The sequence below is a fragment of the Amaranthus tricolor genome, chromosome 10 (assembly GCF_026212465.1).
Source record: "Amaranthus tricolor cultivar Red isolate AtriRed21 chromosome 10, ASM2621246v1, whole genome shotgun sequence".
Taxonomy (NCBI): Eukaryota; Viridiplantae; Streptophyta; class Magnoliopsida; order Caryophyllales; family Amaranthaceae; genus Amaranthus; species Amaranthus tricolor.
The window spans coordinates 16,023,738-16,095,826 of record NC_080056.1 but is presented as its reverse complement, the minus strand read 5'-3'; the positions used below and the strand labels follow the sequence as shown (position 1 = coordinate 16,095,826).

The 72,089-nt window shown below is 36.0% G+C and overlaps 1 protein-coding gene across 2 annotated transcripts; it reads left to right on the top strand.

Annotated features, from left to right (window-relative positions):
- The first annotated feature begins 45,392 nt into the window (after positions 1 to 45,392).
- LOC130825538 (cleavage and polyadenylation specificity factor subunit 2) lies at positions 45,393 to 59,591 on the top strand. Of its 2 annotated transcripts, none has more exons than XM_057690811.1 (18): positions 45,393 to 45,659; positions 47,882 to 48,050; positions 51,072 to 51,168; positions 51,884 to 52,010; positions 52,103 to 52,218; positions 52,877 to 52,971; positions 53,051 to 53,202; positions 53,424 to 53,481; positions 53,560 to 53,667; positions 54,056 to 54,302; positions 55,424 to 55,605; positions 56,861 to 56,953; positions 57,217 to 57,315; positions 57,487 to 57,618; positions 57,711 to 57,755; positions 58,974 to 59,141; positions 59,236 to 59,310; positions 59,417 to 59,591. In XM_057690811.1, exons 1-18 carry the CDS (start codon positions 45,511 to 45,513, stop codon positions 59,516 to 59,518), a joined length of 2,214 nt encoding a protein of 737 aa, XP_057546794.1. In that variant the 5' UTR covers positions 45,393 to 45,510; the 3' UTR covers positions 59,519 to 59,591. The 2 variants fall into 2 exon arrangements, with proteins under 2 accessions (XP_057546794.1, XP_057546795.1); XM_057690812.1 differs by having other exon boundaries at positions 45,398 to 45,659; positions 55,427 to 55,605.
- Positions 59,592 to 72,089: the final 12,498 nt, after the last annotated feature.

The following is a 72,089-nucleotide window of genomic DNA, read 5'->3' as shown; positions in this document are numbered from 1 at the left end:
TAATCAACACCTTCTTTTTGTGCAAATCCCTTGGCCACTAGCCTAGCCTTATACCTTACTTTATCTAGCTTAGAAGTGTATACCCACTTACAACCAATAGCAGTCTTTCCTACAGGCAATGGGACTACCTCCCATGTCTTGTTTTTATGAAGAGATTACATCTCTTCTTCCATAGCAACCAACCAACTCTCACTATCTTTGTCTTTTATAGCTTGTTTGAAGGTGACCGGCTCATCATCCTCCACCGAGAGTGCATAATCTACCAAGTTTACCTGCCCAAAATGTCTCAAAGGTTCGTCTGACCCAAACTTCTGAACTAATTTACAATTCCTCTTTGGCCTAGTGGATGCCAAAGAATCCTGCTGTTGTTGTTGTTGTAAATGTACATTTTCTTGCTAAATCTCCTCATGATCAAGCTCATCCTCCTCCTCATCTTGAGTAACACTAGGATGCTCCACCTGAACATGACTAGAACCTTATTGGTTTCTAGATTCAATCTCCACCACTTGAGTATTTGTAGTCATTCCAACATCACCATCATTAGGCAACATAGCTTTCCGTAAAGCTACCATTGATTTTTCATCAAACGTCACATCCCTGCTGATTACAAATTTAGAATCTTCTATGCTCTAAAGACGATATCCCTGAATCCATTTTGGATACCCCAAAACGATTGCTTTCTTGGCTCTTTCATCAAGCTTGTTATCTTTAACATGATAATAAGCCGTGCATCCAAAGACTCTAAGCCTCTCGTAATTTGCATGTTCACCTGACCACACTTTATAAGGTGTGTCTCCATCTAAATACAAATGTGGGGATCGATTTACTATATAACAAGTTGTAGCAACCGATTCTGCCACCATTCTTTGCCTAGCCCAGAATTAGAGCGCATACAACTTGCCTTCTCAAGTAGCGTACGATTCAGTCTTTCTGCGACTCCATTCGTTTGTGGTGTGTCTCTGACTGTCCTGTGTCTCACAATGCCTTCCTGATCACAAAACTCCTTGAAATCTCCCTTTGTGTATTCGGTACCATTATCAGACCGAATAGTTTTTAGCTTTCGACCTGTTCTATTCTCAACCATTGCTCTCCACCGCTTGAAAATGTCGAATACTTCATTCTTATGCTTAAGAAAATAAATCCAAGCATATTTAGAATAATCATCAACAAATGTAACATAATACTTGGAAGCTCCCTTGGAAGCAACTTTAGCCGGACCCCAAACATCTGTATGCACATAGTCTAATAATCCTCTGCTTTTGTGGTTGCTTGTAGAGAACTTTACCCTGTTTGCTTTTCCATACACACAATGCTCACAGAATTCCATTTGTGGCTTCTTCACGTTCTTCAACAAACCTTGTCCACTAAGCAATGATAGACCTTTTTCTAACATATGCCCAAGGCGCATGTGCTATATCCTGGTGCATTCTGTTTGCTCTTTACTTCCACATATTCCAACTGCTAATTCACCTATAACAGTTGTCCCCAAAATAGGATAAAGATTACCGTGACGAATTCCCTTCATCACTACCAAGGAACCATGAACAACTTTTAAAACTCCATTCTCCAAGACTATTTTGCATCCATTTTTCTCTAACAACCCAAGAGAAATAAGGTTCTTTCCCAAATTTGGGATGTGTCTCACATCCTTCAAGGTTATTATTGTTCCATCATGCATCTTGATTCGGATAGTACCTAACCCGACAGTCTTACAAGCATGATCGTTTCCCATCAAAATAGTACCACCATCTAAACTCTGTTAAGTTGAAAACCACTTCCTGTTTGGGCACATATGGTGAGATGCTCCTGAATCAAGCATCCATTTACCAGATATCTCATTGCATGGTTCTGAAACCGAGTAACAATAATCATCCTCTTCATTTGAGACATAACTCGCCTCTTGTTTTTCTTGTTGCTTTCCTCTAGAGTTGCCGTTGTTGTTCTTATTGAATATTACCCTCTTATTTGGGCAATTAGCTTTAAAATGACCAAGCTCACCACATTTGAAACATGGTCTTTCCGCAAGAGGTCTAGATTTTGATCTAGACTTTCCTCCCTTGCCGCTTCCTCTTTCATTGCTCCTTCCTCTGTTTGCAAACAATCCTTATGCTTGTTCATTGTATTCTCTCCCATTACTAGACATCATTCCACTTGTAGCGACCTTTTAAAGGTCATCCGCTAAAAGCGATGTTCTAGTCTCATCCATGGTTAGAGTATCACCCACAAGCATTAATGTTTGAACCAAATTTTCATAGGACTTCGGTAATGAAAGCAATAACATCAGTGCTTAATCTTCCTCATCTACCTTCACATCTATATCCTTCAAGTCTGATATAATCCTATCAAACTTATTGATATATTCCCGGATTGAGGTGCCTGCTTCCATCTTGCATGTATACAATTTGGATTTTAAGTAGATTTTGTTTGTTAGAGTTTTCGTCATGAAATTCGACTCTAACTTTGACCACATGCCAGCGGCCGTTGCTTCTTCATTTACCAAGAAAGCAACATCCTTCTCTAGGCACAAGATTATAGCCGCTCGTGCTTCAAGATCTAGTTCTACCCAATCCTCATCTTTTATGTCCTCGGGTTTTTGTTTTTTTCCTGCTAATGCCTTGTGCAACTTTTCTGAAATTAACAGATTTTTCATCTGCATCCTCCAATTATTTTTCCCATTAGATTTTTCAATCTCGTATTTCCCAACTTTTACCGTTCCACCAGTAGAAGCCATTATAATTATTTTTAAATAAAAAAAATTTAACCACTTAAGGTTTTAACGTTGGCTCTGATACCAATTGTTAGAGCTCTAGCAGGGGAAAGGTGACTTCTACTAAATAATATGAAATCGAAAACTCACAAGAATTATAATATTTTAAGAGTCAACAAATAACCACTATGAAGGTAATTGTAAGAAAATAAACTTTTTTTAACCTTTCTTGATGTGGATTGTGTTCAAAATTATTAAACAACATTACAACCTAAGCATTATATAATAATGTAAGCCCTAAATTAGGAATGCTAAATAAGGAATGTTCTTTAAGAAAACAATGATGCACATTGTTTACTCTCCTACAATTCCTATAACTATTATGATTAATGTTTCCCCTCAAATTAGGGAGAATTAATCTCACAACCAATAACACTCATTTCTACACAAGTGAATTAAAATTTGCGCATCCAAAAAAAAAGGAAAGATAATAGCGCATAATTGAAATGTAGATATAATAATAAGTCGTGTTTTACAAAGTTTCTAGTCCAAACTTTTCATTGTAAAATATGGGGGGAAAATTAGCCAGAGCGTCTATCAAACAAAATCATTATCATCTAATCAATACTAATTACCAAATCAATTAGATTAAATTATTTGTTAAAGAAAGGAAATACTATAAAATATGAATCTAATCTACAATCTCCATGGAGAAGGTACTATCTTCTCAATTCAACTCTCCTAAAAGTGGTTTGGTAATTTTGCATTTAATGATGAATTGATACTTAAAATTTAACAAGGCTTATGTGATCTTTATCAAAATTCAATCTTTTGATTTTTCTTCATAAAATTCATTGTCAATGATTACCACGTAAGAAGTTAGTAATAGATAGTGATGAAAAAATTATGAAGAAAATAAATGGTTAAGCATAAGATAATTATTATCATCGGAAGGACATAAAATATTACGTGATAATTATAACTAAATCTCATTCTCATACCTCATCATTACAATTTTGTACAAAAAAACATGATATGAGGGACACTCACACACACCTAAGATCACAACTTGAGGTTAAATAAATGTTTATGGTATATATGAATGTATGAACCAAATATGAAAGATTTTGATTAACGACAAAATCAACAAAGCAATAAAGAACACAAGATTTAAAGTGGTTCATCAAATAAACGCTACATTCACCATAATTGCAAGGATAGTATAATATTGTGCTTAAAGGACAAACTACAAACTTGAAGTAATATGGAGAATTGATGAGGAAAAGAGGAGCCTAAGCAATAAGGAGAGGTTTACCATGAGACTTTTTGCTTTACAATAGAAAGAAAAGATATATCAGTAGTTCCTTTTGTAAGCCAAGCCACTAAACTACCTTAGTAATTTTTATTTACCGTTCCTGCGGCATTTATATTCCATCTGATTATGGAATACGTGCTCTAATCCTCCAAGCTACAGGCCCCACCCTGCCTCCACTAGATTTGTTTTCGGGAAGCTCTGGTCCTGAAGAGATAATATCAACCACTTCACGTCCATTCGAGGCATCCGCTATGCTTATTTCGTATCTGCCCTTTCTTTTCGTATAATTTTCTTTACTATAACTGTTGATGTGGCATTATAAACGGAGCCCTCTCAGTCTACTAGTCCACGAACTCTTTTTTATTTTTACGAAAAGCACTCTGGCCAGCCTAACAGACTGAAGCAAGGAATACGTCAAATCCGTTTAGAAGACTAGCTTTCACCTAAGCAGTCATTTAGGGGCCTTAGTTGGTGATCTGAGAAGGTTCAAGAATTAGCCAAGTGTTGGTAGCAAAGTTGACAAGGCAAGGCCTTAGGAAAGCGCCATTCTCATAGTCATAGCGGGTGGCTTCGAGTTAGCAAAGCACTGTAGTACAGCGAAGCCCCACCATAAACATTAGTAATGTGAATTACCCATTTCATTCACTTTAGATAATGATTCAAGTCAAAATCACCCATAATTGCTCTTTTCAAAGTTCAAGCACAATTTCATAATGTTCTTGACTGCATCATTTCTCCAACTAAAAAAAGGAAATCGTGAATCTTAAAACCGCCAAGGATCTCAATCCTACCCTTTGGTAATGTGTTGACGCTGCTTTTCTCTAATAAATGTATGAAACTATTTTTCTCGACATGCTTTCCTTTACTCTTATTCACAATGATACTGTCGGAAACCTTGTTTGTATCAGGATCATGTTTCAAGACAATAAGCATTCGCAAGCCTTGCATGTCGAAATTTTATACCGCATAATACCCACTTATTTTGACATTAAGTTTTTGAATGTGTGTGTTTTCCTCTTTTTCCATCTACCATCTTCAATAAACTCTAAAATCATTCAACTCCTTTTGGATTTTCAGGCTATCCTACCAATCTCCATAGGGAATATGATGCATGCATGCTACCTACAAATCATTCAACTCTAAAAGCATTCGACATTCGAGAGAAAAAGGGAGAAAAAGGAAAAAAAATTCAAGGGTTGGTTTTGGTGTTTAAGTGTTCTTGATCCTTACCTTTTGATCTTTGATTGGTATGTTCTTAAGATTCACAAACCTTTAACAAAATTTCAATTTATTTAAAGGATTATGTTCATCATCATCATCATCATACCTAGTGTATCCCATTCATATGAAAACTATGATTAAGGTCTAGGGACGAAAGGAAGACGAAAACTCATACTCATAAAGGAGAGTGTGGTTAAAGAGTCCCTTGGCTCAAGATAGATCTACAAAGAGAGTGAAATATGCAGCATCTCGGAAGCCTGCAACTCAACACACGATGACCTTGATTAAGTGTTGGTTGTTGTGTTTATAATTTGCCTTAAACCATTTTTATACTCTCAAATGTTTAATTCACCATTTTGACGTTTAATTTACCGTTTAATTACACAACGCTCTCAAATGTTATAAAATGTTGACATTTTTGACAAAAGGTGCATTAAGCACTATTACATAACCATAATGTTCACTTAATGTACTTAAATAGGATTATAAAGTTGCATTTTAAGCACTAATACATATGTACTTAATTAGGGTAATTTATAAAGACAACAATTTGAGTGAATTAAACACTTAAGAGCATAAAAATGATTAATGGCAAATAATAAAGACGACAACAAACACTTAATAAGGGTACAAACGTCAAAATGGTGAATTAAAAGGAAATTGCCAAGAATTTAAGGGAAAATGCTACGGCTATTAGATAGTGCATAAACTGGATGCTATCATATGGAAAAATCTTACAAAAATGCTACCACTCGTGTTTCATAAAAGTCCAATGCTACCATGTGTAATTTTTCGTTAATTTTTTAATTGGTGATTTTGACTTGGTCGCTAACGGGTCTCCAAAGTGGCGCTATTTTTTGGTTTTTTTTTGTTCTTCTTTTAAAAGTTTCGACGACTTATTCGTTCTTGTAGCGTGGTAGTAGTTAGTTTCGGCAACTCATTTTAAAAAGTTGACAACCATAGTCGTCATCTCATTATTTATTTGTAGTGAATTTGTCGACATTCTTTTGTTCAATTATTATATACAACAAAATTTTTCCTTTTAGATATAATATAACATTTAAGGCTCATTATATGAAATTAAATCCAGTTAATTCCAAGGCATTGAATTCTCTTTTTTTGAGATAAACCATTATTCTCTACAATTGAGAAAATGACAAGGTTATTAATTAATAAGAAATTATATATGGTAGCATCAAACTTTCCTAAAATGCAAGTGGTAGCATTATTGTAAGATTTTTCCACATGGTAGCATCCAGTTTATGTACTATCTAGCTGACGTGACATTATCTGTTGAATTCTTCCCTATTTCCGTTTAATTCACCATTTGACGTTTCTACCCTTACTAAGTATTGGTTGTTGTCTTTATAATTTGCCCAAAATCATTTCTATGCAGCAACACAGCTACCTTTCTTCCCTAAAAGATTTTTCAACCATTTTCACCATCTTTAAGCACCATATTCTTCCCTAGCATTAGTGATGCCCGGATCTTTAAATAACACTCCAGTGAAAGCTACAGAGGTAGAAATTAAAGTCATCAACACTCTCAAATGTTGTAATAATTTTATTATCATTCAAATTGTTGGCATTTCTGAAAAAACTGTGCTTTAAGCACTATTGCATAAGTCATAATGTTCACTTAATGTACTTAACTAGATTATAAAGTTCAAAAACATCTATACACATTACATATAAGATGCATTTCAAGCACTAATACACAATTACAAAAAAAGGGAAAGAGGTCTAAGACTATGAAGTGTAATAGATGCAAGGAGTTTGGATATAATGTGAAGACTTGCAAGGTTGGGTTGACATCTAAGTAAAAGAAGGGTAAGAGTGTGGCAAAGGGTAAAAGGACCACTTCCAAGGCATCATCTTTAAAAGCATCTTAAATGTAGTCTTGATTAAGAATTGTGTATTAGTGCTTGAAATGCACCTTAAATGTAATGTGTATAAATGTTTTTGAGCTTTATAATCCTAATTAAGTACATTAAGTGAACATTATGACTTATGTAATAATGCTTAATATAATGCACCTTTTATCAAGAATTCCAAGAATTTGAATGAAATTGAAATTGTTACAACATTTGAAAGTTCGACGTTATCATAAACTAGATGCTATCATGTGGAAAAATCATACAAAAATGCTACCATTTGGGGACTAGTCAGCGACCAGATGCTAGTCACGAATCCAACATTTAAATTTCAGCATTAATTTAGAATGTTGAACCGTTTTTTTTTGTTCGGTTTTTACCCAATCCCTTAAACCTTAATTTTAACCCTATTTTCATATTCAAAATCCTAATATTCACATCTCTCTTCTACTCTCTCATTCCCTTTCACTTATTCTCTCATTTTTACTCTTATTTTTCACATCACTCTCATTTTTTTAATCTCTTTCATTCTTATATTTCTTTCTCTTATACTCTCTTAGTTTTACCATTCCCTCAAAGAAGAGAGAATTTTAGTAATAGAAAATTAGAGGCTCTTTTAACACCAAGAAGACCAATTTTTAATTTCATTGTGTGAAGAAAAAGTGTCCCTTCTAAATGGGATGATGCTGAGAAATAGGTCTTTAATGGAGGTAGTTCTTACTATAAATCTCCTGAACATCATGATTTAAATGGTGTCAATATTTCTACTGATTTGCCTCTAAATGGTATGTTCTATCTCTTAATTTTGGGCTTTTCCTTAGTTTTCTACTCTGCATACCTCATATGTTTTTATTGTACATAAATGTACTTTTTGCTGAGAATATGTAGGGGTCTGTCTAAAATGAGAAACACTATCCTTTGTAGTTGATAATGGATTGCACGTAAGAGTTTATAGCCGACTCTACAAGGAAACCACCCCGAAATTACCAGTAACTTTTCAATGATAAATCAGGTATTCTTTGATATAGTTAACGACCATTGGAATTTATGTCAAGTGATGAGACATAAATACTCCTTCAGTCATTACTCTCAAGGTATCAAAACTCTGACTAAACTTACTACTGAATCAAGTTGTTTTCTGAATTGCATTCACTGAGAATGATTAACACTTATTGCATTCAATCATTCTTGCATATAATAACTTCAGTAACTCTTGTAGGATAAGAGAAATGACTAAGGCCTCACATTATAAACAAATACTAGTATAGGTCTTCCAAGCGAAGAGTCATTATACACTTGAAATGAGGCTTGTAAAGTACTCATTTCTTATTATTATTGACTTAGGTGTTAGAGGAGGTCCTCAAAGAACTTATTTAGGCCCTCTCAACCCTCTTTATTTGTGCAGTCATATTAATCAAGGTGGTCTTATTGTAAGAATGATTAGATAGCCAAAAATAAGCCTCTTAACGAGCAAATCTCTCTTGAAATCAACCCTAACACTAACTATAGATTTAGTGCAAATTAATTGTGTCTAGTTCTAGACAAAAACAATTTTAAGCTAGACGGAGGGCATATTATTCTTTTTAACAAAAAATTTCTCTTTAAGAATTTTCACCAATATGAAAAAACGTCGTTCAAAAGCACAAAGTCAAAGAGCAGTACGCCATCACGTTTTAGGCAAAATGGAAACATAAAGAATCCTAACTTTATCTATTATGTTCCAAAAGGTGATCTAAACAATACTCACAAATAGAGGATGTTTGAAGACTCTTAGGTCAAGAGTGGCTAAAATATGAGAAAACAACTTAGTTAACTTGGCTACAACCCTAGCCAATGCAATAACCATATGTAGGGGAGTGGATGCTCCATCTGGGAGGGCCCACCCTGCAACATCTACAATCTATCATCCATTTTCAATGCTTCAATGAGTTAAAAGAGGATAAATCCTTTGTCCATGAGGTAAAAAGCACTAGGACCTGTAGAGGATTAAACCGCTTTAGAGGCCATAGGGAATCACAATGAAAAGGAGAGGGAGTCAATCTTGATCCCATATGGAAGTATCAATAAAAAATACTTTTGAATAGAATTATTGCTGGTACATGTAACCAAACAGACCGAGTTAATCCACTAAGGGAAGAACCATCTATAGAAGGGTCGGATTGAAATTGATTATTACAAGTCTGAATCCAAAGCTTCAATAAGGGGGTTAGGAGGAATGATCAAGGAGGGAGGAAGACGCTTAGTACTTAACAGGTTGGGAAACAAAAGAAAATCCAGAGTATAGTAGGACCCAAACTCCTTGTCACAGATCTTGCCAAGCTTTAAGGCAGAGAAGAAGAAAGTGAATCACGCTCTAGGGGACAAGACAAAGGGAAAAGTCCCAAACTGAGGTGCAAAACGTAAAATAGGAGACTTGCCGACCTCTAAGTATCCCAGACAACAAATAAATAAGGTTGTTTAGGAAGAAAACTTTCATCCACAATTTGTAGGATCCTTAGCCAAAAGGGTGAAGTTCCCTGCTCATCTGGCTTACGAGGTTGATACTTTCTCACTAGCACTAGTGCGCCTTCAAAACGAGATGAACATGGACATTTCATCCTAATGCTGACTGGAGCTGCCCAAAATGGGTCCAAAGTATGCAAGATGGATTAATTACTAATTTTGATGACTTGATAGAAAGATAAAGGTCACTATTCCAAAATCGTCAAAACTAAGTAGTGCTTGGAAACGATGATCATAAAACAGGGGAGGGGCGTAACTCTTCGCAAATATATGTTAAAATTTTATAAGAGTCTTTAAGTCCTTAATTTGAAAGAAAACATCTCGTCATTTTCGTTCAGTCAAGGTCAGAATAGGCCAAAAAGTGAGGCTTTGAAATTCAACAATCAATGGTCATACTTAAAAGACCATAAAAGATGTAAGGGAATATGCTCCGTGCCATATAGGCGTAGAGGACTCTAAGAGCATCGCCAACGGTGTACAAAATGGCCAAGTATCGAAAACCCTGGAAAAAGAGTAGATTAAAAATAATCATTATCAATAATGGCCGGGGCAGGTTGCTCAGCAGTAGGGAGGATCCAAATATGCCTAGGTTCCATAAATTTATAGAATTCCCCCTGCCCCTCCCCCCCTCCCTCTACACACACACACCTTTACTAGAGTGAAAATCTACTAGCTGCACAAGGATGAAGACCTTTTGAAGAAACCAGCTCCCAAGGAAAAGGTGGGTAATGACTCAAAGGTGCAGTGCAAATTCCATGGCAACCCTAGCCACCTGGACGAAGTACTGAGAAATAACATTGAAGACCTTATTCAAAAGGGGTGCTTCAAACAATATAAGAAGTGGGATAAATACTAGAGAAAGTAGGAGGGGAATGACTTTAAAAGATCTGGAGAGTCATCTAAAAGGGAAGATAAGAGAGATGTAAAAAAGAAAAAACCCACTTATGTCATGTTCTAGAAGTCTAGAGAGATAGTTGAGTTTGAATACCATCTCAAAGTCGTCATTACTTTAGAACAAAACTCATGGAGGTCTCAAAACTAAAAGATCCTCCCCCATGCCAAATATGATGTTCACCGGGATGGGTTCAACGGCGTGACGTACCCTCAATCTGACCCATTGGTCATAATAGCTGACACAAATTTTGATGGGATCAAATCGACCTAGAGGATAAAACTTTGATTAGGTATTCCACTTTAATAGTGCGTGAAGCTTGAAGGAAAAGTCACCTTCCCTGTCACCATCATTAATGAGGAGGGTGTCACCATTATAGTACCTCAAGAATTCAAAGAACATACAAGTGGAACTATCACACTTGGAGACAAGGCTAAATGCAATATTCTTGACATGGGCAAAGGTGGATCTGACTCACCTAGCTCCCTAGATGATGTGCTCTAGGTTGATTGGTGTAAGTGTAATATCCTAAGCATCTCACATCTATGCTATAAGAAAAACCAAGATATCTTTAATAAAGACAAATGTGAGGTAAAATGTATCAAATCTAGAATAACCACTGTTTCCGATGCTAAAAATGATAATGTTTATACTATGCACACAAACAAAGTTTCATGGTCTAGCTTTAAGTGTCTTAAGGCCTAGACCAATTATCCGAGGCTATGGAACAAAAGACTTGGGCATTAAAATATGAAAACTATTAAATAACTTGCTTCTCATGACTTAGATAGAGGAATGCCTAACTTATCCTATAACATTGACGAGTTATGTAAGTCATGTGCAAAAGATAATCAACCCAAAGATTCAAACTTTCATTAAAAAAAAACAAATCGCAAAAGGATTAATTACATAGACACTAAACTAAAACTCGGAAGAAAATTGTAGAAATTAAGATAAAAACTATTATAAAAATGATGAACTACTTAGGACCTAAAAGAGCACTCAAGGCTTAGAGGTTTCTAAGACTTGCATCCAAAAGGCTTGACTTCAAAATTTAGAAATAATTGAGTATATATAGGTAAATTCTCACATAAGTCAAGTGAGGAAAGAAGGAAATGTGAGAGAACAAAAACGGCAAAAAAAGAGTTGCATAAGAAGAAGATGTACATAGGGATGGTCTCTACAGCACCAAAGGAAAGAAAATGAGAAAGTGGCGTTTTGGGGTTTCTTTTAATGTCATTTGCAAAGGCTTCACCTTGCTTGGGCGCCTGGCCAAAGAGCAAAATTCACTGACATTGGTGAAGCATTTGATCCGATAGAGTCAGCTCTTGTAACACCCCGCCATTTAATTACATCATTATTTATTTGTAATGATATTTTTAGAGATTTTTTTTATTTTAATAATTATTTTTAATTAGTTTATATTGATTATTTATAATTGTATATAATGCCTACATATTTATATTAAGAGTATATTTATTATTATTCAAATAAAGATGTTCAAATTAAACTTATACTTATAATTCAAAATTTTTCTAGAATATTGAAAGTTGTGTTAATTTGGCTTGTAAGTAACTATGTGATTATATAGATGAGTTAGGATGTTGAATTAAGAAAAAGAGAAAGAAAAAAAATAAATAAATTAAAACCCCTAAAACCATACTCCTCATTTTCCATCTCTTTATTTCTTTTTCCTTCACCTCCCTTCCTCAACAACAAGAACATCCACCACCACCACTACCCCCGCTAGCCGCCACCGTCGGCACCTCCCCTCTCTCATGGCTTAAAGCTCTTTACTTTTTCCATCATCTTCTCAACCCTTTGTGAGCAATCTCTTACCCAATTTGATTTTGTATGTTTTGATATTTAATTTTTTGTTACTTAGAGTTTATCTTTGTTAAATTGGAGTATGATAACTTGAATTTTTTTTATGGGTTTAAGTGATTGTGGTGATTTGAATATGGACAAGTTAGGGTTTATATTAGGATTAAAATAAAAGTAGTATGTACTACTTTTATGGTTTTGATGGTGATTTATTAATTGAAAAACCTTGTACAAGCTTTTTGTATGTGACACTGTTGATGAATAGTGCTAATATTAGTTATTAGTAATTGTTAGAATTCTTGGTCACAAAAAGTGATTGTTAATTGTCATTATTATTTTTGTTAATGGTGGTTTATATTGTTAATACCATTAAGAGGTATTAGCTAATAATGGTTGTTAATAAATTTTAATTGATTACTAAGAGTTGTTAATGGGCTTTCACGATGGTTGTTATGATGTGGCATTGTTTTCGTTGTACTTTGGAATTAAATTAATTGTCATTTTTTTTCTTAAACTAATCTTCATTGTAAGTTGCATAGCTTTGGTACAAAAAAAAAGGATACTTAATGTTGTGAGCGAGATATGTAATTTCTTGTAGTCTCTATGAAGCTTGAATAATGAGGTGAAATGGATTCCATGTCATTACTAGCTTACTACTTTGTTCAATTACAATACATTACTAATTCAATCTTAAGTCTACTAATTCATAGTAATATGACAACGCAAAAATACATAGTTAAGTCTTGCTAAAACATACTTTGTTGTAAATATTAAGTGGAAAACACGTGTTGTGCTTAGATGGGAATTAATGGTATAGTGGTAAGTAGGCTTAAAATTGAAATTATTGCATTTGGCTAATTTTCTTGATAACATGAACTAGAACTCGCTCTAATGGTAATTAGGGTACTTTCTTTTAGAGTAAGTGACTCTTATACGAGGCTAAGTAGACTTACTAGTCATACTTTGAACGTGCATAGGTGCTCAGTTCATAAGAGAAGCTTAAGAACCTCATATTTGGTGGTTGTGATGACTTTTTGTCTTGCAGTTGCAATTACAGGTACCCACACGCCATGGTTCTCATTAATAGCAAGAGTATGTTTGAGTTACCGGTGGGTCTTGCAAACCCCATGGTTCTCATCGAAAGCAAATTATATTTGAGTTACCGGTGGGTCTTGCAAACCCCATGGTTCTCATTGAAAGCAAAAGTATATTTGAGTTACCGGTGGGTCTTGAAAACCCCATGGTTCTCATTGATAGCAAGAGTATGTTTAAGTTGTCGATGGGTCTTGCAAACCCCATGGTCTCATTGATAGCAAGAAAATGTTTGAGTTATTCGTGGGTCTTACAAACCGCAAGGTTCTCATTGATAGAGAGTTTATTCATTGGTACAAGATTTATATTGAGAAGTGCCCTGTGGGTCTTGCGAACCCCAAGGGTTTTCCTTCATAAAAAGATTACGCCTATGTTAAGATACTTTACAGGAGTTAAGAATCCCAAGGATATATTATGATTATACTTACTTTAAGGTAGAAAAGCTTTTTAAGGTCAAGCGTTAAGTATAAGTGCCTGTTGGTGCCCGTATATAAGTTGACACTACGCGTGTTTATCAGAGTTTATGTTTTTGAAAAAAGGACTATTAAGACTTAAATTCCACCTTGAAACGCATTGTTCTTGTTCGGAAGGAAGAAATGAGATTAGTAAGTATAAATGGATGATAAATGGTCACTAGTTGTGCTTGTTTCTTATGAAATCATATTTATATCGTGGTATAAAATAATGATACCTGGTATGTTGGCCTTATTATAATTGGTGTTAGTTACTGACGTGTACGTGTTTGTGTTTATGTTTGATTTTTTTATGACTTTCTATGATTGTTCTGCTATGATACATTGGCCTTTGGTTTGATGTTGAGCAACAGGAGGATTATAGACTGGCGTACCAGGTACTTAGAGCATCTTTTGCATTGCTTTGGGGGAGTGTGGAGTGCGAAGCATAACTCGTGTTATGTAAATGTCTTTTAATCTTGTAGTTCTTATGTCTTTTGCAAAGTTTGTCTGTATATGTTTTTGATATGAGGCCTTGTGTCCTCCTTTGTATTATTTAAATTTTCCGTTGCGTAGGTTATGGGTTTGTATTATTTAAAGTTTTTATTATTTTTTATAAACTCTAGCGTCGACACTGGAACCACGATCCATGCTTGTCATGAAGATTTGAGGAGCCGACAATGAATCACTCCGTCGTGGTACAAGATTTTAAAAGCGATGATGCCTTGGTTGAGTTTAGTTATTTTATTGTGTTTTATATTCCATCACACCCTCAATTTTAGTGAATTTGCTGCCAAAATTTCTACTCGCATTTATAAGATTTATAATTATTTTATTTATTTTATTTTAATGTAACACCCAAACTTCATCCGTCCTTTGCGATTTTGGTTCCGTATAAAGGGTTGGAAATTCAGGGTGTTACACCTCTTATACAAGTGGTTGGGTTTAGGGTTGCACAATGTTAGGTCAAAACCGCAAACCAAATTAGTCATATTCACAATTTTGTTGTTTAGTCCGACTTTACAATTTTACAATTACGGTTTGGTATTTTAAATTGTGAAATACATTTATTAATCGAAATTAATAATTGTGCCGTGTGTGAAAGTTACTGTCAAAATTGAGAAAAATGTTTTGTCTCATTATTATACAAAAAATGTTAATAGGCATAGTTTTCTAACGTAATTATCATTTTTTTTGAAATTTATGAATATAGCTGTAAATAATTATTTTAGAGTAATTTGTTATTTTGTAGTGAATTGGTGATGGGGTAATAGAAATTCCTTATCTTGGAGTTTGTAAATAATATTGCGAAAACTTGAAGATGTAAAAAATAAATTATTTTCAGTATCTTTATAGGCATTACATAAGGTTTGGAATGTATGCATAAAGATAGGTGTTGTTTAATTTAAAAATTAATTAGAAAAACTAAAAATGGTTTACTGGATGGACCAAAACAAGTTCGAATAGCCCAATCTGATCCTATCTTATGTCTAAAATGGTTTGTTCTGTTCAGAAAAATTTTAAAACCATAATTTTTAGTTTTTTTTTTTTCTGATTTTGGTGTTAAAGCAAACCAAATTAGACCATGTGCAACTAGTCGAGTTACATTAACTGCCTAAAGAAGAACGTGTAATAACTTCTTCATTCGTATATTATGTGTTTTGAGTGTGTGACCAGCCGGATCAAAGCTAACAAATTCAATTTTGATCTCCAACTATCAAAGCCATAAAATTCCAAGTATACTGAAGTCTATGCTCATTATGCTTTGGTAAAATTTCTGGTTGGTTTATTCCTTTTCTTTGACCTTTCTTCCATTTTCCTTGGCGTTTTTGCTTTCTAACTCCTTAAGTTTGTATAGTTTGTGTCTATTGGCTCCTTCCTGGAGATTCATACTTCTTGAATCCCTTGACACGCTCATTTAGATCAAAAATGGCTACAAAACCAATAAGAAACAAGCCAATACCAAAAGCGTAAAATCCATGGAAAACTCAATGAAATCAATATATAAAGAAAAATAATTTGCGAATTACAGCCTTAAAAGTTTGTCAGTTTTGAAAATTATAGCTTCAACATTTACTTTATGCAAATTACAACCACCAAAGTATTAAAGTTTACAGGGTTCAGGCTAAATCACAAAATTTCGACCATTTAAGTGGTTGGAATTTTGGTTGTGGTCGAAATTTTGGGATTTGGCCTAAACACAGTCTAGACTTTGATATCTTAGTGGCTGTAATTCATAAAAACAAATAAGCGTTAAGGTTGTAATTTGCAAAAGTCCTGAACTTCAAGGATGAAACTTGCATATTAATCTATAAAGAATCAAACTATGGGAAATATATTATTAAATATGACAAAGATCTGACGGATCAATTATCAAAAAAAATATGGTTTTCAATTATTGTAGTATTAAAAACTAAACCCCTAAACGTTACATATTTCTTTTGAAAATGGATAAACGAGTTCTAAACCTTCTCAAAATTAAACTTTCTTAAAGCTCAACAATTCTTAAGAAATTATTCTCCGTGTTACTACACTATAAGCCCTCAAAACGCAAACTTTACAAGAAGAATAGTTGCATATATTCTTGTTGATAAAGTTATGTCTTCCATCCACTTGCTTCAATTAGGAAGAACTTATGATTACATATTGAGTTTTAATACAACTTTTAGTTTGTTACAAGATTGGCACCTCATCTTAGTTTGTTATAAAGTTGTTAGAACTTATCAGGTGTTTGTTTTCTTGAATTTCTTAGCTATCTTTTTCCTAATATTCCATCCTTTCTTTCACTTTTCTTTCTCTTCTTTAAGCACTCTCTTGCATTGTTTTTTATCCCAATTCCAGAAGAAAATGGCGAATCAGTCTACTAATGGTACCACCAATCTTGATCCTAATTCTAACCCTGATATTACCTTCACCCTTATGATAATGGTCAAAAAAACTCATTTCTACACCCTTAAATGGTGTGGGTTTTTCACACTCGAAGAGGGCCATGACCATTGCCTTATCGGGTAAAAATAAACTTGGATTTATAGATGGCACCTTGACTCAGCTTAGTGGCAGTTCACCTAACCACAAGGCATGGGAAAGGACTAACAATGTTGTTATGGTTGGTTGTTTAGTTCTTTAGATAGCTTTAAAGCCAAGACTATTCTTTATCGCAAGAGTGGAAGAGAAATATGGGTTGAACTCACTAATCAATATGGGTCGTCTTCCTCAGACAGGTTTTTTTCTAGCAAGGAACAACTCAATAAAATCACACATTCCTCTGATATGACAGTTGAAGATTTCTTTGCTAAGGTCATAGTTATATGGGATGAATTAGATTATTTGGATCCCATTCCTGTATGTGTTTGTACAGGTTGCTCTTGTAATTTACATTCCAAACTAACCAAGAGAGAAGAAGGGCACATGTTAATTCAATTTCTCATGCGATTAGATGACAAATTCAAACAAGTAAGAAACACCATTTTATTATTACCAGAATTACCAACAGCTTCTAATGCCTATCAAATGGTACTCCAAGAACAAGTTCATCAAAGCTTACCAATAATGCTGATGTTGCTGATTCTTCAGTTTGTAAGGTTCAAAATGATGTAAGTGTGATTAGGAATAACACACTTAGATTTAAAAGTTTCTGATTTAAAAAGAATAGAAGAAAGTAGATAAGAAAGAATAGTAGAATAATATTGATAAGAGCCAAATCACAAGAACAAACTCAATGATTTGGGGTTTTAGGCTAGAGACAAGACACACTCAATCTCCCCTAAGAATTAACACTCAAGACAAACTCAAAGTGATAATTGAGATTACTATTTCTTTGGACAAACACAAGAAGAAAAGTAATGCATAAAACACAAGGTTTATATTCTGAAACAAAATCTCTATCTTTTTTTATTACAATACATTCCTTTATATAGGGTGAATACAATATTCTAGAAGCTTTCAAATACATCTCCTATTTCAGTCAATACATCCCCCTTTGTTGGTCAACAAATTCATGAATTAATTAGAGTTCATGTATCAAAATTCCTCTAGCAAATACAATGAACTTGCTGATTTCTAGAAACTAAGTTCATCCCCCCTTATACTAATGAAAATCAGCCCCAAAAACTCAAAAATAAAAATAAAAATTAATATTCTGGACCAACATTGCATATTGATGCAACCCTTGCTCTTTTGTACCATTTATTTGTATTCTCTGTGACAATCTTGGACTAACATAGAATTTTTTTTTTTTTTAAGTTTACGAAGACAATATTGTCCAAAACCATACTTGAAACTTAAAATAAACCATATCCATATGTTAAAAAGATTGACATGTGATTTGATTTTGAATAAGCCGATTGCTCTTGCATCATCTTGCATCATAAGGTTCAAAAGAGAAATTGGAATGAAAAACCTAAGATTTCTAAAGGAAAAAATGAGCAAGAAAAATCTACTAAAAGACCCACATAGTTTTGTGACCATTGCAAGATTTATGGCCACAACATTGATCAATGCTAGAAACTTCATGGGTATCGAAAAGGTGAGAAGTCCAACACTTAAAAGAAAGATTTCAAGTGTGGGGAAAATTCTGGGTATTCTGAACTTCAAGAAGATAGGGAGCATTTGATTTCGACCAAGTTAACATCATCTCAATATACAAAATTTCTTGAAATGTTAGATACACCAAGCGCCATAAAGGCTCCTAGTAGCAGTGCTTGTTCGGCTGGTAAGACTCTTTTCAATCATCATTTTTCTTCTTTGATATTAGATTCTGACGCTACAGACCATATGTGCTCAGATTTGAAATTTTTCAATAAATTTGCTAGAGTCTATGATAAGACTCATTTTATAACATTGCCAGATGGAAGGAAAGTCCAAGTCAAATTCTCTGACTCTGTTGTTTTAACTCAGAAATTAAGTTTGTACAATGTCTTGTTTGGGCCTGATTTTAAATATAATTTGAAATTTATCCAAAAACTATGATCGGATATGAATGTAAACATTTTAGTTTCTCCTGGATTTTGTTTTGTTCATGACCATTTGGGGATGAAACCCTGGCTTTTGGATAGAAGTATTAAAGGATTGTACTATGTCTTCATGAAGAATTGTTGAACTATTTCCCAACAAAAATAAAGTTGGCTCAGTTGCTGCCAATATTACTAAAAATATGTTAGAAGAAGCCAAATTATGGTATCTTAGACTACGTCATATACCCTTTTTCTAAACTAAATGTTTTGTTTCCTTCTATTAAAGAAAATGTTGTAAATAACCTACTACTAGACAAACTCATTTCCCTTTTCCTTCAAGAGAAACTATTTCACATTTTCCTATGGAATAACTTTTGCATGTAGATACTTGGGTTCCTTTCAAACATAATACAAGAATAAAATACAAAATATTCATCATAATTGTTGATGATTTTAGTAAATTTACATGGGTTCATTTTGTTAAACACAAAAGTGAATATGTTTATGTTTTGAAGAATTTTCTTTTCTATACGGAACGACATTTTAACACTTAAGTCAAAACCATTGGGTCTGATAATGCTAAAGAATTAATAGAAGGAGAAGCAAAGAATCTACTTTTCACAAAAGACATATTGATCATATAATTAACTAAAAGAATTGAAAAAATTGCATGTGGCATCCTCACAAAGACTTGCCATATGGAACAATCAAATTGGATGATTGCTATATTTAATGAAATAAATAAAGTGAAGTTGATTTCATTCTATTACATGATATTATATATGTCATACAATTAACTAAAAGGACTGAAAAATTCAATGTGATACCTCACAAAGATTTGCTACATAGAATAATTAAATTGGTTATTTGCTACATCTATTGAACTAAATAACGAAAAGTTGATTTTATTTCATTATATGGCATTAAATCATACATATTAATGAAAATTTTGAAAAATGAAAAATGTTATTCTCAGAGGAGCCATGACAAATGGAATTAATTTAATGGAGTTGATTTTATAACAATATTTACCTTGCACAGAATCTGGTTTTTTTTAAATTGGAGCTAAATTTGGTAATGTATTTATATAATTTATTTTAATAATTCTATATAACCAAGCTAGAATTTGATATATTTAATTGCATTGAAAAATAATGCATCTGATAAATAATTTACAAATAGTATTTAATTGTTGCTTTAAAGAATTCATGTTTTCGATAAATTTAATCACAATAATATATATTTACATTTTTCTTTGAAGTTATATTTTTATATATTTCATACTAATAAATTTGTACATTGCACGAGTTTACATACTAGTTTAGTCTAGTTGCATTGGTACACCACAACAAATGGCATTGTGGAACGCAAACATAGACATCTATTAGAAACATCAAGGGCTTTGTACTTTCAATCAAACTTACTTGTAACCTTTTGGAATGATTTTGTACAATGTGTTGCACACATAATTAACCGAATGCCACTAAAACTCTTAGAAGATTTTTTTCGTTTGAAAAACTATTTCGTATAAACCAAGATTATAGCCACTTAAGGGCTTTTGGATGCCTTTGCTTTACATCCACACATAAACAAAATAGACATAAATTCACTCCTAGAGCTGAAAAGTGTGTTTTCATAGGTTATGCAGTACAAAAAAAAGGCTATAAAGTATATAGCTCGGAAAGTAAGCGTGCCATTGTTAGTAAGAATGTCAACATCCAAGAAAAGCATTTTTCTTTTCAGCATATTGATTCCAATGACACCATTTAAAATTTTTATCTACATGTTTCTTCTTTTTTTATAATCTTTTTAATCTTTTTTTAGTTATCAATCAAGCTTTCACTCCAAATGAACATATTCATTTGTCTAATGAGGTGGAAACCACACCTTCAAGTTTTGAAGAATTACCTTCAGTTTGTAAGGAGCATGAACATTATAATACAAACATTAATAATTTAGATAAGGATGATACTCCCACTATTGTAAATGATGTAGGATTCTCCCAAGATACTATCAGCAATAGGTCAACTACAACACCAATTCCATCTACACTTGAATTACCTCCACTAAGAAGGCCACAAAGACATAAGCAAACTCTATCTTATTTACAAAATTTTCATTGTAATGTTTCACACTGCTCACACTGGTGTAATCTAGTTAAAGAAGTCATTCAAATACTCCAAATCAACCCAATTATGTTGAACCAACTTCTTAAAAGAAGATTTCTCTAACCCTCTTTGGGTGGAAGCCATGCAAAAAGAGTTAGATGCATTACAAAATAACAATACTTGGTATGTGACCACTCTTCCTCAAGGCAAGAAATCCACAGGTTGTAAATGGGCATACAAATGTAAACTCCATGCTAATGTAAGCCTTGAAAGATATATGGCACATTTAGTTGCCAAAGGATATAATCAAAAGGAAGGAATAGATTATGAAGAAACCTTCTCACCTGTTGCAAAAATGACAAATATTAGGTGCATGTTAAATCTAGCTATGAGCAAGAAATGGTCAGTTTTCCGATTAGATGTTAATAATGCTTTCCTTCACGAGGATTTACGTGAAGAAGTATGACTATTCCTTGTTTCATAAACGACAAAGATAGTTAACAACAATAATCGTTGTTTATGTTGACGACCTTCTTATAACTGGTAATGACATTCAAGAAATCAGTAACATAAAGACTTATTTCAATAATAGCTTTGGTATTAAAGATTTGGGATTGGTAAACTAATTCTTGGCTATAGAAGTTTTATACTCTAGTGATGGTATCATACTCACCCAAAGAAATTTTGTTAAAGATTAATTAAGTGATTCTGGTTTTACCGACTTCAGACATGTTGTCACTCATCTTTCTGCTGGATTAAATTAATAGCAAACGAGGGAGCATTACTTTTAGATGCATCAAGCTATAGGCATTTAGTTGGAAAATTAAAATTCCTCACTAATACTAGACCTGATTTAGCTTATATGGTTCAAACTTTATGCTAATTTATGCATCAACCAAGAGAACCTCACTGGTAAGCCTTGAAACACACCTTGAACTATGTTTATGGCACGTCTTCCCAAGGTATTTTGGTTCAAGGTTGTGATAAGTTGACTCTTCAAGCTTATTCTAATTCAGATTGGGGGGTCGTGTTTAAACTCAGGAATATCTATTATAAAATGCATTCTTCTTTTAGGAAAAACACCTATATTTGGAAGTCTTAGAAACAAAGTATTGTATCAAGGTTAAGTTCTAAGGCAGTATATAGAGCCATGGCAGTTACCGCTTCTGAGGTCACTTGGGTGATCAGGCTACTATAGGAGCCCGGTCTTAATAATCTCCAACCAGTTACTTTACATTGTGACAACCAATCTTCAATCCACATTACCAACAACCTAATATTTCATGAGCGGATAAAGCATATCGAAATAGACTGCCACTTCACAAGGGATAAGGTTCTTAAAGGTCTTCTACAACTTTCATATTTTGCCTACAAATTACCAACTTGTTGATTTACTAACCAAGATCCTTCCTTTTACACATTTAAAGACTCTTCTAGGAAATATTAGTGTCTCCTCCATTGAACCTCCAGTTTGTTAATAAAGTTGTTATAGGCTTATAGCTTTGCTAGGTTTTGTTTTCATGAATTGCTTAGCTGTCATTTTACATAGCTTTATTCTGTCTATATAATAGCGTAGCTAGTGCTATGTAATGTAAAGTTACTTTTCATTAATAAGAAATAGCTCTCTTCTTTTTACTCTTTGTATAATATTGTTGTGCACATCAGTTCTTACATTACAAAAAAAATATTTATGAGGTTGATCCATATTTGGATCATGAAGATAACCCACAAGCTGAGACAAATCAAGAAGCCAAGACTTATCAACCCACTGAGCCAAAGAGCATGAACTTGCATTCTGATCTGAACAAGGAAATGGCCACTGACTTGATCAAGGCAGCAACACAAGAAGGCCAACCCCAATCTAAACCAAAATCAAGCATCAAAGAACAACTAAGGCAAGAAGAATCAAGGAAAAGCCCAATAACCACAAATAAGCAAGGCAGCAGCCCACGTCCAGGTCAACAGAACATAGACCAACAACCTGCTGAACCATCGACCTTGCACCACATGGAGAATCCAATCAGCTGTGAGAATGAACAAGAATACTTGGGAAACAACATCTCTATACATGGACCAAGAAGCCAAGGCCCAAGAACCCTATTGATTGTACTCACAGACACCACAAAGTAGGCTGCAAGGTCCCCAGTTCGCCCATTCTGGAGCGCAGCTGATACTTAGCAGATTTAGGATGTTTTATAATTTTTGCCTTAACGTTTGTAAAACACGCGCTTAATGCTTGAGCTTAGGAGTAGTTATTACCGTTAGGAATATCAGTCTATCCGTTAGAACCCTATAAAAAGGGCTAACCTCATTGTAACAGATTCATTTAGAAATTCATTCAAGTTTTTTTCTTCAAGTGATTGTTGTCTCAATTACTTTTCTGAGAAGGGACTTTGTGAGGCAAAGCAAGGCGACTTTTTCAGCAAAATTCCACAAAGATTGAAGGAGAACCTTTCAATTGGAGTGTGAGGAAGAGGCCAAGCAACCCAGTGAGGGTGATTTGTCTCTATCCACGGTACAAGGGCCACTCTTTAGAGTTGCTCTAACCAACCTTCGTGTTTGATATTGAACAGAAGGAATATCGTGTGTGTGTGTCTTTGTGAATCAATCAGTCTTGATTGCATTCTTGAACAAGTTTATCGTCTTCTTGAAGAATCCCAGCCCATACACGCTACAGAGGTTGCTCGTCATCTTCAAGTATGTCATTCATATAGGTTTCCTAGGTCATTGTTACGGGTTTAAGGCACCTTATATGCAAAAAACATTTTTCTCACCCTAATGGTCAACGTTAGTTGTAAGAGGTCATACCCACAAGGGTAAATTTTATTTGAGCTAGGTCAAGTGATGAGGGAAAAATGTATTATTTGTTGTTTTTTATAAGAATAACTAACGAGATATGACTAGAATCTAGGACTTTGGGGGAAAGAACATCAACAAGCTACAAAATTATTCTATCTTATACTAATTTTTTATGAATTTTGTTTATATTGATTTGTTAAGTTTTAAGAAAGTATTCAAAAAGTCATATTTTATTCCTTTGCATTTAGTAAGAAAATAACTCAACATAAATTTATCTACTCTTCATCATTTTTGCCAAAAAAAAAAAAAACAAACGGGGGAGTAGTTTGAGTGTTCTTGTGTGTTTTGGGAATTAAAGCATTATTTCACCTTTAATCATTTAGGCTTTGCATTGCAAGTTTTTCTAATTTGATCTTTCCTTTGAACCTTTGTTCTTGGTATTGAAAATGGTAGAATTTAGGGTGAATATACATGTTGTGATGTTATTTGTGCCGAAAACTTTGGGGGTGTTAGGGCTGAGTTTTTATCATTTGTCTATGATTTTTTGATAGAATTTTGTACAATGCTTTGTGCCTAATCTTGATTATTGAATAAAACATTTATTCTTGAATTTATATATTTTTTTCCTAAAGAATATGATTTTTTGTGATTATGATTAGTAAAAATATAGTATAGGAAGTGCACTTGTATTGTTCTTAGTGATATAATCTATTATGATAGTTGAGATGGTTTGTTGTAATTTTTGTTGATATCTAGAACAGTTTTTATAAGAAAAAATTCAGATTTTTACAATAAATATTTCTTAATTTATGTTTAATATTAATATATATTTTGATCTTGAAACTCAAATGTGTATTAAATATTAACTAAAAAGTAAGTATTAGATTAAGTTGTGAATCGTAGTGAACAAGAAAATAATGTTACGTTTGTTATGTGTGATGTGTATTTCCCACAAATAATGTATGTGCATTTTGAGTAAATAATATAACGAGACGAGTGATTAAAGTTATGTCTAAGTCGTTGGATGATGGCTTGAGTTTGGATGACGTAAAGTTGTCTTTTATAATTTAAAGGACTTAAAACTTGTCTAGAAATTGTAAGGGTTGCTACCATTGGTTTTTTCGGTCTTTTTTAATGGCCTAAAACAAAAGTTGTTTCGGTGATGAAACGTGGAAGTGCAAAAGACACTTAAAATAACTGAAAATTGATGGAAGTGGGATCAAGGGAAGCGACTTGTGAGAAAAAGCGACTTAAATTCCTGCAAAACAACTCGTTAGCCTTGTCCGGGGGGTGATTTCCCGGAAAACCCCTCCGACGCTCAAGTTAGAACGTAGATCGGAAATTAATGAATGACTGATTAAAGAATGAATGCAAGAAGAATGTGATTCGAGGTTGCTAAGGCTTGTGCTAGGGCTTGGGAAGGCTAAGGAAGTAGTATGAGCAAGAATACTTTGGAAGCTAGTTCAGATACCCTTTTCCTCTTGATGATAGTCCCTATTTATAATGATAAGGAAGGGGAGTTGCTTCTGAAAAGAAGTGGACTATCATGGGAGTAGTGGGAATAATGGGCAGTTATCAAATCTGAAACAAGGAGAACCATGCAATATGGGAGAGTGGAAGGTGATGGGTAGTTATTTTCCTTAAAAGAAGGATAGCCAGAGAAGAGGGATGGCAGGGAAGTTAGGTATTCTGGAGGTAAAAAAACCCGTGGGCCTTCCAAAGAAGATGAGAAGTCTAGCAGAAAGCCCATTGACTAAAAGTCAAAGTCAAATTCTGAAAGGTCAAAGGGTATTTTAGTAACATGATATTAATTAATAAATAAATGAAATAATTGAGTAAACAATACCATGACATTTAGCCCCACGCATGAAGGATGATGGGAAAAGAGAGCCATAACGACTGGAAACATCTTCCTTTATACGGAAAAACAAGTGTCTGTTGGAGCTTGATTTAATGATTGTAGAAAACATTCGAAAGCCCCACGAGGTAGAATATACACCCAACCTGGCGAATTTTCTGATGGATCATGAAAGTTGAGCCCGCAAGCTTCGAATCGACTGTTCATATGCTAAATTCCGAGTCGTAACGGAAAAGATATGGCCTTTTCAAATTAGCCACGTAAAAAACGTAACGAATCCGAGTCAAGAAGACAAACAACGCCGCGGCTTAAAGTATGCCGTGGAATAGCCCCGGTCGCTTATATAAGGCATCAGCAGAATCATAGAGAGGGCGTGGATCCGCGTCCTCCCATTCAGTGTGTTCCGTAACATCACATACAACAAGTTCCATACTTAGAATATTTTCACATCTTGGCCCACAAAGGGGGTCCGACTTATCAACCCTGCGGACGAGCGTCATACTTGAAAAATCTTCAAGTCTTCACCCACAAGGGAGTTCGTCTTATTGACTTAGCGGTCAACACAATGAGTCTTCCTGACACTCCGTCGTATTATGAACAAGAAACCGCGGCTTATATCATGCCGTAGGATAATTGGAGTCCCGATCTAGGCTCCTGCTTTGTTGATATCACGGAAATACTCAAATACTTGGAATATTTTTAACAAAACAGCACCAAAGGAGGGTCCGACTTATCTACCGTACGGATGAGATCATCTGTTTGTCTTGTACTGATGGCGCGTAACACCAGGGATATTTATGAGTGAAATCCCAAACGATGACGCGGCGTGGTATTCTCCCCAAGACATTTCTACCTGTCCGAACTATGCCGCAAACTAATAGTTCACGTCTTCACTCGCCAGTTCAGCACGAGAATCCCTTTTCGATACTTAGAATATTTTGTGAAAGAGAAGGACCACCTGGGGGTCCGACTTATCGACCACACGGATATCCCTGATTTGTGGAAAGATGTTCAGGACTTCGTCAAAACAACCCCCTTTATTCTAGCACAGTACGGAATGAGCCCCTTAACTCGTATCTTCGATCCCACGGACACACAGGAGAGGTTCTATACTTAGGATTTTTCACTTGGACCAGGGTCATCTGGGGGTCCGACTTATCGACCACACGGAGTTCGTTCGCCCTTAAGATAATCTCATGTTTCCTTCCATCACATTTTATCCACCGTGTCCATAAGTCGGACGGTTGAATGTGTAATCCTCATATTTAAAATGATTTTCCTTTCTGGAGATTCAGTTTAGGGTCCGACTTATTGACCTTCCGGACACAGTCTGAAGGACTTAGAATAAATATCTATATTCTACCCTTCCCTGGGGATCCGACTTATCGACCCTCCGGTCGGATGGCTTGATACTTGGACAAATTTATGACATTCCTCTCTAATTGGTAGTCCGACTTTTCGACCTCCCGGCTATATTCATGAATTTAACACTTAGAAAAATTTGGCAACATTACCGCTTCAACTGGGGTCCGACTAATAGACTTCACGGTCATTAGTAAACTCAAGAAAAAATCTTTGATAACTTCCCCTCATTGGGAGTCCGACTTATCGACTTCCCAGCTTTCATTTGGAATTCCATCCTCTTTCGAATGTTCAGGTCCCAAATGAAGCATTTATTGCTGCAATAAATAGGGTAGTTGGAACAGTTCCATCTCACCCAATCCTCATTAACTTCCTCAAATCTTCAAATTGCAAGAGAAAGTAGAGAGAGACGCTCTGACAATCTTCATCCCTTCTTCCAACTTCTGACAAATCCTTTGAAGATCTTCAAGGTTTCTGACAGATCTTCATCAAGTTTCTGACAAATCTTCAAATTTCACTTTAAGGTATTCAAACTTTTCCCAGATTTTTCGAATTTCTTCAAGTTATTCTTCAAACTGTTCTTGAATTTCTTGAATTTCTTCAATCTATTCATGAATGTTAGCCTAGAACTTTGAATTTGTTTATGAATTTAGTCTCCATTCTTTACAAGTTTTGACTTTTACTTTATTATTAACATGGATGTCGCGACTACTCAAGAGACTATAACTAACTCAGACACCAACCCTACTAACTTGTCGGAAACTCCTCTGATAGTACGTAGGCGTCTTAATAAAAAGGGGTTACCAATGAATGACTCGGATGAAAGTAGTTCGGTGAGAATTACCCCCCATTATGAACCAATAAAAGCTGGGGATGAGTCGTCCGTATCCCCTATATACCCTCCGGAGATTATGAAAACTGCTCCTTGGGAAGTGAGCATTGCTTTCTTTCCAAATTACTTGCCGCGAATAAATCCTGACCTAGAAGGGTTATTGTATGTAGATATGGAAAACCTTGAAGGATCAGCCGAGTCTTCTGGAAGGGAGAGTGCAGCGCCAGTTCCTCCTCCATTCTACATTCCAAACGGCGGGCCTCTAAATTACTTCATTGATTTACAGACCAAGAGAGATTTAGACAACCGTCGGGAGGCCATCTCTCAAAAATGGGGTTTAAAGGATAATATAAACATTATTACCCCGGGGAATTATGACACCGTTAGGTTTCCTCCCCCACATTGTATAGTTGTATACTTTCCTTCTTTTGAATTAGGGCTTAGATTTCCTCTTCACCCGTTTTTTAGAGAGGTGTTAGAGTTTTTGAACGTTTCAGTGCCCGAGTTATACCCAAACGCTTGGGGTTGTATGGTGGCCTTTTTGATCTTATGTAAAGTATTAGCCGTGCCACCAACACTCACAGCCTTTAGATATATATTCAGAGCCCGCCTATGTAATTCGCAATCGTACGGCTGTGGCTGGATTACTTTTACACATCGTCGAGGACTGAAGATAGTCCAAGACCTCCCCGATAATCAGAAGGGGTATAGGACGAAATTTGCTTATTTATATAACTCAGAGGGGTGGAGTATCAAGACCTCTTTTGACATCAAACTCAATCTCTCGGGTTTTAATAATGGGATCCCGCAATGTTCCTTTAATGACGCGGTGATCATTGAATATGCAAAGATGGACGTTCAATTGGGAAGGAAACCAATGAACGTCCAACTTAACTGGATACCCGGTCGTCCTGAGTTGGAGAATGAGAACCTCCTCTCAGCATTCGGCATCAGCTTGGCTATCGATCGGAGTAAGAGTTGCCGGGTCTCTTCCTTTTCTTGTCTATGACACGTTTGACTGTTTCTAACTCATGATTTTACAGGGATAGCCAAGGAAAACCTTCGAGCAAAGAGTCCGGAGCTAATGAAGAAGTTCAGCGTTCTCAGACTCGCTCAAGGGGCCATCCAGCGGCCCGAGGATAAGCCTCTCCCTCTTCCTCCAAAGGTATAACTTTACAAAGTTCTTCGTTGTGAAAGACTTTTGTTGATTCTTCAACTTCTTTTTCAGGATTCAACGACCGTAGAGAAGGGTCTGGAGGACGTGCCTTCGGAGCAAGAGGCTCTCCGACTTCTTGAGGAGAGAAAACAAGTTCATATCCCCGATGAATCTGAGAGGGTGATTCCTCCCCAGACGAGGGGGGTGAACAAAAAGAGTGGGAAGAAGAAGAGGAAGCGGGATTCTTCTTCCCACAAGGAGAGGTCGGCCAAGAGACCCTCCGCAGGCACGATCCCAACGGCCGTGCCTCTCCAAATAAGGTCGGTTGAAAAGGAGGCATCGCCCCTTCTGGACTCTCCACGACCATCTTCCAACAAGGGGAAGGAGAAAGTGGGGGAATCTTCCGCGGCTCCCTCATCGCAGTTTGCCGAGGTTTATCGTCGTCGGGAGGTTTCCCCTTTTCGACACGAAACACCCTTTCCGGAGTTGGGGCATAAAGGTTTAATTGTTCGTTTCAACAGGGCGACGTCCCACTTAATCAGCAAGGTGGACGTCGACCTACTAGACTCTATGCCCCCCGTGATAGGGTGCGTCAGGCACAAGCTTCGGCGGCAGAGGTAATGACTTTTTATACTTAGTAGTGTGATTATTTGTTGTTTCCGGATTTCTTTAATAGCTATTCCTTTGCAGGCGATCATACGGTTAGCTTTTGAGCTCGACGCAAACCGTCAAAGTGCCGCAGACCAGGAAACCATGGCCGCCCTTACCTCCCGCTGTGAAGAGCTGAATGACGAATTGTCAAAGCTGCGGGAGGACCTGCCGAGCTTAAAAGAGAAACTGGCCAAGTGTTCTGAGCTGAAAGAACGCTTGGTCAGGACCGAACAATGGCGGGAAAGGGCCCGGAAGCAGCTGGACCAGACTGTCGAGAACTTAGATGCTGCTTCCACAAGGTCTGCGAGCATCGGCCATGAAGTCGGCTTGCTAATGGATACCCATGCCAAGCTCGTTCATCAGAACCAGCAACTTATGCAGCAAGTGTCGACCGATTCTTCCTACTTCAAGATGATCCTATCCGCGGCTAAGGTATATAAATTGTGCCTAACCAGGAAGGCCCGGATAGCTCGAGACCGGCTTCTTTCGGATGAGCCGGAAGCGTCGAAGTTTCTTGGAGATCTGACGGCGGAGATGGTGAAGGCCGGAACCATGATCAGTGACGAAAAGTATCGTTTGGCTGCCGCAGAGTTGGGCATGGATTTTACTTCCCTTCAGCAAACTGCTGATCAGAAGGGGAGTGAAGCTTTGTCCAACCTTGCTCCTGTCTTGGACGGGGAGTCGGCGGTACTGGTCGACACTGTCTGGGACGCGGAAGAAAAGAGAGCCTGGTCCGAAAGGATAGATGCTGAGGCTGAGAGGGAGGCTTTATGTCTCGACTTGGATCAGCTGGCTCTCTCTTCTCCTCCGGCGTCAGATGTCCCGGAAAACTTGACGCTCTCCAACCTGGAGGTTTTGTGCCTTGATCTATCGAACCTTATTATTGACGAAGGTTGGAACCTCCAGGGCTTGTCCCGGGAGTTGTCTGAGATCGGGGTGGAGCCGTTCAACGTTGAAGATTATGTCAGCTTCACCCCCAGTCTTGAAGAGGGAAGGATCGAATCTCCTCTGCCGCCGGATGAAGTCGTCAAGGCTTTTTTGAAAGATGTATAATCTTGTGACCTTGTAATTTGATTTTTGTAAACATTCAACTTTGTATTTTGAATATTTGGTGTATATATATTTCTGATTATGGAGTTTATTCACGGTATCCATGCTTTTGTTTGTTGAGCCGTGGCTTCACTCGTCTGAGGCCGCGGAATATTGCTTTGTCGCGTGCAGGTGACGTCAAGTAGTTTTGTACTAGGAACATTTATAGCCCTTAGACCCCTGTATGGGGGTCCGACTTGTCGATGTCCCGGTTGGGGGTATCTTAGAATGTTGTGAACTTAGGGACCCCAAACTGGGGGTCCGACTTATCAATGTCCCGGTCGGGAACAATTGGAATATTTTGAACTTTAAGGACCTCAACCTGGAGGTCCGACTTATCGATGTTCCAGTTAGGAAACATCTTAGATTTTTGAAACATTAGATTTTTTGAACTTAGGGACACCAATCAGGGGGTCCCACTTGTCGATGTCCCGGTTAGGAAACATCTTTGAAAAACTTAGAATATTTTGAACTTAGGGACCCCAAACTGGGGGTCCGACTTATCGATGTCCCGGTTAGGAAACATTTAGAAGACGGATATTTTGAACTTAGGGATCCCAATCTGGGGGTCCGACTTATCGACGTTACTGATTTAATAAGATTTGCAAACATAAGAGCCGGATATCTTGAAAATGAAACCTGTTTATTAATGATTGATAAGGATACAAGTGTTTGAAATAATTTTGAATTAAAACGCAACTGTTGCGGAGTGATTGTAGTCGCGGACTGATACTGATGAGACTGTTTATGCGGACGTTTACTGTTTGCCCCTTGCAAATTTTATTAAATGAAGAATTTTTTCAGATGGTCTCCATTCCATGGTCGTGGTAGTTTTTTCCCTTTCATGTCTTCTAGTTCGTAAGTTCCTGGTTTGATGACGTTGGTGACTTTGAAAGGTCCGTCCCAGTTGGTCCCTAACTTTCCTTTTTCCACAATCTTTCCCGTAGCTTCGATTTTCCGGAGGACCAAATCTCCAACTTGAATGCGTCTGGTTTTGACGTGGCGGTTGAAGCTACGGATCATCTTCTGTTTTTGCGCTACTGATCTCAACATTGCGTTTCCTCTTGTTTCTGGCAGCAGATCTAAGTTTGCTCTTTTTCCTTCCTCATTTTCGTCGTGTGAGTAGTAGGTGACCCTTGTAGAGGGTACGCCTATTTCAACTGGGAGCACGGCTTCGGATCCGTATACTAAAGAGAAAGGTGTATGCCCTGTTGCGTCTTTGATGGTTGTTCGACTTGCCCATAAGATGCCTGGTAGTTCTTCATCCCAATTGCCTTTGACCCCCTCTATCTTCTTCTTGATGCCATTCAGGATCTCTTTGTTCGCGGACTCAACTTGACCGTTAGTTTGCGGCCTGGACACTGAACTGAATCTGATTTGGATGTTAAACTTGTCGCAGTATTCGATGGTGTTCTTGCTGACAAACTGCCTTCCATTATCTGTTATGATCACTCGGGGGATGCCGTACCTTGTGATGATATTTCGCCATAGAAACTGACAGACTTGTTTGTCCGTGATTGAACTAAGGGCTTCTGCTTCTACGTACTTTGTGAAATAATCAATGGCCACAATAATGAATTTGCGTTGCCCTTTTGCCGGAGGGAAGGGGCCAAGTAGATCCATGCCCCATTTGTCGAAAGGCAGGACGGCTTGCATGACGGTCAAGTAATTAGATGGCTTCCTTCCTATCTTTGAGTGGTACTGACATTCAGGACATCTTTTGATCAAATACTCCGCGTCTTCTCGGAGTGAGGGCCAATAATATCCAGTTCTCAGGACCTTCCCGATGACAGTTCGTACTCCCTGATGTATACCGCATCCTCCTTCGTGTATTTCGCGGAGGATATAGTTTCCTTCTTCAGGGGATACACATTTCAAGAGGGGGTGTGTATACGACTTTTTGTAGAGCATTCCTTCGTGTAGTTCGAACCATTTGGCTTTCTTCTGGAGCATTTTGGCTTGGCTTTCATCTTGGGGAAGCGTCTGATTCCGTAAATATTCGATGTACGGCTCCATCCATGTTTCTGATCTGTCGATGGTATCGACCATGAAGTTGATGCTGGGATTAGGAAGCACTTCCCAGATAATGTCTCGAGCCGCGGAGGTTTCTGCTGAGCTGGCAAGCTTCGCTAGAGAATCAGCCTGGGCATTCTGGGATCTTGGAATGTGCTCCAATGTGAACTTGTCGAATTTTTGAACAAATTCCTTCACCTGCTGCAAGTACATTTTCATGCTATCATCTTTAGCTTCGAATTCCCCGTTCACTTGTCCCACAATTAATTGGGAGTCAGAGAAGGCGGACAATTTTTGGCTCCTGCTTCGTAGAAAATTCTCAGTCCCATCAATAATGCTTCATATTCGGCCTCGTTGTTGGATGCTGCGAACTCGAACCTGACCGCCCTCTCCATACGGACCCCTGCGGAAGACACGATGAGGAGTCCAGCCCCACTTGCTGATTGTGTTGAGGACCCATCTACATACAGCTTCCATTCCTGATTGGGTTTAGGATGATAGGGGAAAGTGCTTTCAGCAATGAAGTCAGCCAGAGATTGGGCTTTGATTGCTGTTCGAGGCTCATATTCGATGCCAAAATCCGCTAGCTGGTTTGCCCAATCGGTGACGCGGCTTGACTTGTTTTTCCCTTCCAATATCTTTTTCAAAGGTTGATCAGTCCGGACGATGATCTGGTGGGACTGAAAGTAGGGCTTCAATTTCCTGCTTGCCATGACGATTGCGAATATGACTTTTTCGACTTCACCATAGTTTCCCTCCGAGCCGCGGAATGCATGACTCACATAGTATATGGGAAGCTGTTTTTTTTCCCTTTCCGCAACCAGTACTCCGGATAACGAATATTCGGAGACAGAGACATATAGGACTAGTTTCTCCCCTTTGATGGGTGAAACTAGTTTTGGCAATGTGGACAGGTGCTCTTTGAGTTGGCGAAAGGACTCTTCTGCTTCTGCTGTCCACTCGAACTTCTGTTGTTTTATTGTTTTAAAAAAGGGGGAACATTTGTCCGCGGACTTTGAAAGGAATCTTCCCAGAGCAGCTACACATCCCGTGAGTTTTTGTACTTCTTTCACGGAGGCGGGAGATCTCATATCCTGAATTGCTTTTATCTTGTCCGGGTTTGCCTCTATTCCTCTTTCGTCAACAAGGAAACCAAGGCATTTTCCTCCAGTAACTCCAAACACACACTTTTCCGGATTGAGCCGCATTTGGTGTCTCCGGAGGGTTGTAAATGTTTCTCGGAGGTCTGCTGCATGTTCGGACGTTTGTTTACTCTTTGCAATCATGTCGTCCACGTATACCTCCAAATTTCGGCCTATCTGAGACTGGAACACTTTGTTTACCATTCTCTGATAAGTGGCTCCGGCGTTTTTTAGACCGAAGGGCATGACTTTGTAGCAGTATACGCCGACATTCGTAATGAATGCTGTGTGCGGTTGGTCTTCAGGGGCCAACGGGATTTGATGGTAACCCGCGTTAGCATCCATGAAGCTCAACAGGGCGTGTCCCGCTGTAGAGTCCACCAAACGGTCTATCTTGGGAAGCGGATAATCGTCTTTCGGGCATGCCTTGTTTAGATCCGTGAAGTCGACGCACATTCTCCACTTCCCATTAGATTTTTTGACGAGAACTACATTGGAGAGCCAATCAGAATATTTGCATTCTTTGATGAATCCGGCTTTCAACAACTTCTCGACCTCCTCTTTGGCAGTCTCTATCCGCTCCCTTCCTTGATGTCGCAGCTTCTGCTTCACGGGTTTATAGCCGGCTTTTATGTCGAGTTTGTGACACATGACACTTGGAGGAATACCGGGCATTTCTTCCGTGGAAAAAGCGAAGACGTCACGGAACTCAGTAATGGTGGCCACTATGTCCTGTTTGACCGTGCTAGGAAGATCTTTCCCTATCTTGATTTGTTTCCCCTCAAACATATCTACTGCCTCATATCGTTCTATGGGGTGAGGCCTTTCGTGCGTGCTGGGATTTTCCCTGTATACGCTCATGACAGCTGGGACATTCTCTTCCCTCTTTCTTTTTGCAGGTGTTTCGGAAGATCCGCGCTTCAGGGTGTTGACGAGGCATTGGCGAGCCGTCACCTGGTCTCCCTTGAGAATGCCAACTTGTCCATTATCTATCTCGAATTGCAGCAAGAGTTGATGGGGAAAGATTGCTGCCTTGATCTTATTAATGAGTGGCAGTCCCATAATAGCATTGTAGGGAAAGTTGAGATCTACCACCGTGAACCGTATGGGCATGGTCCGGCTTTCATTTTTCTCCCCTACCCGTACGGGGAGAATGACCGTGCCCAACGGAATGACCTGACTCCCTCCAAACCCAATCAGTGGTTTGTCTAGGGGTTGTAAGTGCTTTTCCTCGAATTTCATCTTTCTCAAGCACTCCATTGTAATAAGATCAGCCGTGCTTCCCGTGTCCACCAGCACCCGTCTGACTTTCATTTGCCCGATTTTAAGAGTGACCACCAGAGGGTCAGTATGGGGTTGTTGCAGCGGTTGGGAGGTCGTGGCATCGAACTTCATGACCGGTCCCTTAGATGCGACCATGGGAGGTCCTTTCAGCAAAGTGTGGACACTGTTTTTTGCAGCCCAGATAGTGGGATATTCCTCAGTGTACCCCCCAAAAATCATGTTGATAGTTCCTTGAGTGTCGGAACTTTCTCGTCTGGCTTCATCCCTCTTGGGGGATCTGCGTTTCTGTTGCCATGGCCTCCTTTCCCCTTCTCTTCCAGCATCATACTCCCTCCTGTTCAGGAATCTGGACAGTTTTCCTTCGTCTGCCAACTGATGCAGGATGCGTTTCAGTTCGCGGCATTGCACCAGAGTGTGGCCGTGCTCTTTGTGGTAATCACACCACATATTATAGTTGCGCCTATCAGAAGGGGTGGTAACAGGTGGTGGAGCTGGCAATTGATCTCGAACAGCGAAGAAAATGTCCCTCCTGTTTCGATTGAACATCGGGTCATTTCCTCCGTCTCCCAGATTCCGCGTCCTAGTTCCTCCTTCCGCAACATATACTTGTCGGGCTCGTGGAGGTCCCATATCAGATGGTGGCGCAGGACGACGTGGCATGTAGTTCTTTTCCCTTGAAGGATGTTCCTCTCTACGTCGTGAGGGATGATGGGAGGGTCCGGCCTCCTTTTCGCCTTTTCGGATCGTGTGCCTGACATATTTCCGAGGCCGTGACATAGCTTTGGCATTGTTTCATGGCCTCTGCGTACGTCTTTACTTAACTTTCAACCAACTGGAACTTCAGCCGTTGGGCCTTCATTCCGTTGATTAGGGCGTTTAGCGCAACCGACTCCTCCAAGTCAGTCACTTCCAGCACTGCCTCATGGAACTTCTTAAGATATGAGGATATGGATTCTCCTTCCAACTGAGTGACGCTAAGCAGGTGGAAGTTTGATTTCTCCTGCCTTCTTGAGGCTATAAAATGGCCCAAGAACTTGCCTTCTAGTTAGGCAAAGTTGTGGATGCTTCCTCCCGGAAGGGAGGTGTACCATGTCAAAGCTACTCCGGTAAGAGTAGTTGGAAAGAACTTACACCATAACGATGAGTTGGTGGTGTACAGCAGCATAAGGTTTTTATATGCCGTCAGGTGCTCATGTGGGCATGACGTGCCATCGAAAGCCGCCATGTTTGGTACCTTTATTTTCCCGGGATTGGGAGTATTTAGTATCTCCATGGCCAGTGGAGAGACTAATGATATGGGCTCTTCAGGAGGGACACTCTTATCGGCCTCATTCCGCGGCATGGTGGCGGAAGTGAGGGGGTGGCTAGATCCAGCGAGTTGCGCCTTCTTTCTTTCCTCCCTTCTTTTATCCACCAGGGATTGGACGCTCTCCGACGTCTTTTGTTTTTTGCTCTCTAAGAAGGTTCGGGCATCTGGAGTGGCGGTTTTGGATTCACCATCTTGTGTATCTGTCTTGCTATGGTGCGGGTATGTTCTGGACCTTTCCCGCCTGTTTTTGTTGCGTCTATTGGAGTGGGAAGTCCTTGAGTTCCCATCTTGAGATTCATGGGATTTTGGTATCTCAGGATGGGGCTCGATTCGTTCCTCCAAGTTTTTTATCTGAGTTGTCATATCTTCCAGTACTCGTTGTTGAGTAGGGGTATTGTTTATGACGGCGCGAAGTTGTTCAGAGAACGCGGCCGTGAGATTTCGCGCTAGCATGTCCAGATCACGACGAGTCACGGCTTGATTGTTAGCGTGACCTGCGGAAGTGTCTGTATCTGTGCTATGCACGGTTGCAGTTTGTGTGGGATTCTTTTTAGGAGCCATGACTTTTTGTCAACTTTCCCCACAGACGGCGTCAAACTGTTTCGGTGATGAAACGTGGAAGTGCAAAAGACATTTAAAATACCTGGAACTTGATGGAAGTGGGATCAAGGGAAGCGACTTGTGAGAAAAAGCGACTTAAATTCCTGCAAAACAACTCGTTAGCCTTGTCCGGGGGTGATTTCCCGGAAAACCCCTCCGACGCTCAAGTTAGAACGTAGATCGGAAATTAATGAATGACTGATTAAAGAATGAATGCAAGAAGAATGTGATTCGAGGTTGCTAAGGCTTGTGCTAGGGCTTGGGAAGGCTAAGGAAGTAGTATGAGTAAGAATACTTTGGAAGCTAGTTCAGATACCCTTTTCCTCTTGATGGTAGTCCCTATTTATAATGATAAGGAAGGGGAGTTGCTTCTGAAAAGAAGTGGACTATCATGGGAGTAGTGGGAATAATGGGCAGTTATCAAATCTGAAACAAGGAGAACCATGCAATATGGGAGAGTGGAAGGTGATGGGTAGTTATTTTCCTTAAAAGGAGGATAGCCAGAGAAGAGGGATGGCAGGGAAGTTAGGTATTATGGAGGTAAAAAACCCGTGGGCCTTCCAAAGAAGATGAGAAGTCTAGCAGAAAGCCCATTGACTAAAAGTCAAAGTCAAATTCTGAAAGGTCAAAGGGTATTTTAGTAACATGATATTAATTAATAAATAAATGAAATAATTGAGTAAACAATACCATGACAAAAGTCAATTAGGAATTTTACATAAAGATGTAGCCTCCAAGCGATATTCAGACCATTAACTAATGTTTAAACACAAAAGTCTAAGGATTCGTTTTACTCTGAACCGGTTACGTTTTAATGGTAAAGATCATCATCATCCTATCCAGTGTATCCCGCGCATACAAAAACTATGGACAGGGTCTGGGGAGGGAAGGACGGCGGCAACTCATACCCATAAAGATAACGGTGGTAAAAAATCTATAGCAGCGGAAATAATAAAAAGAAAGTCTAAAGTAAATCCTCGTACAACTCAAGAACCCCCTTGGTCCTCTAAAATGAAAACAAAACATAACATAGTCTTTAGGAATTGAATTTCTCAATGTTTGAAACCTAAGAAAATAAATAAAAGAGGTCTAATGTGCTAAGATGAAATCCTCACTCCCGAAGTCTCGCCCTACAAGCAATCCGCTAGTCGTCAAAGACAACATCAGCATCGCAGGTGTTCAAAACACAGTACACGTTAGAGACAATAATTAACTAGAATATCAAACAAACATTAATTTATATCTCAATCAACTTAGCATACAAAGGCTCTAATTAAATACATCATCCCCTTTTAATCCATTGAGTACTATGACTCATCTCCAACCATCCAATCACCCGACTGAGTGGGTTTCTTTAGTAATCTGTTCGGTAGAATACACAAGGGAGAGCTAATCCCAAAGCAATTATCGACCAAGATGTTACCCGATATCTTAACGAGTCATCGAGGTTAAGAGTATGCATTCCCCTCGTGGTGGCCCTTATTAGGGCACCGCCAATGGAGACCAAATTACCCTATTGGGTACCAATTTTCAATTCTCCTTATTAGGAGTATCCTTTCTACAACCCTATTGGGTATCCCAAACCAATTTTCCCTTAAGAGGATTTTTACTAATAATTTATTATTCGGGAGTCTAAGTCCTTATGTGATCTTATTCCATAGTAACTAACATAACACAACTTTAATCACATACAAGTAATATCCAAGATAATTATGCATGGCCAAGTCTTAGTGTGTACGTACCTTATTAAATACGCATGTAACACAATCTCTTAACTCAAAGAAGCACATTAATGACCCCTCACGAAATGAGGTCCTAACAAGTAACTCCCAAGGAAAAGCACGCATTAGAGCGTATTCAAAACAACACCAATTTGACCGCACAAACAATTCACTTGAATTCCATTTAAACCACATCATTTAAATAATATTGATCAATTTAAATAATATATTTTTAAAGAAAAAGAACGTTCAGCCCTTAAACAGTCCAGTTTCTACTGTTTCTGATGTCCAAACAGAAAAACTGACTTCGTCATTGTGTCCGGAAGGTACCAATTACAATGGGTACCAAATTTCATAATTTTTATTGGTCGTTTACTATTTTTAATCATTTTAGACATCATTTAAATAACAATGATCAACTATATATATTTTATATATTTAAATTTTAGATCTCGTTTTAATAATAAAGATTTATAAACCAAAGAATTTATACTTAGTTTATATCATTCCTCAAACACACATGAATACAACATTAACTTTTAAAATTATAATATATTTTAACATCACAAAGTTTCGTTTATATTAACAAGAACTCGATCTCACTAACTTATATATTTTCTTAAAAAAAAGAAACATTTTTAAGAAAATCGGATTTTCATCATCGAAACTACTAGATCCATATAACAATAATATACACACATATATACATATATTTTTTTATAACAATTTAAAATTTATATATTTTATCAAATAAAAACAAGCATCTCACGTTTCATTTTTTTCGTACACGTTTTCTTATAAAGAAAACAATAATTTAAACAATAAATATAATAATCATACAAATTTTCAAGAATTTCACATATTATGAATTCAACATTTTAATAAATATACTCAAAAGACTTTAATTAATTTTCTAATGAATTTAAAATATAATCACATAAAAGCTAAAAAAAACATATAGGATGATACTTACAAAAACCTTGGGACTTAGGATAGTAGAATATATATAAACTAAGAAAATCGAGCAAGTAAAATTTCTGCTTCTCATCTATAGGAGGCGGCACAAAGGGAGTATTTTTTCTAGGTTTGTTTCTTTTCTTTTCTAGATTTTAGTTATATGGTAGGAAAATAATGATTAGGGTTTGTCGTAGGTTTTTATGGGGGTTACAAACATAATTAAGGTAACATTACTCATCCTAATTAAGGCAATATTCCCTCCCATAAATCCCCCCATAACCGGCTATATATAAATTTTAGACATAATATATTTATTTATTTTTTAATAGTTAAATCTAAATATACATTATATGCCGCCCCTATAAAAAAAGGTGACGTTTAAAGTAAAACGAACCAACTTGTATCATACTTTATATTATATTATTATTAATAATTCATTACTTATATTTAATTAGTTATTTATTATTATTATTATTATTATTGTTATTATTATTATTATTATTATTATTATCATTATTATTATTATTATTATTATTATTATTATTATTATTATTATTATAATAATAATAATAATAATAATTATTATTATTATTATTATTATTATTATTATTATTATTATTTGTCTTGTACAAAAATAGCGGGGTGTTACACCTTTTGAACGTAAAGAAAAAATTCCTTTACATGTTTGGAGAAACAAACTTGCCAAAAAAGTTGTATTTGACAACTGGTTTGTGCACATTTGTTAATGCATTAGGTGCATTAGGATAAATATGGTTATGTTGAAAACATTCTTATGCGTGGTTTTTACGTTCACTTGTTTGTTAGGACATCTCTAGTTGTTACCCTTCCCGTTCTGGTTGCAATAGATTAAGTATGCATACATGTGTAGTTGTTTTGTAACGTCACTAATCACAGAAACTAAACCAATAACATCCCCTTTAAATGTCTCATAACATCTCATCCACAACAATTACAGCAACACCATTACATAACTCAAAATCTTAATCACATTATTCAAGTGCAATCTTGTTCTTATGTTATTCATACACTAGAGATATGAATATTTCCTTAAAAAAATTTAAAATACAGCATAGAACTTTTGATACATGTATGAGTGACGAAGCGTGTACGTATCTTCTTAACACACTAGCACAACTTAAGGCATCCTAGTGACCTCTCACGAAGATCCTTCATCATCTTCGAGCATAAATTATCTCCAATCCAGCAATAGTAACCCTTGTTGTTGTCAATGAAGCATTTATATTCGAGCATAAATTATCCCCCATGGCGGCAGAATATGTCCTTTTTCAAAAAGAGGCCTTAAGCTTCTTGCTAGGATCATTGAGGTGCTCTGACAAAAGCGTTGTAAAAGAACAACCATTAAGATCATCAATGATGGACTTCTCAATAGGGTCTAGCTACTTGTGTTTCCACCCCTTATGGGGAGAAAAGATAATCTAGTAGACTTAATCCACTCATATGGAGAATCAAGAGGAAGGGCCTCAAAGTGCAAAAACAATGAAAAATCATAAGTTTTATGATCTTCATTGTTGGTTTCAAAGTCAAAGACCAACTCTTCATTTGTAACAATAACAAGTTTACCTCATGCAATTGTTGAAAAATAAGGATTTCTTGGAGTTATTGAAAATGAAGGTTTGAAAAAGAAAGTTGCTCTTGAAAGAAAGTCCTTTAATTTAGAATAAGTCCAAGATTTAGAATATGTAGATACAAATATGTGGAAATGATTTAGTGCAAATGAAGAGATGAAGGCGGTATTTGTAGTCGTTTTAAGGTAAAATACACTCGCTGCATTTTAACATTTATGTGTCTGTTGTTTTAAAAATTCAAAAGAAATTGTTGATTGTATAATCGAGGCTAACACTTTACTAATAGAGTGATTGTGATAGAAGCTACAAAAGGCATTGTCAAACTGTCATGTTAATTACTAAATGGTGTCACAAGGCTTGAAAGAAAGCTTACACGATTCAAAAAATATGAATTCCAAGAATATGGGTAGACACTCAAACTAGAAACCTTACAATGTCACTTTTCCACAAAGAATTTTCCCAATGATATCTCTCTTGAGAAGTGAGAAGGGATATCTCAGAAGTAGTCTTCCAGACAAGAAGTGTCCTAAATTTGAACCTTCGAGGAGTAAGTTCTTTGGGAATGCTAGTCAGAAGAGGTCCCAAATGCTCCAAATGTGTCCTTAAGTAAACCCATGGAATCTGTTTGCACAAATTTCAAGTTCGGGGGGGGGGGGGGGGGGGGGGGGGGGAGGGGGGGAGGGATTTGTATGTGACTAGCCAAACATTCCATATGTGGGTCGGGCAAGGCCTAAAACATCCTAAGCATATTAATAGCGTGTGTCATAGGCCATCTGGAGCTATTGGCTGGACCATATACGATATTCTTATGAAGCCCACTAGCAACTTGTGTTTTATGGTAGGTTATATGAGGAAAAGTCTTCCCCACTTAGGGCAAATCTAATAATGACCAATTAAAGATGTTGTGGGAATACTTTGAAAGGTCAAAACTGGAATAACCGCTAACGGTAAGGGGAAACGGGGAAAAGGTTATGCTAACCTCTAACCTAATTCATTACTATAAATGTCTATATTTCATTAATGCTTGGTACAAATCATTATCTTCTTCAGAGCATTTAACACGTAAAATGTATTTAGAGATTCATTAAGCAATTACTACTTCCTCACGACATTAAAGAAATCCTAGCATAAGTCCTTAAGCTAAAGGTTACAGTGTACTTGGAATTAGGCTATCTAGGTACTCCATCTTATATAAATATAATCTTATGGCATCGGAGACTATCCCCAGAGATAGCCTTCCTCCTCCCCCCCCCCTCCACGTATGTTACTTGTACAACCATAATCTCAGGTGATATTCAGTGAAGAATGAGCTGAGGATTAACTAACAAATCTCTCACCAACATTGCATCCAATTCTCTTTGGATTCAACCATTATCGATCATAATTGTATCCATTATTAAATAGGAGCAACAATGTATCCACATCAATAAAGGGTCATAAGAATCGATATTACATGTAAGCAAAATGTACTTTAGATGAATAAATTATGTAAATGTGGGATTTTTATACATGAATCAAAAGATGGGATTTTTATTTTTGGATGAGGTAAAGCTGCTCTTTTTAAATTTTAATTTTGCAAGTACAACTATTATTAAAACAAGTAACATTTGAACCAATGTACATCTTCAGGAACACGAAAGATAAAAAAAAAGAGAAATCTAATAAATTATTTATATTTCTTTAATTAAAGACAAATTATCAATGATACCCTGTATTTTTGTACTTTATCATTGGTAGCCCAGTGCTTTTTAGATTATCAATAGTACCCCATCATTTAATGTTAATAATAATCGTGACATTAATAATGATTTTGCCGTTTTCTATCCGTATATTTTGCAAAACTAACTATGGTTACTTTTTCTTCCCTTATAAACCAACCCACCATCTTTTTTTCCTGTTTTCTGAACCTTTCTTCTTCTTCTTCTTCTCTTTTGATTTTGCTCTTCCTCTCCATCCATGGCTTCCTCTTCAAGGTGCTCCTTTTTATGTATCCCCAAGAAAGACCAAAACAAAAGAACAAACACCATTCAAAGTCCCACATCATTTATATGCATCTTTGTAGCTTCACAATCCCAAACACAATAATTTCTTCTCATTTCATCAATAAACCCGAAACCTCAACTCTTCAACTAACAATGATAGCAAAAAATCATTACCCCGAAAGGAATTTTGAAATGCTTGAAAATTTGCAACTAAATTTCACCTTTAATGCAAAAGTAAAAACACACCCAATTCAATTCTCGCTAGAAATTCCTAAAGTTTTACAACTTTAAGCAAAATTGGTTGGTTTGAAGCTGGCCCACAAAACCTAAAATCAAAAAAAGTTGAACTTTGGCAACACCTTGTTGAACATAATGTAGATATTGCTCCTAGATGAACAAAAACCCACAAATTAAAAAGAACCCAAATGAGAAAAATTGATATTGAACACCTAGTTGATTACAAGGAAGATGATATTGAACGCACCATTAGTGCAGTGATTGGAGCTTTAGCAATAAAGGAAGAATAACATGTCCTTGATGATGAAAAAGGAAGCAACCATATATGGTCAGCCAGCGTGACCATGGTTTGGTTTTAAAAGAATTTAACGGCAAGATAATGGCAAAAATGTCATTAATGTCACGGTTGTTATTAGCAATAAATGTTGGGGGTACTATTGATAATTGAAAAGACTTAGGGATATCATTAATAAAGTGCAAAAACTCAGGAATATCACTGATAATTTACCTTAACTGAATAAGAATTCATTTAGATTTATTTTTATTTTCTTAGTAATTTTGTGGACAAATAAAAATAAACCATTTGTATCAAAATGCTTCAAAAGAAACGAACTATTAGAGCTATTCAAAATTATGCTACAAATCGAAATCGAGTATGTTGTACTACTCAAAATAAGCCATATATTAAAATCAAAATCAGATTGTCAACATATTTAGGGGTTGTTTGGTTCGCACAAGGGAATCAAAATAGAATGAAGAAAGGGAATGAAGGAGAAAGGAATGGATTCCCCTAATTTAGCCTAGTTGTTTGGCTGTGTTCAGGAAACGGAATGAACTGCTCATTGATTCCCTTTGTGACTGTTTGATTCAAGTTAAGGAATCAAATTATGAGTTTTTAAATTCTTTTATATTTTTTCCAAAAATAACTAGTTATTATATGATAAACTTGAAAAACTTATTTTTTTTAAAAAAATATCATTAATCTGTATCATCTTTTCCTGTAATATGAAGAAAAAAAAACATAATTCTAAATAATATATTTCTAGCTCCATTAATTACAAATCCAAATAATCATTTGTTTTTAGATCAAAATTCATACCAAAAGTGTTCTAGTAAGACCCAAGTCTTTGCCAATAGTCCTTTCTAGATAAAGTTCATGCCAAAAGTAGTAGTTTGTGAACAACACCTAATTCAAAATCATACCTTTAATATCAAAATCTTGCATTTTCTTGATTAAATTTTAAGCAATTGGAAGATGGAGGAAGTAATTTGTAGGAGAAAAAGAAAGTGTGAGTACTAATGTAAATAAATTAAGGGTAATTGGTTTAATTTATAATAGGTAAGTGAGGTTAGTTATAAGATTTAGAGGAAGAAGTGGAAAGTTATTTGTTAATGGGGAGTTATTTTTATTTTTTTTTAATTTTTAAATTTCTGATTTTTTTTAGAATTATTATTACTATATTTATTATTATTATTATTATTATTATTATTATTATTATTATATTATTATTATTATTATTATTATTATTATTATTATTATTATTATTATTATAATTTTTTTTAGGGTTTGAAAGTAGGGAGAGAAAGTGATTGGTAATGAAGTGGGGAATGAGAATGGAAAAGTCTTAGGGAGGGTGGGGAATGAGTGTGGTCTAAAATTGGGTAAACCCAAAAATAAAAAAGAAGAAAATAAATGATAGAAAATGGCAAACAAACAACAACAAAAAAAATTGGGTCTATCTATTCTCTTTCTCTTTGATTATTACACCCAACCAAACAACCCCTTAATGGAATCAGACTTAAATTTTAATTTTATCCGAGACATTATACCATAACCGGTTCCAATACTCGCATGGACCGTAAAGAAAAAGAAAGATTTAGTAAAGACTATGTCGTTGTTTGCTAAATGCTAAAACCCTCGCAAATCCCCTATTTTTGCAAGTCCAAAGTCAGTCTGCAGAAGCTTTGAGAAATGGGAACATCTGTGCGAATAACTCCATTGTGTGGAGTTTTCAATGATAACCCACTTTCTTACTTGGTTTCCATTGATGGCTTTAATCTCCTCATTGATTGCGGTTGGAATGACCATTTTGATCCTTCTCTTCTTCAACCACTCTCCAGGTTTTCTCTTTTTCTTTCGAATCATGATTTTTGTTTTTTAAATTTATCTATGTTACTCCATCGCTGCCAAATTGGTTGCTACGTAGGGTTTCATGCTGTTCTTTTGGGATATAAATGGGTAAAGTAACTTGCAAAAATGAATTTGCCAAATGGAATTCGTAGGTATGATAATTGAATTAAATGTATGATGTAAATGTATTGGATAACTCTTATTTATTTTACTCTAGGTGTAAAATTAGCTACTACGTCGAACTGATGCTTGTTTTTTGGATTTTAGAAATGGGTAAAAAAAATTAGGGTTGGGAATTGAATTAGATTTATGCTGTAAATGTATTAGAGTAAGATTGATAAATTTTATTTATATTACTCCATTTGTGCAAAATTAGCTATGTATGAGTTTTATGCTTTTTTGGATTTTAGAAATGAGTAAAGAAACTTAGGCGTGATAATTGAATTCAATGAATGGTGTAAGTGTATTAGAGTAGGATTGAATAAATTAGTAAAATATACTAACTATAAAAGAACTTGTTTCCGGTAAATGGGACAATCTAGGAATATTTAGCAACTAGTCTGAGAGTAAGGGAGTAGTAATTTTGGAAATTGCTGCTGCTTGTTCATTCCTGGGTTTATCAATATTGTTATTTAGTTGTTGGTTGCATATATGTAATTGGTTTAATTTTTATTTTTGAGTAAATGGCAGAATAAATATTCTGTTTTGTTTGTATAAAACAATTTCAGAAATTGTGTAAAAGGTACTTAATTTTATTATGAGATCCTTGAAAGTAATAATTTAATCCATGTGGAATTTGTCTTTTTAATTTATTATGGGTACATGTTAGTGCATTATTAAATTGGGTTTTGTTTGATTGGGGGACATTAGAGCAATTTTAGTAGACTGATAGTTGTAAATTGAAGTAAGTGGATTGATGTTCCTTTCGAGTTTTGTGTTGCACGGAAATCAAATTTTTGGAGGATATAGTTTGCATTCGTGGTTTAGGAGCTTGAATTTAATTGGTATGTACTACATTGCCACAACGATGCATATTGGGAAGCTTTATGAAATATGTTACTTATGATATTTGAAAATTATGGTGAATTGTTGTTTAAGCTTTAAGATTACATGCTTATATTGAGTGATGTAGAGAGGATTGCCATTTTTGGGAATGAAGAGTAGATTGGGTGAAATTATGTTCAGAGTTAATTGCAAGGGGATTTTAATATAGGAACAATGTTTTGGATGAAGGGAGTGGTTTTTCGGAGAAGAATGTCGACTTGGCGCTTTCTTTACATGGGTTTGGCTCATAGGCTAACATTGGCAACATTAAATTGAACCTAAACTTTGTAGTTTAGAATCCTTGGATTCACGTGATCAAGTTCAAACCATGAATAATTCAACATAGAATATGTGGTTGAGCATCATAGGATTCATGTGATTTATCATGAGTAATCTTTTTTAATTAAGTAGAAAGCCAATGAGGGATTAATATTTAGCAAGATGTACATGTGCTGCTGATGTTTGTCTTAGATCTAGGGGTAAATAGTGGAGTAGGTGAATTTTTTTATATTGTTGTTACAGAAGATCTTGAAGCTTGCTCAATCTTAGTGTGAACTTACACAGATGAAGCTCGAGTTTGATATTTTTGAAATACTTACCTCTTAAGTCACAAATAATTCACTTTTCATGATTAGTTAAGCGTCTTACCCTTTACCAGAAACCTTGAACATAACAGATTGAAGGGTCACAATTTTCTAGTATTTGTACTTTATTTTGGAGGACCTGATATCCTTTGATGCATTCTTTTACAGCAGGTAGCAATCTTAAGATCGGGTAGTTCTTATACTTCTAATTAGGGTTGTTAGAAGATGCTTTGGTTTGCAGTATCTACTGTTTAATGTTTTTAACCTTAAGTTGTAGCCAACTTCCAGCTTCCCCTTGGACTGCATGTTTGTTACAAATAATAATTATACTGGCTTAAAGCAACTGACGAGTCATGGCAGAATGAATGTGTTCTTAATTTTCTATATAATTACTTTTTTGGCGTTGTTTCCATTGTTGTTTTGTTTATCATTGTTGCTTGAAGACTTGTAGCCTATCCTTTTGGGGATGCGGGACGGGGATGAAGGAGAAGGTAGGAAGTAAGGAGTTGATTCTTACATTGACTGTTTGGTTTTGATTAACGAGCTTGCATATAGTAATTTTTTAGCTTCCTTGTGATATGCAGGGTAGCTTCTACTGTTGATGCTGTTCTTTTGTCGTATCCTGATACAATGCATCTCGGTGCGTTGCCATATGCCATGAAACAGTTTGGTCTCTCTGCTCCAGTTTATGCAACAGAGCCTGTCTACAGACTAGGCCTCTTGACTATGTATGATCACTATCTTTCACGCAAGGTAAAATGCAATTCTTTGAATTTTCCTCTCAAGTTAATATACAGTGAGATACATTGATCTCTCTCTCTTTTAGGGGCTGGAGAAGTACATGATTGGAGAGCCATCGTAATTATAATTCAATCAAGTAAATAACATGAGTAATTATGGCTTACTTAGTGCTATTCTAATCCCAATAAGTCTTGATATATGTTAGCAGTTTATATTGTTGTTCTTGGATATCACTATAGTGGCAAATGGAACTGATGACTTAAGAATTTCAGGGCAATGTATCTAGGATAGATTTAAAGACTATAATAAGGTTATTGGAAGTCAAATTAAATGTAAAGATGTAATATATGTCATAGCTAAATATATGAATCATAGGATTCAATGTGGCTGAGTGGCTTTAATGGAAAGAACTAACAAGGATATTACATTGTTACAAAATTGTAGTGTACGAGAAAAATTAAAGCAGATTTTTCATTCTTCCAAAATTGCTTTATTCTACGAGGGAATGTTGGACATTTAAAAAGCTGCTTACCAAAAATGGAAGTAATTGACATGTATATGTTGAGATGGACATGCGTACATATGCCAAGAGATAGTATTAAAATGAAGTTATGAGAATGAAGTGTGGTAGATATTGCAAATAAGATAAAGGAGAATGGACTCGTTGATTCTGGTATGTATTAAGACGATTGGGAGATGATTTTGTTAAGACAATAAAGAGTTGGAGATATGATGAATATTGACTACACAAGAGGTCGAGGGAAATGAAAGAAGGCCTGGATGGAGGGGATAAATAACGATGTGACTGAATTAAGTCTAGGCTATCATATAATGTCCATTGGATAGGAATGGATGATAAAAGAAGAATTGGTTTCAACTATCTCTTACGTTATTATCTTTTGGTTCATGTAGCAATACCTGAAATCTTGGTAAATATGGCTTTTTCATTGCTGTTCAACTCTTTAAGGGGATACTTGTAAGATATATTTCAGTCAAATTCAATTATTCTTCCAAGAGGTTTAGCCTTGTTTTGGGGTGGTGGGGATCTGTGATATCATTGGGTTTCTGAATTTAATGTCTAAAAACTTCTTAGCAGGGAGGAAAAGTCTGGTGGATTTCTTCAGAACATGATTTTTTGAAACAAATTTAAGTGGATACAATATTCTAGGAATTTCAACAAGCTTTTCCAAGGCTAAAAACACCTTTAGTCCTATTCCTTTCAATGTGGTTTGAAATCTTTTTGCATGATTTTTAAAATATCCTACTTCTATTTTTTTTTCTATGGGAAAATTGAACTGCTTGAGTTGGTTCTTTGGAACACCTCTTTTTATGAGTTCCAATTTATCTGGACATTCTTTCCTTTTTCTACTATAGTGGTGATTTTTAAATATTCAAGACTCATTATTCCTCCTTTAGTCCTTCTATAGTTTGTACCCCTTGTTCCACAACATATTAATGTGTCCCACCTAGATTGCAACACTTCCAAACATGAAAATGGTCCTATTCCTATCTCTTTCTTTTGCTCTCCTAATCTCAATCCCTCTTGTTTTGTTGTCTTTCCACTTAATGGAAGCTAAATTTAAAAAGTAGGAGAACCCAAGTGTTACAAAATCAGGCAGAGGGAGTATGACCAAACTTTTGTACTAGGTTTCTGAACCTTTGAGAACAGGTATCATTGCCTATTTTTTCTGTCAGAGGAGTGTGAAAAGAACCCACTTGATGAGTAAAGAGTGATATACAAGGATGAATTATGTCTCAGATAGAACGTTATAATATGCATAGACGTGTAAATGGGCAAGGGCAGGTGGGGCAAGTGCCTAGGGCTCCCAATTTTCGAGATCAGTTTCAATAATTTACACTAATAAAGAAAATTAAAATTAATAATGTACTTTGGTGGTCTGAGGGGGCAGTGTGGAGGTCTTGTTTCCTTGGAAAACTGAAATAACATTAGTGATGCCTGCTGCGTTAATGCGTGGAAACTGATTTGTTTTTCTCAAAATCCTCATTCTATGTGAAGTAATCGATGAAGCTCATCTAATATCAAACATAAAAGGTGACCAATTTGTCTTATCATCTTCTTTTTCCCCCCAATTTTCTCAATTATGTGCGATGAACTGATAATTTCTAGAAATCAGTAAATTGAAAATTGAAAGAATAAAATGACAAAGATGAATTATACTATAGAATTGATGATTAAAGGAAGATTACAAAATAACAAAAGATAGATCAAGCTATTCGAGATGCTTGAGATTTCCCATTGAGTATTAAACTCACCCACTATTTTCTTGATACTAATGAGCCTTAATTCCCCTTATTTATAAGAAAACTACCACTTAAAACTAGCTTATTCCCCAATTACCTCCTAATATAGTTTTTACCTGATTACTCCTTCGTAAACCCATTATTCCAAATTACTAGTTCATTGCATCATGTTAGAAAGTTTACTGTGAAATAATGTTGGGGCTGGGGAATTCTGTTGGTGGTAAAAATGTATATCAGCAACTAAGTAGACCTGAATAGGTGAGCAATGAAGAGGGGCAGGGGCAGCCAATTTGTTTTGTTTGTATACAAGTAAAGATTTTGTGCCTTTTAATAGAAAATAGACATTAGGTTAATGGATTTCACTTTGTGTATATTATATAAAAAGTTTCTTTGATAATTGTAACTGGTTTACCAAAAATTTTGTACAAATTAAAATTATGTTATTTGGTCTTTAGCTTCACTAATGGATCACTACTTGAAATTGTTCAAATTTCTCCACTTTTTTTGATTTGAAACTTCACATTTTTAAATTATAATATTATAATAGTTCTAAGGGCCTTTAAAATAAGACTTCGACATTATTGTTGTTATTATACTTGTAAGGGCCCCCAATTTAAATCTTGCCTAGGCCAACAAGATGGGCTGAGACGCACTCATGTTTATTTTGTCTCAATACAAATCAACACACTATATTATATGATGTCCGCTTTCTACTTTTTGCAATCACTAAACATAAGTTGAAAATGTTAATTGTTGTGTGTTTATCTGCAGCAAGTGTCAGAGTTTGACTTGTTTACGCTTGATGACATTGATGCTGCTTTCCAAAATGTGACCCGACTGACTTACTCCCAGAATTTTCATTTGTCTGGTGAGTGCCATTTCAATGTGTGGTTTCAGATTCCAGAGGTGAATAAATCTTGTTTGTAATTAATGAATGTGTATATAGTTATACACAAGGGTTTGCGAAAATTTGATTGTGGTAACTAACTGGATACACGGTTTCAAAAATCCTGATTGATATATTTAACTTTTTTTTGTAAACCTATCTACTTTTTGGCTCAATATTGGGTGTGAATACTATACTGTCAATGTTGATGTGATGAATGGGAATCGTCATTGATGAGCAATAGGTTTTAGGCTGATAGACAGAATCAATTTAGCAAATATAGAAAATTGTAAGGATAGTGTAAATTGCAAAGAGGAATGCTTAAGTATTTTGTGTATAGATTTCAACCTAATTGATTTCAATTAAAGGATAGTTTTGAAGCAATTTGAGAAGCTTAAGATCTCCCAAAATGTGTATAAAACCTCACTTATTGAATGACATGATTTTCTCGATGCCTTCTCTCTTTTTCTTCTCCTCTTTCTATACTAATTTCCTCTACTTAATCCTCAAGATAACTAATAATCAATTACTAGGTAACTCTTATAATACCCCCTTCAATGCCCTGCATACATTACGATTGGTCAGTGCGTACCATTGAGAACTCAATAAGGATGAGTTCGAAGTAGGGTATCTGATTTTATACTGCTCATTGACTTGATTTCCAATATTGTTATTCTAACCTAACAAGTCATTCTAGAAAAAGGTGAAGGGATTGTAATTGCTCCACATGTGTCTGGGCATCTACTTGGAGGTACTGTATGGAAGATAACCAAAGATGGTGAGGATGTCATATATGCTGTAGACTTCAATCATCGCAAGGAAAGGTTTGTTTCCTGCTGTTGTGCTCCATCTAAGTTTGCAATGTGTTTTGACTTTACTTATTCTATGACTATTGATTTGCACATTTTGATATCAGGCATTTGAATGGAACAGCTCTCGAATCATTTGTTCGCCCTGCGGTACTAATAACAGATGCTTACAATGCATTGAACAATCAACCTCCAAGACGACAAAGAGATCATGAATTTTTAGGTTCTTCTCTTTCTTCCTCTCTTCCCTTCTCTGCATTTTTGTGACAAGGATCTAGGAAGTGACCCATTAAATCCTTTCCACATCCCAGTTGTGTGATGAGGATCGAGGAAGAAGACCCATCTGATTTTTTTCCTTCACAAAAATAAGTTAAAACTAGGAATTTCTGAAAGCATAAATTATCAAAAAGTTCCCCTTCAACTCAATGTTTTCAAACAAAAGCTGTAAATTGTAAATGAGAAGTTTCAGAAAAAAGTACAACTGAAATAAGATGACCAATTTGGCTCTGAAAAGCCTACCGATAGTGCTGTTCATCTCATCGGATTAGTTATACTTTGATCAGAGCTTGTTTTATCCCATTTTCCCTTTTCATTTCTGGATAGAATTGACAGTGGTACACTTCTTTCATATTGAAGTATGCCACTATGCCCTTTGAGGGCCTTGAAAAAAGCTTGATACATTTTGTTCTGATGTCATTCGTCTTCATCAATAAGTTGCTAGCTCTTAATAAGAAAGGATTAATTTACTTTTGGCAGTACTAAATGTTGTCTCTTCCCTACTTTCGGCCTGGAAATGATTTGACATTGAGCATTATAAATCATGAATAGCCGTATGTCATAGAGGTTAACAATTATTTACATTTCCCCCCTTATTTCATTAGAGGCTATAACGAAGACACTCAGAGGTGATGGAAAGGTATTACTTCCGGTCGACACAGCAGGGCGAGTACTAGAACTTATTTTGATATTAGAACAGGTGAGTACAAATATTATAGCCTGCTTCTCTCCAGATTGTTGTCTAGTAACTGATTTTATGATTGTACTGTAAACTGCAGCACTGGGCCCAGCATCATTTGAGCTATCCTATCTTCTTTCTGACGTATGTATCCTCAAGTACAATCGATTATGTGAAAAGTTTCTTGGAGTGGATGAATGATTCAATAGCGAAGTCCTTCGAACACACACGTGATAATGCTTTTCTTCTGAGGTAAGTGGTTTGCACATCGTCAGTGTAATTCTTTTTCACATGATCAAGTGAATGTAGCATAACAAATCTTCATAGGATTGATTGTTTTTACTTACTGCTGTCTCTGCTTTTGTTTGTTTTCTATTTTTTAAATTATAAGTTAAAATCTCTTGCTTTTTTTAAAAAAGAAATTATTTATGTATGGATAATCGCTTACTAGGCATTGCTGTAAATATTTGAAGGCATGTAACACTTTTGATCAGTAAGACTGAACTGGAAAAAGTACCTGAAGGTCCAAAGGTAGGTTCACCATGCTAATTTCATGTATTTCATACCGGTTTTCTTACTTTATATCTAATAAATTAAACTATTGGACAGATTGTTCTAGCATCCATGGCCAGTCTTGAAGCAGGTTTCTCTCATGACATATTTGCCGAGTGGGCTACTGATCACAAGAATCTTGTTCTTTTCACAGAAAGAGGGCAGGTAATCTTTTTTTTCCTTTTGATCTCCTGCCGCTGGAAAATTGTCACGTACAATAAGAAAAAAGCTGCTGAAGTTACTAGATAATGCTTATTTATAGTAACTTAAATGCCCTTGTATCTTTAATTTTTCTTTGTAAGCTCCAATGTGTACCTTCTTTCCACCTTTTTTTGTGAATTTGGTGATAGACTAGTTTAGAGTCTTTGGACTTTAAATTGGCTGTTGAATGACTGCTGCTCTCATAAATTAAATGTCTAAGTTTTAAGTAATGAATTCTTACTTTTTTCTGTATGATGATTGAAATACTAAATGTTACTTGCATTCTGAATTATATTAGACATAGTATCAGCCAAAAATTTCTGCAAACTGAATTGTATATCTTGATTTGTAGTACGCCACATTAGCTCGGATGTTGCAGGCTGATCCACCTCCAAAAGCTGTTAAAATCACGTTATCAAAAAGAGTGCCACTGGTAGGAGAGGAGTTAGCGGCATATGAAGAGGAGCAAAACCGAAAAAAGGAAGAAGCTTTGAAAGCTAGTCAAATCAAAGAGGAAGAAGTGAAGGTTGCACATGTGTCTGATCCCAATATGGGTGATCCAATGGCAATTGATTCTCGTGAAACTCATGCTTCAGATGGTATGTTTAATTTACATTTAAGTGTAATGGAATTGGACACACTTTCCTCTCTGTTGATTTGATAAATTTTAAGATTTATCAATAATTTATTAAAACGTTCTGTGATGGATATTACTAATAATCACTGATGAATTTCATAAAAGTTGTTAGACCTTTTCAATCAACTATTTTGGTTTCTATTTTATCCATACTCTGAGCCCAGGGGTGGGTTCACTGGGTTCCACGAACATGCAAAAATGAAAATTTAAAGTTGTGTGTAAATAAGCTCTAGCTCAGTGGTAATATGGATGTGAAATTTGGGTGTTAATTAGTGTTATTTTGCAGGCAGGTATGAAATCAATTCCTGTTAGCAAAATCAAATCCCATATTTTTTTTGACCTCTTTCACTCTTCTGTTGTTGAAGTTATTGTTGTACAGTTGCATGAACCTTTACTATCTCTTCCATCAATTATGCATGCTAATCTAAAATCAAAATTCCATCAATGTAGATGTGAAAACATGACTACTTAGATAACCTTATCCACTTGTTTACATTAATAATTATGTTGGGATTCTAAGGTTATAAGTGTGCTGGAATTTCAATTGCACACTATTCAGCAGGGTGTATTTCGTTTTTCCTCTATGACCATTTAATGTTTGCTACCTCATTTCTTAAAAAATGAGTGGCTTGATAAACCGCATAATTGGGGGAAAAAAATTAAATCTCAAAGATAAATGGGGTGGTAAACAAATCATTTACAGGTAAATCCTGCATAAATGATTAATTAGGTTCAAATCCACAGTTTGAACTTTCTGGATACACCACTAGTTTCTACATTTGCATTTACAGTAATCAGGTGAAGCTACATATGTAGTTAGCATGTTGTTTGGATTAAATATTCCTTGTATAGTTGTATCGTGTTTTTTAAGGTACTAGCACCAGGCACTAGGTACTAGGCACAATCTCAAAAATTTGTAGGGACATTTACATTTACCACTAAGCCCTGCTTGTCTTCTACCCACCCCCTGCCCCCCTTCCCCCCGAAAATAATGACTTCAGTGATGATAAAGTTCTTTAGTACTTTTTCCTGTTTTGCACTGCATTATTCTTGAGCTCACTCTATGTTGTTGGTAATTTGTAGCAGGTGGCACGATTATTGGTGGTCATAAAGACATTTTGATAGATGGATTTGTTTCACCTTTAACTAGTGTAGCCCCAATGTTTCCCTTCTTTGATAATTCAGCTGCTTGGGATGATTTTGGTGAAGTCATCAACCCTGATGATTATATGATGAACGAAGAAAATATGGAGCTATCCTTGCAGGTATAGTTTTTAATACTGGCAATCAAACCTATTCTTTGTATTGGATGGATGCTCTTTTTCTCTTTATCATGGGCTATCCATTTCACTTTTGTCTTTCATATGGTCTAGATCTTACAGTAGATTGTGGCTACAATAAATGTCCTGAAGCGAGATATTTTATTAGGTTGCTTGCTTGCTATTATGTGTAAATTTTGGTTTATGAATATTGGTTGATCTGATATTTGGCTCCTAAGAAAGTGGATCAGATATGCGTGATACTGTAGATCTGAATTCTGATAGATGTCCTGAATTTATTTTTTATTGTTGTTGATTTTGTGGCTGATTCAACTGAGAAAGAGTTGTTTCACAAGCCATTTAATACTTCGTTGACATTATATTATTAAAATTATCAATTAAATGTTCTAAGTCACTCCATAATGTTGTGGTAGCATTATTCGCTCTTACCCTGCCAATAAAAATGTCAGCAGAAAGGGCAGTGGAGCTATAATAAGGTTGATTGCATCGAAGTAAATGCTCATTGTAGAAAATTGGGACTAGATAAATATGTAGGTGAGGTGTTGTTTGAAGAGGTTAAGTCTAATCAGCTTTTAATGCCTTTTATCTTATCCTGTTGAGAATAGTAAATTGACTTATTTTTTCCATTTGCAACTCTAGTTGCTAGAATGAGAATAAATCATAGGACTCGTCCTGTTTAACTGAAGAAATAATCATGAGGACTAGGTGGCTCCAATTAGAAAATTGAAGGTTTCTGGTTCTTGAGTATGCATTTCTGGACTTCCAAGTAAAAAGAAAAAAAAAAACTTGTTTTTAATGTTAATCCTACTTAACTAATTTTCCTAAGGAATTCATCATTTTGTTAGCTCATTTAATCAAGTTTGAGTTTCATGTATTAAGTTTTAGTGATCTCGCTTGGCCAATTCTAGAAATAAAAGAGTTAGATCTTTAAAGAGCAGTTAAATGTCCCTTTTTTCACTAAACTAATTCTTGCAATTTTGTGGTTTTTTCCTGCAATTAGGAACTTGGAAGTTTCATAAATCTGATGTCTGCTTTGACTTAAAGGTTGATTAGTCTTTGAGGATATTTATCTTTATTTTGCTTGTAATGGCTTTAAATCAAATGTTTGAACCAAGAGCAAGTATATTCTATATTATGTGCTTTACAAGTGGTGGTACGACTTATATCTATGGCTGTCAGTTTGTTAATATTTCACTGTACTAAACAACTGCTAAAACTGTCATACTTGTATATTATGTAGGGCGGTGGAGACCTCAATGGAAAACTTGATGAGGGCTCTGCGAGCTTAATGCTTGATACAACACCTTCCAAAGTTGTATCCACTGAATCAACAGTAAGTCTTGAATCTTTGTTTGATGTTTTTTCCTTTACTTATGTCATTGTCACCTTGATTATTATCATTGGCATGACCTCTTCTACTAATCCTGAATCAGAGACCAAAAATATAGAAAAAAAAAAAAGAAATAACAAACACATTAAATAACCATAACAAAAGTTGTTTGTATCTTGTGTAGGGCTGCTTATTTGGAACAAATCCCTGTTTTCTAACTTCTGAGAATTTTATTTGATACTGGTGCTATTGTTTTCATTGTTCAGATACAAGTAAAATGTTCATTGATCTACAAGGATTTTGAGGGCCGCTCTGATGGGCGATCGATTAAGTCTATTCTTTCTCATGTGGCTCCTTTAAAGCTTGTGAGAATACTTTCTATATAATTTTTGTATTAATTTACTTTGGATGGTGAATTTACTTGAAATAGATGGATGATAGCACGTATCTCATATCAAAGGTTCTGGCCCCCACTCCTCAACTTTTGTTATGGAAAATTGAAGTTGCCAATAATATCCGAAATTCCCTTTACTTAGGTTTTGGTGCATGGATCAGCAGAGGCTACTGAGCACTTGAAACAACATTGCTCTAAGCATGTTTGTCCACATGTTTATGCACCTCAAATTGGAGAAACAATTGATGTCACCTCAGACGTATTTGCTTACAAGGTATAAAAAGCAGTTTGTAGTATCAAAATTTGAGCATGTTATGTGAAGGTAATTTTACATCTGGTTTTCTATTCACTTTGACCATTATGTAGGTGCAACTTTCTGAAAACTTGATGAGCAACGTTCTGTTCAAGAAGGTACGTTGTAATCTATGCTTAGTTTTAGTTATGTGTGCCCATGAGTTACTTTTTCTTTGACACTCAAAATGCAATTGACCAAGTCTTACAAGTGTGTTGTGCTCACTTAGATTATTTTCTTCGTAAATTAGAATATTGAAATTTCTGTGTTAGGAAGTAATATTGACTACTTGAAATTGCTTTTGTTATCTCTTAATGTTCATAATTTATCTTTCCATCATTTTGAGTTTTCTCCCATGTGTGAACGTCTCAAGAAATGTGGGAAGGGGGCAAACTGAAAGAGACGGAGGGAGAGCACTACTCTTCCCCACATGGGCATCTTTTGATTGGATATATATTTTGAAGAATTAAGTTGAAATATTATAATTGACGTTTTATGTTGTACATTTCCATCATACCCAAGGCACTAGGAAATCTATTGTCTTAGCTAATTGGAACTTGAAAGTTTATATCATCAAATTCAGAATATGACTTATCGTTGAGTGATATATGACGAAGGACATTAAGTTTAAGCACCTCTTTTATTTCACTGTTACTCTCTTTGTTCATTTGATTTGGCAACACTTTTCATATGGGCCATTCTTTTGCTTTTGCTAATTATTTATGTTTGGTTATGGTCCCACATTCTTTATGCTAATCTCATCCGCAATCATGCTCTCTCTTCATCTCATTTACGTATTTGTCGTCCATCCACTTTTTTTTGACTTATTCTCATACTATAAATTAGTAAAGTAAATTTGATCTACAGTAGCAAAGCCTAAGGCACTCAAAGAGTAGTTAGTTTCACTTATTACCCAGGGTTATCTATATCAATATTAGTAAAATAAAAAATATGATCTGGTATCAAAAGTGGAAAAGGAATCGTGAAACTTAATTTAGACTTTTGGGAGTGAAGGGTTCAAATGATGGGTCTCTTTTTTATATAATTGTAGAAACAATTTTCATGAGAAACTTAATCTGTAGTTTGGGAAACAAAGTATCTGAATAGTTAATCGAGGGTTTTGGGGACAAAGAATCTAATAACGTATTCGGTGTAACTAGGATTTATATTCTATGAAGCTTTTAGCATATAATTCTACTTCGAGTTTTATCCTCTCGAATACTTCTTCCATGCCCATTTCGCCAATACACAATAATAAATAATACTAAATAAAAGAGGATGAAGTATTAATCATCATACTACATTCCGTCATCTTTTGCCCTTTCCAAATCCGACAGCTTGGAGATTATGAAATCGCTTGGGTTGATGCCGAAGTTGGGAAAACTGAAGGTGGCCAACTTTCTTTGCTGCCGCCCTCAACTCCGGCCCCATCTCATAAGTCAGTTCTAGTTGGTGACATTAAAATGTCGGATTTCAAGCAGTTTCTAGCTAGCAAAGGCATCCAGGTACCATTATTCTCTTGATTTTCTCTCCTTATTCTATTTTTAATTTCTCTTTAGTGCCCTGTATTTTTTCTTTACAAAAATCCAACGTTTCCAGGCGGAATTTTCCGGAGGGGCCTTGCGATGCGGAGAGTATGTTACCTTGCGTAAAGTTGCAGACCCGACTCAAAAGGTTAGAGCTTCTCTTACTTATCATTGCATGTTGCTTTACCAACATATTGATGAATTAAAAGAATCTTCAATCACTCTAAACTAAAGCATGTTTATATTTGGTAAAGAGTGGTGTAGCAGGAAGTCAGCAAATTGTTATCGAAGGCCCTTTATCGGAGGAATACTATAAAATTAGGGATTTTCTTTATTCGCAATTCTATTTACTCTAAGTTTGCCCAAATGCAATCATGTACTAATTGTAGTCCGTACCTGAAAATTAATGTAATTCTATTTCCCGAATTGTGCAAGTTTTTTTTCCCTTTTATTTCCATTTACTTTGTTGTGGATCTCATTATACACTTTAATGTGGTAGTATGATAGATGTAACTTAGGATCCTCTCCATTACTTAAAATGAAATAGATAGTTCATTACTTAATCTAATAATTAGATTTACTTGACGATGGAAAATAGGGGAATATTGAGATTTTATTTATATTTTAAAATAGATTTCAAAATCTTATCAAGTGTAATAGAGAAAAGTAACAGAGAGGATTCTAATACGACGTATGGGAGGCATCTATGAGAACCTTACTTTGTCATTCATTTCCCGAAAGAACTTTGTATAGATCTGATAGATTTTTAAAAATTCACATGATTTGCATTTAAGGCATATACTAGATAAATACATGTTATGTACGGTTGTTTCTAAAATTTAATAATATGTACTATTAATTTTTGTTTATATTGTACTCCCTCTAATTCATAGAAAATAAGATGTTTATTTTTTCATACTATTTAATGCACTTATTCAATGCTTAATATTTCTTATACATGGAGTACAAAATACTATAAAAAGTGAATATTAATAATCTTTGCATTGAGACAAATCAAACAAGATCTTATTTGACTATGTTTTAATTTATAGATTAAGAATGAAATATAAATTAAGAGAAATAAGTGAATAGCGTCAAAAAGTAAATGTTTCCTTTTCTATGAATAGGAGTGAGGATCCTAATACGAATTGGAGGGAGTATCATTTAATCAATCTCGTAAAATGCAAGCTAAAATGTTTTCCCTTTATTTCCCTTTATTTTTTAAAGAATATATTAAGAAATTAAAACATATGGAAAAATATATTAAGAAATTAAAACACACAGTAGCAGAGCATAATACGAAACAGTAGAAGATGCAGCTTCGGTTTCAAGCAGCATTTCAGTCATTGCACACCAAATTCGACACCAATTGTCTCTTCCTGTCCACCTTAAAGCTGCAGCAGAATTCCTATACATTATATGTGGAATTAATCTCCAAGCCATCTTTGACACCCCTATACACATCCACACAGAGCCCGCCTCAACACCAATCTGCAGAAACACGTACAAAACCAGCTGCACACCAACCATAATCGGACTATCCATCTGCACGACCACGAAGATGATCTGGTTAGCCTTTGTCCATACAGCACAGTGGACAGTATGTACACAGAAGTCAGCAGTGAACAGCAGCATTATATGCAGCCGACTATACCCGCATCAACAAACACTATCTATGAACTAGTTCAATTCAGTTATAGTTGATATGTCCCAATACCTTCTTTGCCCAAATGTTGATTCTTATTTTGATGAGATATATTACTATTCGTGAGTCGGGAATACTTTCTTCAAACTTTGTTTTGTTTCTTTCATACAACAGACTCCATATAACACAGAAAAATATGATCATCCACAACTTAGGTGTCTTCTTCTTATGCATAAGGTCTCTCCATGCAAGCATAAAGTTGCAACAATTATCTTGCATTACTCCTTTAATTCACCAACTCTCTAGGATTTCCATCCTAACATTCTACGAGAATGGACATGTAAAAAGGAAATGATTATTTTGCTGCCAGACACCCATTTGATTGGTGAATCAATTATTCTGTACTGTCACAACCTATAGTCTCGGGAACACGTTTTTAATAGGGATTGGACAACATCACGAATCTTCCCAAACAATATAGATCCACCATTACCCACTTTATTTTGCAATCCTTCATCCACTAAGTCTCTTATTTTGGAAATCTCATAGTCATTGCACATTATATGTGACCAAAAACTATCTTTAACTCTAGGAAAGGCCTTAGAGGAGGCTTTCTTACCTTTGATTCAGTGCACAGACATTACAATTCTTTTCCAAAGCGTAGTGTCTTCATTCAAGTATCTCCACCACCATTTGACGAGCAGGATTAAATTTTGAAACATAATGTTACCAACGCTAAGTCGTCCTATTTCTTTTGGTAGTTCAATCTTGGACTATTTAACTCCATGAACAATCTTTTTGTCACTAGCATGATCCCCTAGAAAAAATTTCTTTGCATTACAGTGATCTCTTTTGCAACAATCTTCAGCATCTTAAACATGCTCATGTAATATATAAGAAGACTATCTCCCAGGTCCCAGCCAGTGAAAAGATTTTTGCTTTCTTAGAGCATACTTTATGTTGAAAATTTTCAATCACAGGCTTTCGAGCATTATTATATAAGAATGAACTTTTATTTTCTTTTTTAAAATAATGTTCTATATAAGTAAAGATTCTTCTCTAAATTTTTGCCCAAAAGTCAATAGTGGAAAATTATAAAGGAATGGAAGGAGTAGTATTATTAGTCAAGTAAATATTAAGCTAAGTATTAAATACTGGAACATTCTGATACAAGTATTTTTGACTTATGTCCTTTGTAGTATATTAGAATAATCTCTCTTGATTCACTAGTGGAAAAAAACGTATTTGCTGCTCATCATTTGCTGCGGTTTATTTATATTCGCAGCAATAAAGAGGAAAATTAATAAGAAAAAAAAAACTATAAGTGCTGCGGTTAGTCACTGGACCGCAGCAAATAGCCTTCAAAACTCATTAATTGCTGCGGTTGAGGACAAACTGCAGCAAATAGCTCTTTGGAATTTCGTTAATTGCTCCGGTTTTTCATGAACCGCAACAAATAAACCTTCAAAATTAACAAAATTGCTCCGGTTTCCGTTGAACCGCAGCAAATAACCTTTGGAATTTTAAGAAGACCCGCCATCGATCAGTTTCTTTTATTTTAATAAACCCTCACAAAACCCTTTTGTTCTCTCAAAAACGATTAAACTGCTGCCTTTTTTGTTCTCTCAAACGAATACCCATTCTTTGTTCTCTCAAACGAAACGAATACCCATTCTTTGTTCTCTCAAAACCCATACGTTTGCTACTGCTGCTTTGTTCTCTCAATCAAACGTTTTCTTACTGTACGTGTTCATCTTCATTTTCATTCACAAACGAACCCAGAACAAACGTTTGCTTGTTCTACTGTGTGCGCATTCTTCAAAACCGTTGTTTGAAACCAAAGGCATTTGCTTGTTCATCTTCAAAACTCACGAATTAAGGTATTATTTCTCTTTTTAATTTCAATAAGCATTGCAATATCTCATTGTTGCTTACTGTTCTTGTTGCTGGTCGCATTGCTTTGTTCTTGTTGCTGGTCGCATTTAATGTCAAAACCCTTCTGTTCTTGTTGCTTTGTTCTAATGTAGATCATGATCAAAACAAAGAAATGAAAATATCGTTTAGAGATAGGTATGGTCTCTATGATATGTATGATATGGGCTAAATGATCTGTATGATATGGGCTGTATGATATATATGTTCTGTTGCTTTGTTGCTTTGGGCTAAATGATCTGTATGATATGGTCATCTTATTTTAGAGATAGGATTGCATATAAAATATCATTTATCCAATCTTGATGAAAAAAATATAAATGGGCATGAGAAATGAAAAGGAAATTTGTTTTTAAATAATAGTTAGTTAAAGATATAAAAGAAAAAAGAAAAGAAAAGAAAAAGAATGTGCCACCAGTTCCATATATATCTATATATATTACACACACACACACACACACACACACACACACACACACACACACACACACACACACACACACACACACACACACACACACACACACATATATATATATATATATATATATATAAATATATATATATATATATATATATATATATATATATATATATATATATGTATATATATATATATATATGTATATATATATATATATATATGTATATATATATATATATATATATGTATATATATATATATATATATATATATATATATATATATATATATATATATATATATATATATATATGTATATATATATATATATATATATGTATATATATATATATATATGTATATATATATATATATATATACATGTATATATATATATATATATATATATATATATGTATATATATATGTATATATATATATATGTATATATATATGTATATATATATGTATATATATATATATATATATATATATATATATATATATATATATATATATATATATATATATATATATATATATATATATATATATATATATATATATATATGGCATGTATTGTGAATTACGTTTAGATGATAGATACTACTTACTAGATAGACTATGGCATGTATTGTGAATTGGTTATAGTTGTGTTAGAGAACTACCCACTTGTGATCATCGTAGAATTAAAAGGGTCGAGGGAATCAACGATATATTAGTGCAACTTGAACTTTGTTAATGATAAGTAGACTATGAAATGTATTGTGATTTGTTTAAGGTTAAGTTAGTGAGCTTCTCACCATCTTGATTTTCACTTGGAAAAGTTAGAGTAAATATGTTTTTAGGAATGTGGTTTGTTGTTTATTATTTATATTGTGGTTTGTGGTTTGTTAATTAATTATTTGCATATTTAGTAAGTATGTTTATTATAAATAAGTATATAAGTTTAAAAGTAGTGTATTAATTTTGTTTTGAATCAATTAATCACACTAATTAGGATGACAAACGATCGTTCTTGGATGTATGGAAGCATTGAATCGTCGGAATTTATTGATGGCGCATTAGAATTTTATAGTATTGCGGTTGAACATCAAGTTAGGACGGGGGGAGTTGGTTTTTATTGCCCATGTGTCAGTTGTGGCAATGTATCAAAGGTAGATAGTGTTGATATCCTTAAAGAGCACATACTTCGACGTGGGTTTAGGCCTCAATATCATGTTTGGGTTTGGCATGGTGAGGAGGGAGTTTACAAAGAGAAAAGTATTCTTGAGGGCGTCAATAATGTGGCCGATGTCAATGAGGATGTAGTAGATCATGTTGATGGGTATGAGACAGATGAAGAGAATGTCGATGAGGATGTGGATTGTGTTGATGAGATGATGGAGGGAGTCGAGGATGAGTTAGGAAAACGTCCTCGTGTTTTTGACTTGTTGACAGAGGCTTCTCAAAAGCCTTTGTACCCTGGATGTACAAAGTTCACCAAACTAACAGCAGTGTTGACAATTTTCAACATTAAGTCAAAGTTCAATTGGAGTGACGCTAGTTTCACAATGTTATTAGAAGCGTTAGGTGAGATGCTTCCTGAGGGAAATGAACTTCCAAAGTCGACATATTATGCCAAAAAGCTCATGTGTCCTTTCGGCTTAGAGTACCAGAAGATTCATGCGTGTCCGAATGATTGTGTGTTGTATCGGAATGAAAACGAGAACTTAGAAGAGTGTCCTAAGTGTGGGTTATCGCGCTACAAGCGTAAAGGGGCTCGGGATGCTAAAGGGCCCCCAGCTAAGGTATTGTGGTATCTTCCAATAATACCTAGATTCAAATGCTAATGAGGAGTTCACCTTGCGAGCAATGCTTTTATGCACCGTTAATGATTTTCCGGCATATGGCAACTTATCGGGGTATAAGAACAAAGGGAAGAAAGCATGCCCAATATGTATCGATGACATGGAATCCACGTGGATTCCTAAGTGCAAACACGTATTCATGCACCATCGAAAGTTCCTCCCACGAGACCACCAATATCGTAAGAAGAAGTTGTTCAACGGGGAGGTTGAGGACCGTGTAGCTCGTCGACCGTTGACCGGTTATGAGGTTTATGAACAGGTTAAGGGAGTTGAGACTGTATTTGGTAAAACGGGGCAAGTGCAAGGGGGTGAAGACCGATTATGGAAAAAAGAATCAATCTTTTGGAAGCTTCCATATTGGAGAGATCTACAGGTTAGGCATTGTCTTGACGTTATGCATATAGAAAAATGTATGCGATGCCATACTCGGGACTCTCATGAACATTCCGGGTAAGACAAAAGATGTTAGGGCCGTGCGAGATTGGTTTGAATGTAAGGGTCTTCGTCCGGAGTTGTGGGCACATGTTAAGGTGAGTAAGAAAAGAAATAGAGCTGATGAAGTTGGTGGCAGTAAGAAGAAGATGAGTAATGACAAAGTTTATTTGCCTCCAGCTTGCTACACATTGTCCAAAGCAGAGAAGCGGACATTTTGTGAGTGTTTGTATGGCATTAAGGTTCCGTCTGGGTAATCATCCAACATGAAGAGATTTGTGAGCCTAAATGGTGAGCTGAAGTTGGGAAGCATGAAATCTCACGATTGTCATGTAATGATGCAAGTGTTCTTACCAATTGCAATCCGTGGAATACTGCCAAAACATGTGAGGTATGCTATTATCGAGCTATGTTCGTTCTTCAACACAATTTGTAGTAAAGTTCTTGATCCCTTTAAACTTGATGCACTTCAACTCGACGTGATTGTAACTTTATGCAAGTTTGAGATGTATTTTCCACCTTCTTTCTTTGACATAATGGTTCATCTTATTGTCCATCTTGTTCGTGAGATCAAGCTTTTGGGTCCAGTTTTTTTAAGGTGGTGTTATCCTTTTGAAAGACACATGGGTGTTTTACAAAACAAGGTGAGTAATCCAGCACAACCCGAGGGGAGTATGATTCAAGGCACTGTGAGCGATGAGATTAGTAACTTTATAGCCGAGTATTTGGCCATGGCAAAGCCTATTGGACTTCCCACCTCTAGACATGAAGGAAGGCTTGAGGGAAAAGGAACAATTGGCTCCAAATCGGTCACACCTCCTCGAGAAAGCCTTGTATGTGTTGCATCATATTCCGAAAGTTCATCCTTTTTTGAGTGAGCATTTTGATATATTGCGCGCAAAATATCCTTCTAAAGGGGATAGGGCATTGATGCAGTTGCATAACAAGACGTTTATTAATTGGTTTCATAATCGAGTAATATGCGAAGAACTCAAGGGTGTATCCGAAATTGTTAAGTGGTTAGCTTTTGGTCCTCGTGATGATGTCAACAAATATGAGGGTTACGATGTCAATGGCTTCAAATTTTGGACTGAGGGTCAAGACAAGAAGTCATCGTATCTACAGAATAGTGGGGTTTCTATTTTGGCGTCATCTACATTTTACGCGAGTGCGAAGGATCAAGCGCCGGTTGATGCTAAATTGGTATACTACGGGCGGGTACATGAAATATGGGAGATTGACTACTCTACTTTCAATATTGGTCTTTTCAAATGTAAGTGGGTAGATAATAATCGACGATGCATTAAAAATGACGACCCTTGTGGATTTACTCTTGTAGACTTAGCTCGTTTGCGTGATAGTGAGGAGCCATTCATACTAGCTACACAAGCCAAGCAAGTATTCTACATTGTTGACCCGTCTGATAAAAAATGGTCTATTGTTGTACCGGGAAAAAGAAGTATCCTTGGTATAGGTGATGTTGAGGATGAGGAAGAATATGATGCTTTTGAAGGCTCCCCTCCCTTTATCTATCCAAAATCAGTGGATCAAGATGATGTAGATGATGTAGATGTTGGTTATATGCGTGTAGATCACACGGAAGGAATACATTTGAATTAAGTGATTCCCAAGGTATGAAAATATTTAAAGCTTTTCAAAGTTTTTTTGGCACTTGGTTTGTTTTGCATGAAACATTGCACATAACACTATTTGTTATATATTATTGTGTTGAACGTATTAGAATTGTTTGTCATATTCTTAATATTACTTAGCTTATGTTCTAATATATTTCTATTCATACTCTTTCAGGTACTGATATACAATGCATTTATTCAGAGACGAAATTGTCCCCGAGATTGAGACCTCGGATAATGAGCATCATAGTAGTGACAGCGAAGAAGACCAAATTGTGAGATACGAGCGTATGGCTGAAGACGCTCCACCGATTGACAATGATTGTGAAACTGAAGACGCCCCACCAATGGATGCTCTCACCACTACCAGCAGTAAGAAAAGAAAAGGGCGAGGTCCTACAAAAAACCTCAAAGTCACAGAACCCATGCATTTGGAATACAATACATTCGGTCAACCCTGCGGAAAATGGCGTAGGCAATATGGAACACAAGTGGCTCTATGTATCCGCAAGCTTTCCATATTGCACGCATGGAACGAGGTTCCAGAGGGTTTGAAGAACTCTCTATGGCATGATACTGTGGTAAGCAACTTTACTATCTTTACTCATTTATTTTCATTTTAAAATTAATTTGATTGATAGTAATAAATATAATTTTTTTTTGTAGAATCTTTTCCACATCGAGAGCGATGAGGATAAGAAGAATGTGTTTCTTTCAGCTGTTGCTGAAAGATTCAGAGATTTCAAATCCAAGCTAGTAACTAGCTGGATTACGAAGACCCGTGCCCGTACGACCAAAAAGGTCAAAACGGGAAACGAAGGTGGAGAGCAAGAACCTTCGAAGATGCCATACGAAATATGGGGTCACATAACGAAGAGGGATTGGGAGGCCTTTGTTGACAAAAGAACAACTCCTATAGAAGTTGTAAGTATTTCATATTATATTATAGTTTACCAATTTGAATTTACTTCTTTTGATTCAGTCATTAAACTAATACATGACATTCGATTTCTATTGATTAATTAGGAAAAGCGTGGTAAAGCTTCTGATTCTGCAAGCAAAAGGAAGTTTTACCATCGCTTGGGCCAGAAAACGTACGATGAGGTCCGAAAAGAGTGGGTGGATGCGGGTTTATACCCCAATCAAAGTTCATCCACGCCCTCATCTACGACTACCTCCACATTCGTGAATACTCCTGCTGGAGATCGGGTGCGTCATTGGTATTGCGGGCTTCATTCCCGAGATGCAAGTGGTAAATTTACCATTAAAGATCCGGGAACGAAGAAGGTTGCTGATGCTGTGGTGAGTTTTGAAATTATTAAGTATATTCTTCATTTGTTTTGTATTCTTTGGCTTTGATATACTTATACTAATTGATATATATGTCACTTTTTATTTGAACAGATGGGCTGGAAGGAAAAAGAAGCTACGGGGGAGTTCACCCCAAGAGGCAATGTTGACGCATTGCATATGGACTTAGGGAAAGACCACAGTGGGCGGGTAGTCGGAAAAGGAGGCGTCCGCGTGGGGTTACTGAAGGCATTTGGCAAAGAGTGTGTTGCTACTCAATCCCGAACGGCATTGCGGGAAGAAGCAGCAACCCTCCGAGCGGAGATTACGAAGGACGTTCTCGCCAAGGTGGCCGTCGTGTTGCAGAAGATAGGAGCACCCATTGTGGACTTGGCAAACCTGATTGTCGAGGATCAGGAAAGTCAACATGGGGATTCTAATTTGGTCGCGCCAACACCCGAGCCCCCCGTAGCACCCCAGCTCATTATTAATACCCCAGCTCAAAATCCGGAGCCAACTCCGGAGCCAGTGCTACAGGTACATAGTTTTTAAATATATAAGCACTTATTAATTTAAATTGCAACGCGTAATTAATATTTTATTATGATGCTTATTATACTAAACGACACACTTTCCAGGAGGCGACTCCTTGTTCTCTTTTGCTGCCTCAGTTAGGTGTTGCTAGTGATGGCGACTTAACTGAGGTTGCATATGGTGTGGCCCAGCCAAATAAAGAGGGCCAAACAGTGCATTCAGTGCCTGTTACAAGTGGCCACATCAGTGTAGCCGTGGAGACTATTGTAAAGGGGTTTGAAGATTTCTCACTCCCAATTCCAATGCCAGCATGGAGCCTTGAGAAACTATCAGACGCCCTAGGTAGTTTCGTCACATGGCCATATGCTTGGGTCCAATTCACTAACATGGTAAGAATCATTTGTACCTTATTTATTTTTATTTTATTAATTGCATGCTCACACTAATTTAATTGTATAAATTGAAATAGCAAAAGAGTCCAAAGAGATCTTTGAGAGAGGTCGGTTGCTCAGCAAAGGTGTCGACTGGGTCAAAGTCGATGCCAAGCACTCCAATTTTGACTCATGAGGAGCTAAAAGATCTCTCTCAAGATTGCAAATGGCTGCATTATTTTGCATCTCGCATAAGTGAGGAGGACCCAATCATTTTGCCCCTGCTGAAGAAGCAATACTGTTTTATAGAGAGCCCGTTTGTAATTATTGGTTCTAGTGACATCGGGCAATTTTTGAGAGGAGAGATGCTGAACGTAGCTCTTTTCCATGTCTACATGAGGTGATGTTCATTATCTTACAAGTTAGGCATTGTTGTTCGTTTAATTGTTTTAATGACCGAATTACTAACAAAATTCTCTTATTTGTGAGTTTAGTGCGGCTTACGAGGAGCTAAATTCTTGCGAACCTCCAATAAAAATTGGATGGTTTTGTCCGGAGTCGATTTCGGGTAGTAAATGTAGAAATGATCCAGATCAGGTCAGAGCATACATTGAGACTGCTTTGACTAACTGCCTTGCATCTAAACACACATTCATTCTGGCTCCATATTGGGAAGAGTAAGTTTTATTATTGAAATTGAACTTAGCTTTTGATTTTTAAAGTCACCTAATCTCTAATTTTTTGTTGATTTTAAATTTGTGTTTGTAGTTTGTATTTGATACTTTTGATCATTTGTCCTTTAACGAACACTGTGCACGTCTTCGATTCAATACAAAAACCTCAAAGACCACCTCGCAACACAAGATTCAAATCGTTGTTGAATGCGTACGTAATATTAATTATTTTACCAATTTGATTTAATTAAGTGTTATATATATATATATATATATATATATATATATATATATATATATATATATATATATATATATATATATATATATATATATATATATATATAAATAGTATTACCTTTCCCATGCGTTTCAGCGCAATGAAAAGAGTGCGTGGACAAATGGGATCTACATCTAGAGCCACATTTCCAAAATGGATAGCAAGAAAGGTACACAAATTCGATTTTAAGTTGCGATTTTAAGGGTTTTTAAGCGTTTTTATCAATTTCGCGCGTAACGTAGGTCAAACATGGTTTGTTATGCACGAAACTTGGCACACAACACTAATTGGCATATATTATTGTGTTGAAATGGTTAGAAATGAAAATAATAGTCATATGCTAGAAATTAGGTGTTAAGTTGCGATTTTAAGTATTTTTAAGCGTTTTTGTCAATTTCGCGCATAAAGTAGGTCAAACATGGTTTGTTATGCACGAAACTTGGCACACAACACTATTTGGAATATATTATTGTTTTGAAATGGTTAAAATTGAAAATAATAGTCATATGCTAGAAATTAGAAGTTAAGTTGCGATTTTAAGAGTTTTTAAGCGTTTTTGTCAATTTCGCGCGTAAAGTAGGTCAAACATGGTTCATTATGCACGAAACTTGGCACACAACACTATTTGGCATATATTATTGTGTTGAAATGGTTAGAATTGAAAATAATAGTCATATGCTAGTAATTAGAAGTTAAGTTGCAATTTTAAGGGTTTTTAGCGTTTTTGTCAATTTCGCGCGTAAAGTAGGTCAAACATGTTTTGTTATGCACGAAACTTGGCACACAACACTATTTGGCATATACTCCCTCCGATCCTTTAATTTAGTCCCATTTCCTTTTTTGGCAAAACCTTGAATTATTCCCATTTCTATTTTTGGCAATCCTTTTTTACTTAAATACCCTTAGTTCACACACGTAATTACGATTTTACCCCCATTAACCCTACTAACCTAAAATAATTAACACTCTAACCTCACCTTAATCATTCCCTCCCTTTTATAACCTCACCTACTCTGAATCCCTTCCCATCCCTCCCTCTCTCTCCCTCTCTCTCATCTTCATCCTCAACCTGTGTTCGTGTTCTTCACTGATCTTCATCTTCATCCACAAGAATACCTTGGTTTACGGTTTATTATCTTCATCTTCATTTTTTTCCACCATCTTCGTCTTCTTTGAAACCCTAATGCTTTTAGGGGTTTTGTAAATCTGGGTTTTTTCCCATCTTTTCTGGATTTTTTCGAACATGGCCTCACCAACTTCTTGTCTTTCTTGTTTGTCTTTGTCCCAAGAAAGTGATCCTACGATTGGATCTCCTAACCCGTGGTTCGATTTCTACAACCGCATACCTACGACTTCTGATGAAACGGATCCTAACTGGGGAAGAAGTATAACTTATGAAGATGAAGAAATACAGGGAATGTTTGATTTACAACTGGATCTTCAAGATCTATACATTGAGAACTTGTTCCCTTCCTCAGATGAAGAATCGTTGGATGATGTTGATTTGGTTTCTGATTTTGATGTTCGAGGCCCATTTTCTCGTATGGATATATCTTTCCTCTATGACTAATGATGATTTTGTTTATGTGCTGGTGATGGTATGCATGTCTTTCGTGTTCTGTTTTTGTTGCCCTATGATTTTTTTTTTGAGGGTAAACAATTGGTTATAGCTACAAAATCCCTAAATCCATTCATTTTGCCACCAATCTAGGGTTTTAAGTTCATAAGCCACCAAACATTATGTTTAGGAGGCTATGTTCTTACCAGATGTAGGAGGCAATTAGTATGGGATTTGGGTTATCTGTGATGAGTTCAAATTGTATCTCTGAGATGAATTTGTTTTTCATTTTGTTTTTGAAGC

Bases quoted from the DNA above. Each gene is read 5' to 3' on its own strand.
- LOC130825538 (XM_057690811.1), top strand. From the start codon at position 45,511: ATGGGAACATCTGTGCGAATAACTCCATTGTGTGGAGTTTTCAATGAT. The intron at 52,972-53,050 runs GTGAGTACAAAT...TGTAAACTGCAG, and splicing joins TTATTTTGATATTAGAACAG to CACTGGGCCCAGCATCATTT. The intron at 55,606-56,860 runs GTATAGTTTTTA...TATATTATGTAG, and splicing joins ATATGGAGCTATCCTTGCAG to GGCGGTGGAGACCTCAATGG.